General features: G+C 33.7%; 5 protein-coding genes and 1 pseudogene across 5 annotated transcripts in view; all 6 read left to right on the forward strand.

Annotated features, from left to right (window-relative positions):
• Nucleotides 1-4437: 4437 nt before the first annotated feature.
• Nucleotides 4438-5999, forward strand: LOC131177228 (peroxidase RIP1-like). The gene is made up of 3 exons (XM_058142191.1): nt 4438-4818; nt 4918-5112; nt 5214-5999. The coding sequence occupies exons 1-3, from the start codon at nt 4600-4602 to the stop codon at nt 5760-5762; spliced, it is 963 nt and encodes a 320-aa protein (XP_057998174.1). The 5' UTR covers nt 4438-4599; the 3' UTR covers nt 5763-5999.
• Nucleotides 6000-13806: 7807 nt separating this feature from the next.
• LOC131177227 (peroxidase RIP1-like) lies at nt 13807-15209 on the forward strand. Its single transcript, XM_058142190.1, has 3 exons — nt 13807-14058; nt 14158-14352; nt 14454-15209. Exons 1-3 carry the CDS (start codon nt 13840-13842, stop codon nt 15000-15002), a joined length of 963 nt encoding a protein of 320 aa, XP_057998173.1. The 5' UTR covers nt 13807-13839; the 3' UTR covers nt 15003-15209.
• A 3613-nt stretch (nt 15210-18822) lies between these two features.
• LOC131177229 (peroxidase 2-like) lies at nt 18823-20395 on the forward strand (annotated as a pseudogene).
• Nucleotides 20396-49288: 28893 nt separating this feature from the next.
• On the forward strand, nt 49289-50853 carry LOC131177231 (cationic peroxidase 1-like). Its single transcript, XM_058142193.1, has 3 exons — nt 49289-49690; nt 49800-49994; nt 50111-50853. The coding sequence occupies exons 1-3, from the start codon at nt 49472-49474 to the stop codon at nt 50657-50659; spliced, it is 963 nt and encodes a 320-aa protein (XP_057998176.1). The 5' UTR covers nt 49289-49471; the 3' UTR covers nt 50660-50853.
• Nucleotides 50854-53555: 2702 nt separating this feature from the next.
• Nucleotides 53556-54011, forward strand: LOC131177232 (peroxidase RIP1-like). Its single transcript, XM_058142194.1, has one exon. The coding sequence runs from the start codon at nt 53556-53558 to the stop codon at nt 54009-54011; it is 456 nt and encodes a 151-aa protein (XP_057998177.1).
• Nucleotides 54012-58132: 4121 nt separating this feature from the next.
• LOC131177230 (peroxidase RIP1-like) overlaps nt 58133-72089 on the forward strand; it is a 29520-nt gene continuing 15563 nt past the window's right edge. Inside the window, exons 1-2 of the mRNA XM_058142192.1 lie at nt 58133-58290; nt 64554-64558. Of these exons, the coding sequence (XP_057998175.1) occupies nt 58195-58290; nt 64554-64558 (101 nt within the window). The 5' untranslated portion in view covers nt 58133-58194. The remainder of the gene's footprint in view (nt 58291-64553; nt 64559-72089) is intronic.

The following is a 72089-nucleotide window of genomic DNA, read 5'->3' on the forward strand; positions in this document are numbered from 1 at the left end:
CTTGAGAGACAATCACTGGCAGAGGTTAGATTAAGAGAGCTGTATAGGGGATCAACTCCTATATATATACTTTTTAAATATGATTGGGTGTATGAGTGCTCCAAATTATCTTTTTGCTGTTATGATGTAATAGTATGAAAATTATGATGGTGTTGTATTCCACTCTTTAGGATGCGTTAGTTTTAGATAGCTATAGAAATTATACTTAAAATTGGTATTTTACTCTCTGAGTCGAACGCTCACTCTTGTTCACCATATTTTATAGGAGAAGACCTTTTTTTCAGAATAACCTAGTTCTTTTCTCGTAGGTTATCAATAATTACTTAATTATATTTATTATTCTCTAAATTTGTAATTTAAAACTCCGCATGTACTAGCAATAGCATTAATCTTGTTAAGTACTGTATGAATTTAAGTTTTTGTATTAATGAATGAAAATTTTTTATAATTTTTAAATAGTTTGTAAATGATGTAATAGGGTTGAACTGGGCTCCCCTAATATGAGTTTATGATAATTATTGGGTTAAGTTGGCCTGAAATAAAATTATAATAGTTTAATTTAAATTATTTTATATGTATGTTGAGCCTAAATTGTGGGCCTAATCATGAGTTTGGGAACAGTAAGATTTACTACGGGCCTTGGAGGCTTTATGTCGGTCCAGATTCTAGTGTCGGTCCGGTCCATAGGTTGGGTCGTGACAGTAAGACCTTAAGATAAGCACAATACTCAATTCAAAGTCTAAGATAAAATAAAGCAACGACAACTCTATGAGGAGGAAACCTGCATTTGATAAATCTGAAAATTTGTACATAATGAAAATAGATCGGATATTTATAAAAATTTAAATCTTAATCTCATCTAATAGGAAAATAATATAAAAGACTTAAACTAATTAGGAATAATATTTTAAAGTCCTAAAAAAATTAGAAATAACAAATCAAAATTAAATAAAAATTAAAAAATCTAAATTATAGTATAAATCTTAAACTAAGTGAGACTTCAAATGCCTCTTTTTAACTTATCACTGTGTAACTCTTTATCTCTTTATGCTTCTATTTTAAAATCCACTCACCATTATTATTATTATTTTTTTAGAAAGCTCTTTCATCTTATTTAATTTAAAATTCAATCCACAATTAATATTTAAATTCCATTTTCATTTTATAGCAAAACAAGAATTAAAAATACAATTTGTGTTGAGGAATGCTTAAAGGATATTGATTACGCTGTGGCACATTCCAATGCCTTTATAATTAGTTTGCACTGCTCACCATTCTCTATGAACTATCGAGATTATATACACGGTTAAGGTTGGAGAAATTTTAAAAATACAATTATGATGGGTACAACTGTTTATGGTTTTTTTATAAAGGTGGATTCCATCGTAACCAATTATTTTATTGATCATTTTTATTTATTATTTTTTAGAAATTGATTTGTACAAAATATTTATTATTTTGAGAAAATTAAGTAAAATTAATTAATTTTTTTTTCAATTTTATTCTCATATCTATTAAATATAATAATTATTTTTATAATTTACTAAAATTTATCTTATCACCTCTCTCTCTTTTTCTTAATTGAATGAGAAAAATAATAATTTTAGTCAAATTAAGAGTATTTTATTACAATTTAAGTGATTTAATTGATTTTTAAATCACCATGAAAAAACTTAGATAATTGATAAAAATAGATGGATAGGGTATTAAGATCTATTCATTATATATATAACAGTTGCATGGAATAATTTTTTTGGAATGTGGTGAATGGAATAGGGGCCTGCAATTTTAATTTCATGCTGGTTTTTTTGTAGTAGGTCATTGATCAGAATAAGCTAATATTCCAAGTGAATATGTGATATTAATGATAATACACGATTATATTATTTATTTTTATTTATAGTTTTTTAGCCAATAGTGAAGTTAGGATTTTAAATAAAGGGGTAAATTTTTTATTTTTTCATAAAAGTAAAAAGATTTATAGCGTAAAAAAAATTTCAATGAAGTAACTAATTAATATCAAACATCTCTAATATTTTTTACATTGACTAAAATTATAAAAGTAGAATCACAGTTGTACTTTGTGAGTCTTATACCTTTATAAAATTGCATAACAATTTCATTGTCAACTTTATAAAAATTATCTTCTTCAATATTTGTGATTAAACAGTTTATAATATATTATCTCTAATTCTATTACGTAATGGATCCTTCATAATTTTTATTGTGGAAAAAGCCCTTTCAACAGAAGCAATTGCAACATGCAAGACTTGAGTTAAAATTATAAGTTTATAAGTTAATAAATACGAAATATGCTTCTTTATTTTGCCATTTTATCAACAAGATCACTAATTTTGATCATATTTGAAAAATTCACAATTAGACTTCACATCAATAAAATATGTCTTTAATATTATCAAGAGTAATAAATTAGAAGGGGATAGAAGGGGACAAATCCTTTAAAATATATATTTTTTTAAGTCTTAAATTAATCTATAGGACTTGTAAATAATGAAAAATGAAAAAAAAAATAATAATAATAAAACACGAAAAAGACGTGACTTCGCCATTGTATGGAACCCACTATATATACTCATTGTTTATTTATTATTGACTTGTCATTTTATATATATTATTCCACATGAAATCACCAATGTAGGATAAAATTTCATCTTGATATTGACCTCCATCCCCATAAAATAATGCAAGGTATCCATGTCTCAAACATGAATTTACGTTGCAATTTAGCAATAAATTGATCAATAATGATCAGCAACAATGATATCTTCAATACTTCAACAGAAAAATTGCATCAATGCCAGAAAAAACAAATAATGAAGTATCCGCCCTATGTAGAAAGCACAAAATCAATGGAAACCAAAAATGAGAGAACGAAACTTTTCTAGCCAAAAAGAAACCTTTACGATCGACAAACAAAACCCTGAGGCTGTTCTGTACCCTAACAACCGATATAGATCCTTCATCTGCAGAATTACTAAAAGCTAATTGTCCCATGTCTGGAGACCTTAATGGTTAATTTTTCTACTGATTGAACTACCCAACAACTTTTGATACTGCCTTTTTCAACGCTAAAAATCACTAAAAAAGGACTTTTAATTATGGTATATTATCTTCTTTCGTTTAAAAAAAAATAAAAGAACATGCAGCAATACCAGTTATGCATAAAACTTTACAATTAAAACTTTTTAAAAGTGCTCTCACAAACTTTGTATGTTGTTGTGCCACTAGAAATAAGCAGCTCTGCAAGACAGGTTTACGTTTTGGACATATATAATTAACTTCAGAAAAATTTGCTTATAATTTGGTCGGGTAGTGTATGGATACTTCCTCTGGTAAAAAAAAAAAAAAATAAAGATTTTATGGCAAGGTTTTGACGATTTGTCATGAACAAGAATGAAGTTACTTGAGAAGTAATCAACTAATACCCGACAACAAACTTTCCATGTACTTAAACAATTTAACAATAAATGATACGCGGTTCCAGCTCATAGGAACTAGTTAAAAGGGCAGAAAGCTTGAATCACATCTTAATTGCAGTTTTTTTTTTTTTTTTTTCAAAAAGAAATCTTAATTGCAGTGTTGATGTATACTATTATATAGCCTTTTTATTATACGGGCATTTAATATAAGTTGGCCTGTTATATAAAAATGAGTTTAATAACCATTAAATCATAAATTTATATTTAGATTTATGTAAAATTAATTAAAATAAATATAATGAATGTATAAATTTAAATATAAATATTTAATTTAATAATTATTAAATTTATTTTTATATGAGTTTAAATTTTTCACGATGATACTCTTTTATTATTTTTATTAATAATATTTTTACTCCGTCATGCTTAAAAATCAACAATACATAAATGTCCATGATCACAAATTACTTGTTGGACAAGAAAATGGTATTGACCAACCTACTCCATCGGAATAATTCAGCCAATTAACCGATGGAGCTGAATTAGCATATATTACAATTTCTCTTCTTCTTTAATTTATAATTTTGGTGGACCTTTTGTTTTCCCTAAAAAAAAAAAAGGTCAACTTTTGTGTGATGTATTATATTATCTAATTATAATGCAGCGATCTTTCCAAATACATTACTTAAGGACACTATCAATTTGTATTAGGAATCTGTTGACCATATCAATGTGGATGAGATACTGCTTCTAACAATAGCTCACCTGCCCAGCGAAAAATTTTCTATCTCCAATCTCTCAAATTGAAAATAATCGAGAGTAATTTATTATGGAGAAATGAGAGTTGTAATGATTAATAAACATATCAAGGCAGACATTAGACAGTCTGTATATGACCGGATCAAACAATTCCTTAACACTACGATTAATATTTCCCATAGACGACAGAGTCCCAAGGTTTCTTGCAACTCTTAGCTTCTCAGAAGCTAAGCCATCTAGTAGTTGGCCAAGTCCAAGGAAAAGAAACCCAACTCTTGTCTTTCCATATCTATAAATACAAACCAACAATGAAGCCAGAAAAAGCACCCAAATCTCAGTACACCTAGCTATCGCATTAGTTTTTTAGAGTTCACAATTCATCAATTACGAAGCAATAAGCATGGCCTCGAGTGGCAGCGTCTTCTATCTTTCTGCCTTGATTATATTGGCAGCTGCTGCTGCAACAGTAGCTTCATCTTCACTTTCTCCTTATTACTATGACAGAGTGTGTCCCGAAGCTTTACCAACTATTAAACGACTCGTTGAGGCTGCAGTATACAGAGAACAACGGATGGGTGCTTCTTTGCTACGACTGCATTTCCACGACTGTTTTGTTAATGTACTGCTTTTCCCGATTTCTCACTTAAATTTGATCATTTCATGACAATTAATCAAGTTAATTTATTAATGATTTGGCTTTTATTGGTAATACTTGCAGGGCTGTGATGCATCAATTCTTCTGGATCCTTCACCCACTATTGACAGTGAAAAGAATGCTCGCCCTAATTTAAACTCTGCCAGAGGATTTGAAGTTATCGACCAGATAAAGCAGGCAGTGGACGAAGTGTGTGGTCGCCCAGTGGTCTCCTGCGCAGACATTTTGGCTGTTGTAGCTCGCGATTCTGTAGTTGCGGTAATTGCTTTTATCTCTATTGCATCTTGCAGAAAATTAAACATGTACAGAACTTAAATTATGGCTATTAGTGATGGCTAATATATATGAAAAATATGCAGTTAGGAGGACCAACGTGGAAAGTGAAACTTGGGAGGAGAGACGCAACTACGGCTAGCAGGGCAAAAGCAGACAGTGACATCCCATCTCCATTTATGGACCTTCCTGCACTTATTAACAACTTCAAAAACCAAGGTCTCAACGAGAAAGACCTTGTTGCTCTCTCTGGTGGCCACAGTATTGGGTTTGCACAATGTTTTGTCTTCAGGAACCGAATCTACAGTGAAACTAATATTGACCCTAAATTTGCTCAACAGCGAAGATCAACTTGTCCACGCATTGGTGGCAACTCGACCCTATCTCCTCTTGATCCAACGCCTGCACGATTTGACACTGCATACTTCACCAATTTGATCAAGAAAAAGGGTCTTCTTCATTCGGATCAACAACTTTTTAATGGTGGCTCCACTGATGGTATAGTAAAAACTTACAGTTCAAATGCCAAAGCTTTCTCTGCCGATTTTGCTAGGTCTATGGTTAAGATGGGAAACATAAAACCACTGACAGGAAACAAAGGACAAATTCGTTTGAACTGCAGGAAGGTGAACTAAGTGATTGCTGTCTATTTGCGGAAGATAATTTTTTTTTTTTGAAGTGTTGAATTTATTTTACAACTTTGATGCTAAATAATACATGCACGCTAGAGAAAATTATATAGCCTTAATTCTCTGGTATATGCATGGCACTGAGTGTCTGTTAATTGAATTAATTGTTTTTTGTAAGTGTTAATTAATTAATTTTTAATTTTAGGATACAGCAAGTAGTATTTTCTTGTTGGATTTTATTCATCCCATGTTCCTTGTAATGACAGGTCGTGAGTATTAAATAAATTTAAGTCATGGAATAATTTAAATCAAGAATAAAGATTATTTTAAATTAAATTTCATATTTTCAAAGAATGTGCCGGTTTGCCATGTTGGTTTGGTGGTAATCAATTAAATAACCTATGAGCACTCACTAAATATTTTTAGAGTTGGAAACTTTTTGTCTAAATCCTATTAATTATACTACTATAATTTTGCATAAAAAAATTTAAAATAAGTCATTTATATAAAATATAATAGTGATTATCTTAATTTAAAAGAGCTAATCTTATTGACAGAATATTTGATTTGGCCATTTGGTGGGAAACATGCTTCACTCAGTGGTAATTTACTATTATTTGACTCCAAGTTTTCTATGAACCCAATTTAGAAACAATCAAATTCTGATATTATTATGAAGAGAAAATTTATATTTGTTATCATTGTATTCCTATCTAAATAACAAAGCAAACAACAAATACTCACAAAAAAGAGGAAATATACCAAATTCTCACAAAAGATAAGACATTAAATCTTACCAAATTAGGTGACAAAAATCATATTTATTAATAAAAATAAATTGAAGATAAATATAAATTTATTCTAAAAGGATATAAATCTTGAGATTATAGAAAAAACACATAAAAAAACAAAAGAGAAAGAGAAAAATAAAAAGGTAACTACTAGTGAAAATAGTTAGCGATGACTGGCTCAAAAAAATCATATCATAATTTTAAATTATCAGTAATTTATAAATTATATAAATAAATACATTAGAATGTAGTTAATTAAGAACAATCTTTTGATGTGTCCCAACCGCAAGTGCACGGGTCGTTCAAGTAGTATAGAAAAAGATATCGTTCCCACAAGGAGTTGTGTTAATGATTGAATTTTTGATGTAAAATAAAATATGTTAAAATTGTATTTTAATCAAATTAATAAAAGAAATTTAGGAATTTGAAGCATAAGGTATGAAAATGCAAAACTAAATTCAAATAATGACTAATTTAATAATTCGCAAAATAAAGAAATTGATAATAATGAAAATTAATAAAATGAGATTAAACTAAACACTCAAAAGTAAAATTCTAAGCAATAATTGATGAAAGACGATTCTGGAGTTAAGGGTTCATATTTAAGTCATTTTTGGATTTTCCCTAGCTAGCCCAATCTATGAAATTTATGGGTTTAAAGGAGATTAATTCTAAAATCAATTTAAAACTCTTTCGAGTGAGACAAAGAGTGCCTTAATTAACTTAATCTAACTTTCGTGGAGTTAAAATTAATCAAGAACCATTAGGTTCTTTAATTAATCTATTAAAACCCTCTTAACCCTTAGTCTATTTCTAGATCTAAGTTAATTAAGTCCAATTTCTTGATTAACTATCACTTGGTTTTCTCCTTTCGGTGCTTCAATCAAGGATTAAGAACATAACTTAATGGGGCCCTTCATTAAGCATGTGAATAAACACACAAGAAATGGATTAAACCTCATAAATTCATTAAATTGGGACTAACCCAGTTCAAACCACAAAAATAACTAAAATATTACATCCATTACTGATGCATACATTTTGCATAATCATTTAGGTTTAATTTTATAGCCATTTTATTTGATTATTAGTCATTTTTAGCTAATTTCATTAGTTATTTAGTTAGTTTTTCATAATTGTCAATTTTGGATTAATTTGTAATTTTTACTTTATTTTGTAGGAAAAATGGTGTTTTTGAAGGACTGAAGAGAAATTTTGCCATTGATGAGTGACTTCTACAGCCAAAGATGCCAAAAACAAGTTTCAAAGTTGAAATATGCATTAGCCAAATTGCGCATAACTTGCCGCATAAGCCATGCAGATTTGCATAAGGAGGAAAATCACTGTTCCAATACCTGCCGAATTGTGCATAAGGAGAGTGCATGGCTTATGCAGATTCACGCCCCCTTATGCAATCTCATGGAATTGTGCATAACCCATGCACCTGGTCATGCAGTTTTGCATAAGTGAGCCAGAACTGAAATCGCATAAGGGACTGCATAACTTATGCAGTCCACTTATGCAGTCCCACAAAGGTTTCATTAATGAGCTGGCAGAAGATTCCCTTAGAAAATCCCTCCTAAAACACACCATTTTAGGGCTCCATGTCAGAAAATGCTATAAATAGCGATTTCCCATTTTGGAGGGGGAAGTAGAAAAGCAAGGAAGAAAAAAAGGAAGGAAAGGGCAGCAGCTGAAGGGTCACATTCACCTTCCACACCATTTCCAATCAGATTTGGAGATTTCTTTCTTTTCTTACATTTTTCCTACATTTCTAGCGTTTAGTTTTTTGTTTCTTAGCTTAGATTAAAGCTTTATTTCCATTTAAACTTAGAATATCTTGTAAGCATTATGGGTAGTGAGTAGTTTATTTAGATTCTGGAGTAAGGGTTGTAATATTTGAGATATTTTGTGGATTTTGATTGGGTAATCCATATTTTGTGGTCTTAATGAGTTTTATTCATTTCTTGTGTGCTTAATGACATGCTTAGTGTAGGATCCCATTAAGTGATGTTCTTAATCCATGGTTGAGGCACCGAAAGGAGAAGGCCTTGTGATAGATAATCAAGAAATTGGACTTAATTAACTTAGATCTAGAAATAGATTAAGGATTAAGAGGATTCACAGATTAATTAAAGAACCTAATGGGTCTTAATTAACTCTAACTCCACGAAAGTAGGATTAGATTGATTAAGGCACTCTTTGTCTCACTCGAAAGGGTATTCAAAGGATTTAAGAATTAATCTCCTTAAAACCCGTAAGTTCCACAAGATTGGATAACCAATTTAAAAATCCCAAAATAGCTCGAATATGAAATCCCGAACTCCGGAATCGCCTTTTTATCATTGTCAATTTCTAATTGAATTTTATTACTTGCCATTTTAAATATTGCCATATTTGAACTTGCTTATTTCAATTTGATGCAATTTTAGTTTAATTAATACATTTTTGGATAGATTTTTTATTTTGCACATATAGATTTCATACTCAAATACCCATCAATTTGTTACTTTAATTTCAAAGATAGTTCAATTTAGTCAACTTTTTATATCAAAAATTCAATCATTAACACAACTCCTCGTGGGAACGATATCTTTTTCTATACTACTTGTACGACCCGTGCACTTGCGGTTGGGCCACATCAAGTTTTTGGCGCCGTTGCCGAGGAGTTGTTTGTTTAAGATTGAATTCTTGATTATTTTAGTCGTTTTTAGTTTTATCTTTGTTATATTTTCATTTTGTGCTTGTTTGTTCTTTTTCAGGTACTTTTAATCTTTTATGAGAAGAGCTAGAAGCACAAGTGACACATCCTTACTATTTAATCCTGAAATTGAGAAATTTTGTAGAGCCAACAAGAAAGAAACTAGAAAAAGGAAAGAAGCTTTGAGAGAAACTGAAATTGAAGCAGACATGGCTGATGAAAGAATTAGAATTGGTGGTGGTAATGCTGGAAATGATCGAAACAACGAAAATGCAGCCAAAGGTGAAGAGGTTGTAAATGCTAATGTACCCAGGGGAAGTATGATGGATCATGCTTTTCCTCGTTTTGATGACTTGAGAGAGAGCATAGCAAGACCAAGAATTGATGCAAATAGTTATAAGATGGATTTTGGAGTTCTTCAAATGATTCAAAATTCTCAATTCGGAGGACATCCTTCTGAAAATCCACACACACATCTGAAGAAGTTTGCTATGATTTGTGATATGCAAAAACAACCTGGAGTGTCTGATGATGCAGCAAGATTGAAGCTATTCCCATTCTCTTTGAAAGATAGAGCATTGGATTGGCTTGATCATAAGTTTGGGAACAGTAAGGTTTACTACGGGCCTTGGAGGCTTTATGTCGGTTCAGATTCTAGTGTCGGTCCGGCCCATAGGTTGGGTCGTGACAGTAAGACCTTAAGATAAACACAATACTCAATTCAAAGTCTAAGATAAAATAAAGCAACGACAACTCTATGAGGAGGAAACCTGCATTTGATAAATCTGAAAATTTGTACATAATGAAAATAGATCGGATATTTATAAAAATTTAAATCTTAATCTCATCTAATAGGAAAATAATTTAAAAGACTTAAACTAATTAGGAATAATATTTTAAAGTCCTAAAAAAATTAGAAATAACAAATCAAAATTAAATAAAAATTAAAAAATCTAAATTATAGTATAAATCTTAAACTAAGTGAGACTTCAAATGCCTCTTTTTAACTTATCACTGTGTAACTCTTTATCTCTTGATGCTTCTATTTTAAAATCCACTCACCATTATTATTATTATTTTTTTAGAAAGCTCTTTCATCTTATTTAATTTAAAATTCAATCCACAATTAATATTTAAATTCCATTTTCATTTTATAGCAAAACAAGAATTAAAAATACAATTTGTGTTGAGGAATGCTTAAAGGATATTGATTACGCTGTGGCACATTCCAATGCCTTTATAATTAGTTTGCACTGCTCACCATTCTCTATGAACTATCGAAATTATATACACGGTTAAGGTTGGAGAAATTTTAAAAATACAATTATGATAGGTACAACTGTTTATGGTTTTTTTATAAAGGTGGATTCCATCATAACCAATTATTTTATTGATCATTTTTATTTATTATTTTTTAGAAATTGATTTGTACAAAATATTTATTATTTTGAGAAAATTAAGTAATATTAATTAATTTTTTTTTCAATTTTATTCTCATATCTATTAAATATAATAATTATTTTTATAATTTACTAAAATTTATCTTATCACCTCTCTCTCTTTTTCTTAATTGAATGAGAAAAATAATAATTTTAGTCAAATTAAGAGTATTTTATTACAATTTAAGTGATTTAATTGATTTTAAATCACCATGAAAAAACTTAGATAATTGATAAAAATAGATGGATAGGGTATTAAGATCTATTCATTATATATATAACAGTTGCATGGAATAATTTTTTTGGAATGTGGTGAATGGAATAGGGGCCTGCAATTTTAATTTCATGCTGGTTTTTTTGTAGTAGGTCATTGATCAGAATAAGCTAATATTCCAAGTGAATATGTGATATTAATGATAATACACGATTATATTATTTATTTTTATTTATAGTTTTTTAGCCAATAGTGAAGTTAGGATTTTAAATAAAGGGGTAAATTTTTTATTTTTCATAAAAGTAAAAAGATTTATAGCGTAAAAAAAATTTCAATGAAGTAACTAATTAATATCAAACATCTATAATATTTTTTACATTGACTAAAATTATAAAAGTAGAATCACAGTTGTACTTTGTGAGTCTTATACCTTTATAAAATTGCATAACAATTTCATTGTCAACTTTATAAAAATTATCTTCTTCAATATATGTGATTAAACAGTTTATAATATATTATCTCTAATTCTATTACGTAATGGATCCTTCATAATTTTTATTGTGGAAAAAGCCCTTTCAACAGAAGCAATTGCAACATGCAAGACTTGAGTTAAAATTATAAGTTTATAAGTTAATAAATACGAAATATGCTTCTTTATTTTGCCATTTCATCAACAAGATCACTAATTTTGATCATATTTGAAAAATTCACAATTAGACTTCACATCAATAAAATATGTCTTTAATATTATCAAGAGTAATAAATTAGAAGGGGACAAATCCTTTAAAATATATATTTTTTTAAGTCTTAAATTAATCTATAGGACTTGTAAGTAATGAAAAATGAAAAAAAAAAAAAATTAAAACACAAAAAAGACGTGACTTAGCCATTGGATGGAACCCACTCATATGTACGCTTTGTTTATTTATTATTGACTTGTCATTCTATATATATTATTCCACATGAAATCACCAATGTAGGATAAAATTTCTCCTTGATATTGACCTCCATCCCCATAAAATAATGCAAGGTATCCATGTCGCAAACATGAATTTACGTTGCAATTTAGCAATAAATTGATCAATAATGATCAGCAACAATGGTATCTTCAATACTTCAACAGAAAAATTGCATCAGTGCCAGAAATAACAAATAATGAAGTATCCGCCCTATGTAGAAAGCACAAAATCAATGGAAACCAAAAATGAGAGAACGTAACTTTTCTAGCCAAAAAGAAAACTTTACGATCGACAAACAAAACCCTGAGGCTGTTCTGTACCCTAACAACCGATATAGATCCTTCATCTGCAGAATTACTAAAAGCTAATTGTCCCATGTCTGGAGACCTTAATGGTTAATTTTTCTACTGATTGAACTACCCAACAACTTTTGATACTGCCTTTTTCAACGCTAAAAATCACTAAAAAAGGACTTTTAATTATGGTATATTATCTTCTTTCGTTTAAAAAAAAATAAAAGAACATGCAGCAATACCAGTTATGCATAAAACTTTACAATTAAAACTTTTTAAAAGTGCTCTCACAAACTTTGTACGTTGTTGTGCCACTAGAAATAAGCAGCTCTGCAAGACAGGTTTACGTTTTGGACATATATAATTAACTTCAGAAAAATTTGCTTATAATTTGGTCGGGTAGTGTATGGATACTTCCTCTCGTAAAAAACAAAATAAATAAATAAATAAATAAATAAAGAAATAAAGATTTTATGGCAAGGTTTTGACGATTTGTAATGAACAAGAATGAAGTTACTTGAGAAGTAATCAACTAATACCCGACAACAAACTTTCCATGTACTTAAACAATTTAACAATAAATGATACGCGGTTCCAGCTCATAGGAACTAATTAAGAGGGCAGAAAGCTTGAATCACATCTTAATTGCAGTTTTTTTTTTTTTTTAAAAAGAAATCTTAATTGCAGTGTTGATGTATACTATTATATAGCCTTTTTATTATAGGGCATTTAATATTAGTTGGTCTGTTATATAAAAATGAATTTAATAACCATTAAATCATAAATTTATATGTAGATTTATGTAAAATTAATTAAAATAAATATAATGAATATATAAATTTAAATATAAATATTTAATTTAATAATTATTAAATTTATTTTTATATGAGTTTGAATTTTTCACGATGATACTCTTTTATTATTTTTATTAATAATATTTTTACTCCGTCATGCTTAAAAATCAACAATACATAAATGTCCATGATCACAAATTACTTGTTGGACAAGAAAATGGTATTGACCAACCTACTCCATCGGAATAATTCAGCCAATTAACCGATGGAGCTGAATTAGCATATATTACAATTTCTCTTCTCCTTTAATTTATAATTTTGGTGGACCTTTTGTTTTCCCTAAAAAAAAAAAGGTCAACTTTTGTGTGATGTATTATATTATCTAATTATAATGCAGCGATCTTTCCAAATACATTACTTAAGGACACTATCAATTTGTATTAGGAATCTGTTGACCATATCAATGTGGATGAGATACTGCTTCTAACAATAGCTCACCTGCCCAGCGAAAAATTTTCTATCTCCAATCTCTCAAATTGAAAATAATCGAGAGTAATTTATTATGGAGAAATGAGAGTTGTAATGATTAATAAACATATCAAGGCAGACATTAGACAGTCTGTATATGACCGGATCAAACAATTCCTTAACACTACGATTAATATTTCCCATAGACGACAGAGTCCCAAGGTTTCTTGCAACTCTTAGCTTCTCAGAAGCTAAGCCATCTAGTAGTTGGCCAAGTCCAAGGAAAAGAAACCCAACTCTTGTCTTTCCATATCTATAAATACAAACCAACAATGAAGCCAGAAAAAGCACCCAAATCTCAGTACACCTAGCTATCGCATTAGTTTTTTAGAGTTCACAATTCATCAATTACGAAGCAATAAGCATGGCCTCGAGTGGCAGCGTCTTCTATCTTTCTGCCTTGATTACATTGGCAGCTGCTGCTGCAACAGTAGCTTCATCTTCACTTTCTCCTTATTACCATGACAGAGTGTGTCCCGAAGCTTTACCAACTATTAAACGACTCGTTGAGGCTGCAGTATACAGAGAACAACGGATGGGTGCTTCTTTGCTACGACTGCATTTCCACGACTGTTTTGTTAATGTACTGCTTTTCCCAATTTCTCACTTAAATTTGATCATTTCATGACAATTAATCAAGTTAATTTATTAATGATTTGGCTTTTATTGGTAATACTTGCAGGGCTGTGATGCATCAATTCTTCTGGATCCTTCACCCACTATTGACAGTGAAAAGAATGCTCGCCCTAATTTAAACTCTGCCAGAGGATTTGAAGTTATCGACCAGATAAAGCAGGCAGTGGACGAAGTGTGTGGTCGCCCAGTGGTCTCCTGCGCAGACATTTTGGCTGTTGTAGCTCGCGATTCTGTAGTTGCGGTAATTGCTTTTATCTCTATTGCATCTTGCAGAAAATTAAACATGTATAGAACTTAAATTATGGCTATTAGTGATGGCTAATATATATGAAAAATATGCAGTTAGGAGGACCAACGTGGAAAGTGAAACTTGGGAGGAGAGACTCAACTACGGCTAGCAGGGCAAAAGCAGACAGTGACATCCCATCTCCATTTATGGACCTTCCTGCACTTATTAACAACTTCAAAAACCAAGGTCTCAACGAGAGAGACCTTGTTGCTCTCTCTGGTGGCCACAGTATTGGGTTTGCACAATGTTTTGTCTTCAGGAACCGAATCTACAGTGAAACTAATATTGACCCTAAATTTGCTCAACAGCGAAGATCAACTTGTCCACGCACTGGTGGCAACTCGACCCTATCTCCTCTTGATCCAACGCCTGCACGATTTGACACTGCATACTTCACCAATTTGATCAAGAAAAAGGGTCTTCTTCATTCGGATCAACAACTTTTTAATGGTGGCTCCACTGATGGTATAGTAAAAACTTACAGCTCAAATGCCAAAGCTTTCTCTGCCGATTTTGCTAGGTCTATGGTTAAGATGGGAAACATAAAACCACTGACAGGAAACAAAGGACAAATTCGTTTGAACTGCAGGAAGGTGAACTAAGTGATTGCTGTCTATTTGCGGAAGATAATTTTTTTTTTTTTTTTGAAGTGTTGAATTTATTTTACAACTTTGATGCTAAATAATACATGCACGCTAGAGAAAATTATATAGCCTTAATTCTCTGGTATATGCATGGCACTAAGTGTCTGTTAATTGAATTAATTGTTTTTTGTAAGTGTTAATTAATTAATTTTTAATTTTAGGATACAGCAAGTAGTATTTTCTTGTTGGATTTTATTCATCCCATGTTTCTTGTAATGACAGGTCGTGAGTATTAAATAAATTTAAGTCATGGAATAATTTAAATCAAGAATAAAGATTATGTTAAATTAAATTTCATATTTTCAAAGAATGTGCCGGTTTGCCATGTTGGTTTGGTGGTAATCAATTAAATAACCTATGAGCACTCACTAAATATTTTTAGAGTTGGAAACTTTTTGTCTAAATCCTATTAATTATACTACTATAATTTTGCATAAAAAAAAATTTAAAATAAGTCATTTATATAAAATATAATAGCGATTATCTTAATTTAAATGAGCTAATCTTATTGACAGAATATTTGATTTGGCCATTCGGCGGGAAACATGCTTCACTCGGTGGTAATTTACTATTATTTGACTCCAAGTTTTCTATGAACCCAATCTAGAAGCAATCAAATTCTGATATTATTATGAAGAGAAAATTTATATTTGTTATCATTGTATTCCTATCTAAATAACAAAGCAAACAACAAATACTCACAAAGAGGAAATATACCAAATTCTCACAAAAGATAAGACATTAAATTATACCAAATTAGGTGACAAAAATCATATTTATCAATAAAAATAAATTGAAGATAAATATAAATTTATTCTAAAAGGATATAAATCTTGAGATTATAGAAAAAACACATAAAAAACAAAAGAGAAAGAGAAAAATAAAAAGGTAACTACTAGAGAAAATAGTTAGCGATGACTGGCTCAAAAAACTCATATCATAATTTTAAATTCTCAGTAATTTATAAATTATATAAATAAATACATTAGAATGTAGTTAATTAAGAACAATCTTTACATGCATATATATGGTGGATTTTCTTAACTCTATGAGGAAAAAGCTCAAAATTAGGCAACACAATATTACTTGAACAAGCTACACCACTAAAGCCCTGCAAAATCAAATTAAGTAAACATACCCATATGACGGTCTTGAAAGATAATATTGCCTAGCAATAACTACGTTACGAAATTAGCCAATCAATTCGGCATTTGTGATAACCTCTACCTCTTAATTTTTATAAAAATCGCCATATCCTTTAATAAACTAATTAATTACTCTCGCTGCTTCCCTTCACCACCTTTCTACAAGTAAGTGATGTAGCTCCCAAAACATATATATATATATAACTCAGGTTTTTGAATAGCCTATGAGTCCAATCATATTTAATGATTTAGCCATGAGATTCATTTAGTCAATTCAACCACTGTAAGACTTACTCAATAAAAGAAAAGAATATTAATTGAAGATAAACAATATTAGTAGGATTTCCAAATATGAAAATGCATATAATAATGTATTATAAATAGAAATATAATCATATAATTATGCTAGTTAATAATAACTATATAATTATATAGTTGACTTAATATAACCAACCATTATCTATATCTTATATAAAGAGATAAAATCATCTATGAAGGTATATTCTTCTTCCTAATCAATTTGATATATTATTCTCTCATATTAACTCTTACTTGAGCGTTGGTGGGTACTCACTGGATCCATATCTAGTAAGCCTCAGACCCATTTATTTTCTATTTTACAGATCTATATCCATAAGAAATTTTCGTGGACTGCAACAGTAAGCATTCCCACAACATTTTAATTATTTACCTCAAGAATTAGCTTACGTATTCCTTATTCCCAAGCCATATTTTTATATGAGAATTTTTTGTTAGATCTAATCTACGATAAATTTATAATATAAATATATGATATTTATATATTTAATAAATGAATTCTATTATATATTCTGTATCTTGAATTTATATATATACATATAGGAGTAGGGCTGTAGAGGTGGGATTATGTATGTGTATCAATTATCATGGTGTCTGTATATAGATACACATTGTTTGATGAAATCAACTCTGAAAGGCTTAAAAAAAAAAAAAAAAAACTCTAAAAAGTTTCATCCAATATTTATTTAAAAGTAATATCAAAATAAGACCTATTTATTAAATATATGAGTACCAAATATTTATATTTCGATTTTATATTGAATTGAGTTCATCATTAATTTTGGTTGACTATTTGGAAATAGCGTGATTTTCTCATGTAGGACATGTTCTAACAATACTGCCCCTAAATCTTATTAATTAGAGCATCTCATCTTCCCATACACATGCATTCACCAAATATTTCAAAGCCAGAAAGATATAATTAACTTTGTTTAGACTAATGATGATTAATAGAATAATAATAATAGGCATCGTATGAATCCCTAAAAATATGCTATTTATCTAAAAAAAATTATATTTATATTTTTTTTAATTCGAATTTGACTACTAATTAATTATAGATTAATTAATAGGGCTTCCTATTCTAGCAAAGAAAGATTATATATATATATATACACACACGGTCATTATATTCTCTTACTATTTATAATGATTTATTATTCTATAAAGTTGGTTAACCAATTTGAATGTATTGATTTCTTTTATATTAATGAAGTTATTACCGTTGGAAAAAAAATTTATTAGCATGCGTATATATAAGGAAAAAAATAACAATATATGCGTTGACATTTAAATCTGACATCCCGTAAGGTTGACATGGAATTGGCTGATGATAAATTTAACAATATATACGTTTATACGTTTAGTATTGCGATGTTAATGTAAAATGATTTATATCGTTTTCATTTCGAAAATCATTAGGAATTAATAGAGATGAAGGCTGTTAGAATTCGAATCTTTAACCTTACTGTACTATGAAATAAAAACATTGATTATTTACCTATTGACTCAATTATGTAAAATAATTATTATAATTATTAGTTTTTGGTATATATGAAACCCATAATTTTTTTTTATTAAAAATAAACTATTTATATCTAAAAAAAAAAAAAGCTCTTTAGATGATCAGAATTTGATATATTTAGTTAAACTCCCTTAATAACTAAGCTAACTTATTAGCTGTAATATTGATCAAAGTAGATACACTAATAGGCTTAGAAGTATTAATGAGAAATTATTAAGTATATCTAGTGCATATTTATCATCTCTCATAATTATATGAAACACACTTTTTATATTACAGAGAGTATCCACTTTTTTATTAAAGAGCGAGCACTATTTTTTTGATACTTTCTGTGTATCTAATAATTAGCCAATATTAATTGCCTCTCCTCCTAAAAATTGTGACTAATGTCAATTATTGAGGTCACACGAGCAAGCATGTCAATTCATTTACATGTCAGCATAAATGGACTTATTATTGGCCCATAAGATACCAATATGGCTTAAATTAACAGCATTAATATAAAATTGAGAAGTCATAATTACGCATTTCCAATTGCTTACGCGTTTAGGCTGGCTTACTAAAGTGGAGAAACTTGGCGGGTTTCAACGAAATAGAGCACAGCTAATTCTTACTACCTACACAACTTGCGAATATACAAAGACCAAATCAAAACAATGCCTACTACTCATTCCCTTCCCTTGCATGGACATAGTCACATCCACTGCCCAAGTCAAACTCAAGTTTACATATGCTCTTCATATCTATATATATATACCCATATCTCCTTGCCCAAGAGACACACAAAACCTACCACTACATCTTTCTCCTTCGAATCCAGAATTAGCATTTACACGTTCACTATAGTACGCTGTTAGAATTAACCAAATGGCTTCAAGTAGCACCTTCAGTCTTTGTGGGTACCTTCTTTTGGTTCTCGTTGCAACAGCTTCTTCCTCACTAACTCCCTCTTACTATGATGGAGTTTGTCCCAATGCTTTACCAACTATCAAAAGAGTTGTTGAGGCTGCAGTGTACAGAGAACGACGCATGGGTGCTTCTTTATTGCGTCTGCACTTCCATGACTGTTTTGTTAATGTATGTATATATATAGACCTAGTTGAGAAAAATTCTCTTCGCAAATTTAGTTTTTTTTTTTTTTTTATTTTTTATTTTTTTATATATATATATGAATTGTATTGGGTTTTTTTTGTATAGGGCTGTGATGCTTCAATTCTTTTGGATCCTTCTCCCACCATTGACAGTGAAAAGAATGCCCTCCCTAACGCAAATTCTGCTAGGGATTTGAAGTTATCGATCAAATTAAGTCAGAGGTGGACAAAGCCTGTGGAGGTGCAGTGGTCTCTTGTGCAGACATCTTAGCAGTTGTAGCTCGCGATTCTGTAGTTGCGGTATACATCTATATATCTAATTAATCCATTTTCTATTCTTTGCATATATTGACATGAAAAAATTGAAATTAAGCACAAATAGAAGCAAATTATCTCCTCCATTGTTAATGCTTTAATATTTTTTTTCTTTTTAAAATGCGCAGCTTGGTGGCCCAACATGGGCGGTGCAACTGGGGAGGAGAGACTCAACCACAGCTAGTAGGACCGCAGCGGAAACTGACCTCCCATCACCTTTTGCAGACCTTCCTGAGCTCATTAATGGCTTCAAGAAACAAGGTCTCGACGAGAAAGACCTTGTTGTGCTATCTGGTGCCCATACTTTAGGTTTCTCAAAGTGCGGTGCCTTCAAGAATAGGATCTACAATGAAACTAATGTTGACCCAAATTTTGCACAAAAGCGAAGATCAACTTGTCCACCCAATGGAGGTGATGGAAACCTTGCACCTCTAGACCCAACACCTGCACGCTTTGACCTTGCTTACTTCACCAACTTGAAAAATAAGAAAGGGCTTCTTCACTCTGATCAACAACTCTTCAATGGTGGCTCTACTGATAATCTTGTGAATACTTATAGCTCAAATGCGCCAGCTTTCTGGAATGATTTTGCTAATTCTATGGTTAAGATGGGCAATATAAAACCACTGACTGGAAATCAAGGCCAAGTTCGTTTGAACTGCAAGATGGTGAACTGATGAGAAATTTTCTCTGGACACCACTTAATTTTTTGCTGAAGGACGAGAATAATATTCCTTTATTTATTTATTTATTGCACAATTCTTTGATTTAGTATTTGTTAAGTTTAAATATGGTTTTGTCCATCTGTTCTTCTGAACAACATACTTGGGAGAGAAAGTAAAACCTTGGAAGTTGAATTTGTCGAATTGTATTTATCAAATATTCATTGCAATTGTGTACTTGTAACTATCAAATACAAAATTAATTCGATATTATTTAAAATAATAATAAAAGAAACTCCTTTTCATTTACCAGATGCATGGATATAAAATTTGTGATGATTATTATTATTATTAATGAAGTAAGTGGACTACTTCAAACCCCTGTCAGCATATATATATGATTGGCCTAGCTATATATATATATATATCCAACAAAAAGAAAAGCATACATTTTAGCTTTAGCAAATGATTGGTGAAAATCATACCTAATCGCTTTCAAATACTGCTTGAAAAAAGAAGCTTAGGATCGTTAGCTTTCAAATACTGCTTGAACAAAGAAGCTTGTGGACGCCCACAAGCTTCTTTGTTCAAGCAGTATTTGAAAGCTAACGTCCACAAGCTTCTTTGTTCAAGCAGTATTTGAAAGCGATTAGGTATGATTTTCACCAATCATTTGCTAAAGCTAAAATGTATGCTTTTCTTTTTGTTGTCCACAAGCTTCTTTGTTCAAGCAGTATTTGAAAGCGAACGTCCACAAGCTTCTTTGTTCAAGCAGTATTTGAAAGCGATTAGGTATGATTTTCACCAATCATTTGCTAAAGCTAAAATGTATGCTTTTCTTTTTGTTGGATATATATATATATCCACAAGCTTCTTTGTTCAAGCAGTATTTGAAAGCGAACGTCCACAAGCTTCTTTGTTCAAGCAGTATTTGAAAGCGATTAGGTATGATTTTCACCAATCATTTGCTAAAGCTGAAATGTATGCTTTTCTTTTTGTTGGAAATATATATATATATATATATATATATATATATATATATATATATATATATATATATACTTATCCCTCTATAGTAATTATATTTTCTTTTTAATAATTTGAATGATAATGTTGCTTGACTTTCGGGATCTAGGATTCCTTTTCTAAAGTGAGGCTTGCAATTGATGTTCTAACTTGTAAGTGCAAAGTACCTATTAAGTTATTCTAGCCACTCTAATTATTAGAAGTGAGTTTTTTTTTTTTTTTTTTCTCTATCGATCAAAGTTTAATTTTATGTAAAACAATTTTGGAAATAATAATATTAAATACATTGGAAAAATATAGAAAATACACTCTTAATATCACTTTTAAAAAATTAATCTTAATACATATTTAATTAGTTATAAATTAATTTGAGAATACTTTTACTATAATTAATGAAAAAGAAAGCTCATTTTTATTAATACACAAAAGAATAATAAAATAAAATTCAAAGAGGCCCACATTTAACTGGATTAGCCATGAGAATGTACATCAAGCCCAAGTATGAATCATTATTCGGCATGACAGCCAAGAGAAAATAATCCCAACTTGACAACTCAAAGTATATTTGGTTTAACTATTAAATACAGCTGATATATATTAATGGATAGCAATTATTGTTAGCTGATAGTTGATAGTTGGTAAATAATGATAGCTGATTTATATTAAGTATTTGGTAAAACTATATTTAATTGTTGCTATTAATATCTATAATTATTAATGAGAATATATTTTATATAATTTATTTTATTATTAAAATAAATATAAAATTATAAATTTATTATTTATGTTATTATTAAATAAATATGGTTATTAATTTAATATATTATATCATTTATTTATTGATTTTTTTATCATATTATTTATTATACTATTGAAATAAGAAAGTAATTAAATTTCTTTAAAAAATAATTAAATAATTTTAAAAATATAATTATAAAATTAAAAAATAATAAAATAGTTGTTATTGTTGATAAAGAAAAAAATCTTATAATTTTAAGTTTTTAGATAAAAAAAAGTGTATTTTTTTCATAATAAATAAATATTTTATATTTTTTATTATTAATAGAAAATATTTTAACTAAATTGCAATACATTAATTAAAGTGTTAAGATCAGAATAAAAAGATAAAATCAAATAATATTAATAATATTTATTTTTGAGTTACATGTAAAAGAATAATATATTCTAAATAAAAAATAAAATTAAATAATAGTTTTAAAAATAAAGCTGATATAAATTACAGAAGTATATTATATTAGTTACTCATCAGTTATCGGTTCTATTTTTTAAAGATTAATAAATATCTTAATTCACCTATTTGGATATTGATCATGTTAGTAGTATGCCCTAGAGCATATCATTTAGTATGTATCTTGTACATATTTTATTAATAAATGGCATTTCCACTTTTCTGTTTATATAATATATTCATGTGTAATAGAAAAGGTCTATTGATATTTTGTTAGAAATATTATTCTTAAGTTGTTAAGAATATGAGTGACAATATTTCTAGCACAAAGTATCATAAATAGGTTCACAATCGAGGATACTTCATAATAAGGACATGACTTATCCAGAAAGATTGTATTCATGTTTGTTCCCAAGTTATTTATATGAGATATAAATAAGATGGAATGGTGAGTCTCATGCCATATGACAAACATGATAGGCACTTATAAATGATAAGTAGGCCGAACCAGTGACACTTATGACAAGCACATGGAGTTTACTCTTGTCAATATTTTGTCATAAATCATATCAGTGCATATAATCTTTAGACCTGAGATAGCACAGTTATCTTGTATATAGGTAGTTTGAGTTTGATAATGCTTTCATACTTGTACTGTATGGATATATGGGCATGTGTTGGCTCCTACTAGTTATATATGGAGGTAGGTGTTGATCAAGATGGAATCTATTCCTCTAAGTAAATAGAGATAAAATCCTATGTTCATTTAATTGTTCTTGATGTTTCAAGTTCTGGCCAGGACAGATAGATTTAATCAGAAAAGAGTTTCGGATGAGAAAATCTTGTTAATCAAGAACTGGAATTAAAAGAGAACATAATATTCATAGCAAATGGAGTTTGACATAAACCATGACTCCAGCTTTAGTTGGGATTTTGTAACAGAGAGATTCTAGTGCATGGTAACATATGATTATAGGTTCATTTAAGGTAAACCTTATTACTAATTGGGTGGCCATGGCATGCTATGCTAGGTGTTAACCATGGTCTATGAGGTTCATAAAATGATTTAGAGAAATCATTTATGGTAAGAAAGAGTTCTAATAATATTAAGAGTTGATATCATGTCTCATTGCCAATTAGTGATGAGCCTAGTAAGTCACACACATACACAAGTTATCACCTATTTAAATATGATTTAATTAATTAATTAAAGAGTTTAATTGATTAATTAAATAGGTTTGGTTTGCAATTAAATTGCAAAGTCCCTAGCATGACTTGAAACCAAATCTAGATTATTGGATGTGTAGTATAAATTAAATTTATATTTAAAGTGTTTAAATATGAATTTAATTAATGAGAAATTAATTAATAGAGATTAATTAATTAATTTATATTTGATATAAATTAATTAGAAGAAGAAAATAATTATTTTGGGTTAAGAACTCAAAATTAAGACACAGGGGCATTTTGGTCATTTTGCAGTGTGACACGTGGCACCATGAGATGGTGACACATGGGAATACACATAAGCTTGCCAAATATTTTTTTTAATCATGTAAGATGATTAAAATCAAGATTAAATATAGGTTTGACACTTGGCACAATGTGATTGGGTCACTTAAACCTAGAGCTAATCAAAGGGTGACATGTGGCAAGGGTTTAATGTGTTAACCTAGCTATATAAGTGTTGTTATGAGAAAATAAAACACAACCAGCAGCCACACTCCTTTGTCACGCCACTTTGAGGGTTTTCATCTCTTCTTCTTCATCTCTTATCAATTCAAAGAGATTAGCCATCAATCTCTTGAATTAAGAACACTAGAAATTGTTTCTAGTGTCCTGCTTACATCTTTAATCTCTTAAAAGGCAGAACTTGATTTTCTAATTAATAGAAAAAGCTTTAGAAGCTATTCAAGGGCTGACAGAGGTGTTCTTGGTGTGGACAAGCTAGAGGGACAACATCCGTGTCCTCAAGACGAATCTCAAAGGCGCAGACATCAGTAGTGCATCAAGAGGTTAGTGTAATCGTTCTTGATTTAATCTAGGGTTCTAAAATTAATCTGATTAATTTTAAAATCTTAAATGGCAAATACAGATCCAAAAACATATTAAAAGAGTTTTAATATGTTGTTTATCATTGAAATCAAATAGATAAAAATAAATCTTGCATGATGCATGTGACCCTAGGTGAAAATTTTTGAATTCAATGGTATAAACTTGTGTTTTTCACGCCTGCCCTTCAATTGGTATCAGAGCCACTATATTTGCCATTTAGATTGATGTTTATATGATTTAATTGTGTGTTTGATCATGAGATCAAGAGTTTATTGCTGGTTGCAAAGTTAAAGTGGCGGCACAAATGATGAACACCATGGTGTGCATGGTTGATGCATCACAATAGTGTGCAAAGGTAAATGGATGGTGAATGTGCAATTGTTGTATGATTTAAGATCCATTTTATGTCTAATTAAATTGTTTAATTAGAATTTTTATCACACAATTAAATTATGATTCAAATCAGAATTTTAAAAATTGTTTGAATGTGATTCAAATCTGAATTTTAAAAGTTGTTTGAATGTGATTCAAATATGAATTTTTAAAGTTGTTTGAATCATATTTAAATCTGATTTTTTAAAATTGATTGAATAAAATTCAGATCTGATTTTTTAAAAAATATTTGAATGTGATTCAAATCTGAATTTTTAAAGTTGTTTGAATGTGATTCAAATCTGAATTTTTAAATTTGTTTGAATGAGATTCAAATCTGAATTTTTAAATTTATTTGAATCATATTCAAATCTGAATTTTTAAGTTGAATATGAGATATTCAATTTAATTTAAGTATGTATGTTTTATTTAATTGTTAAATAGTGATATGCATGATGGATGATCATGGACTATAAAAGACCAATGTGATTGGATTTATTTCTTTTATGTTTCTTTGGGATTATAAATTAATTAATTTATTTTAATTTATTTTGGGCATGTATTATTAAGTTTGTAATAATTTTTGGGTTGTAATTTCATTTATTTAAGTTCTTGTAAATTTGCCTTGGTATGCCAAGGATTACTATGTAATATTGGATTGCAAGAAGTTCAAGGAGGTCAAGAGCATTGGTGGGACCAGTGGGAGGAATTCAAGATCAAGTGTTGATTATGTACTCCTTCAGCAACTCTTGTAAAATGAATGAATGAAATGCACCTAGGAATGCCCTGATTCAATTCTTGGTGGCTCAATATTGAATCCCTTAGAAAGTCCATGATCATACCATATTTACTGCTTATCCATGAATGCATGAGATGTATGGGAATGTATGCAATTATATGATATATGCATGCTAAATGGATAATGTGCAAAGTGAGATCTTAATAGTAAATAGAATGACTATAAAATCTTCCAAACAAATGATTAAGTTGGAAATGCTATAATTAAAGTAATTATAACATAGGCCCTCCATTGGGGCAATTATTTTAAGAAATTTTAAATAGTTGCATAAGATGCAATTTATTTAAGAGATTTTCTTAAGAATAATTGTTAAGCATGAGATGTTGTAAATATGTAAATGGTTTAGTGGCCAATATTGGATGTACTGAGGACATTAAAATTATTTGCATAATTATCGCTCAATGGGATCAACTTAACTAATGCAAGATAAGTCAATAATGGATGTACCTGAGATTTTGAGCATTAGGGGCTAGGTAAAGGATTGAACCTCACATGAGATGTGATAGGCAAAGAGTTGCTCACTTATAGTTTATTGTAATTCCAATAATGGATGTATCTGAGGATGATCAATAGAATTATAAGAATTCAATCACCCACTAGAAATCCATTCAACTAGGATTTCCGTTTTCTACTTTGGAAGTGTAGGATTCGCTAAGTTAGTGGGAGGACCAATTTGATTAAAAGACCATAATCATTTTGGTTAATTACATGATACATTTACTAATTAATCTGATTATTTTCTGCAGCTTAATTTTCTCGATAAAAATGATCACAAAACAACCACCACCATCCAATATCCTTGCAAGCATACTTGATCACAATAGGTTGACAGGACCTAATTTGTCTAATTGGCTAAGAAATTTGAAACTTGTCCTGAACCTTGAACATATAGGATATGTTCTAGATTCAAATGTTCCTGGTCCCTTAGCTCCAGAGGCCACACAAGAGGAACATGAAACTTTGGACAAGTGGAAGGAGCATGATATGAGAGCTAAGTGTTACATGCTTGCTTCCATGAGTAATGAGTTATAGACAACATGAGAACATGCAGAAAGTGAGTGAGATCCTCCTTCACCTACAAGATTTGTATGGTGAGCACAGCAGAATGCTAGGTATGAGATATCTAGACACTATTCCGTATGAGGAAGTCTGAGGGATGTAATGTTGGGGATCATGTCCACAAGATGATTCGGATGATTGAGCAGCTTGGAACATCTTGACTTTAACATGGATTTTCAACTACAGACGGATTTGATCCTTCATCCTTCCTCGAGTCTTTGGGAATTTTGTGACAAATTTCCATATGACTAGACAGAATGCACCTTAGCCGGTTTACTCAACATGCTGGTTATTGCCCAAAAGAATATGCCGTGCAATAAAGGAAAAGAGGTAGCTTTGGTTGCATCTTCTTCTACTGGAAAGTCCAACAAGAAGAAGGGCAATAAGAAAAGAAACCTCGATTCTCGATCCTTCTAAGAAAATAGCTAAACAAAAAGGAAGACTAAAGTCGATGAAGGCAAAGGAAAGTGTTTCCATTGCCAATAGGAAAGTGTTTCCATTGCCAAGAAGAAAGTGTTTCCATCGCCGAGTATAGCAATCTAAATGAATGCAATACTGTGGTGAAAACCAACTCAAGTTCAAAATATATTTGGCACTTAAAGTTATGTCATGTTGCAGAAGATAGGATTACAAAATTGGAGAAAATGGGGATTCTATCCTTATTGGACTCTGAGCCTACTCTAACTTATGAATCTTGCCTTCAGGGAAAAATGACTAGATCACCCTTTGTTGGACAGGGGCTAAGAGCTGAAAATATTTTGGAGCTAATACATAGTGATGTATGTGGTCCATTTAAAGAAATGGCTAAATGGGGCTTTCATTATTTTATTACCTTTACTGATGATAAATCAAGGTTTGGGTATTTGTATTTGATGAAATACAAACATGAATCTTTTGAAAAGTTCAAAGAATTTAAATCAAGTAGAAAATCAAACAGAAAGAATATTAAAGCTCTTCGATCGATCGTGGAGGTGAATATTTGAGTAATCGAATTTGATGAATACTTGAGAGAGCATGACATTTTTCTCACCGACTCTCCAGAACGCCACAAATGAATGGTGTATCTAAAGGAGAAATCGTACTCTATTGGATATGGTACGTAGTATGATGAGCTATACCGATATGCCAATCTCCTTTGGGGATTTGCATTAGAATCGACTTTGTATATTCGAATAGGATTCCATCAAAATCAGTTTCTTTCACACCTTATGAGATATGGCATGGACGAAAACCAAGTCTTAAGCATGTTAAGATTTGGGGTTGTCCAGCTTATATCAAAAAGCTAAACACTGATAAATTGGAGACTAGATCAGAAAAAAGTCGATTTGTTGGATATCCAAAAGATAGTTTTGGATATTATTTTATTTGCCTACTTCACAAAAGTTGTGATAAGTAGAGATGCCACATTTCTTGAATAACAATTTGTCCAAGAAGGAGGCAAAGGAAGGCAAATAGAGTTAGAATTGGAGAATTCTGACCAACCAACAGATCAGATGGATATAGATCCATCTAGTTAACCTATATCCGTTGATGAAACATCTACACTGTTCCTCGTAGAACAACTGTGGTATCTCACCCACCAGTGAGATATGGTTTTCTTCATGAAGAAGAACAAGAGTTGTCTACTCATGAAGAAGTAGATCATGGAGATGATCCACTTACCTATGAAGAAGCTATATCAGATATAGACTCTTCAAAATGGATTGATGCTATGAAATCCGAGATTGATTCCACGTATAAGAATCAAGTTTGGGATCTTGTTGACCCACCTGAAGGTATTGTACCTATAGGGAACAAATGGGTTTTCAAGAAGAAAATTGGTTCTGATGGAAAGGTAGAGACCTATAAAGCAAGGCTAGTAGCGAAAGGGTTTCGCCAAAGGCAAGGAATCAACTATGAGGAGACTTTCTCACCTGTTGCCATGCTTAAATCAATTAGGATTTTATTAGCAATAGCTGCGTACTATGATTATGAGATTTGGCAGATGGATGTCAAAACAGCTTTTCTCAATGGATACATTAAAGAAAACATTTTTATGGAACAACCTAAGGGTTTTGAATCCCAAGATGGTTCCAAGGTATGCAAGCTAAAGCGATCCATTTATGGGTTGAAACAAGCTTCGAGGAGTTGGAACATCCGTTTTGATGAAGCCATTAAATCCTTTCGTTTTATCAAAAATGAGGATGAGCCATGTGTATATAAGAAGGTTAGTGACAGTGCTATCACTTTCCTTGTCTTATATGTGGATGACATACTGTTGATGGGTAATGACACAGGTATGTTGACGACTATAAAGGTATGGTTGTCAAATACATTCTCCATGAAAGACTTAGGGGAGGTAACCTATATTCTTGGGATTCGCATCTATAGAGATAGAGCGAAATGAATAATTGGTTTATCCCAAAGTCTATACTTGGAAAAGGTGTTAAAGAGGTTTAACATGCTTGATTCCAAGAGAGGATTATTACCAGTGAGACATGGTATCCATCTTTCTAAAGAGATGTCTCCAAAGACACCTGAAGAAAGAGATAAGATGGCAGATTTCATATGCTTGCTATTGAAAGTATAATGTATGCAATGTTGTGTACTAGGCCTGATATCGCATATCTTCGTTAGTTTGACTAGCGGTATCAATCCAATCCGTGTTTGGAACATCGATAGTCACAAGAATAACCTTAAGTACTTGAGAAGAACTAAGCATTTATTCTTGATTTATGTAGGTGGAGACTTGCAATTGGAAGGTTATCTTGATTCGATTTCCAATCGATATTGATGATAGAAAGTCTACCTCTAGATATGTGTTCATTTGTAATGGAGGTGCGATCGGTTGGAAGAGTTCCAAAGCGAGCACGATTGCAGATTCCACTACAGAGGTCGAGTATATTCGCATCGGATCTGCAGAGGAAGCTGTTTGGATAAAGAAGTTCGTGACAGAACTTACAGTAGTTCCTTCCATTGAGTCAGCAGTTCCATTACACTGTGACAACAATGGAGCAGTCATACAGGCTAAGGAACTAAGGTCTCACCCAAAATCCAAACACATAGAAAGGCACTACCACATTATCAGAGATATAGTTGGGCAAGGCGATTTAGCCATGCAGAAAATAGCATCAGCTGAAAATCCAGCTGATCCATTCACTAAGCCTATATCACAGACTCAGTTAGACCGACATCTTGAGAAGATAGGTCTAAGATATTGTAATGAATGGCTCTAGTGCTAGTGGGAGATTGTTAGTAGTATGCCCTAGAGCATATCATTTAGTATGTATCTTGTACATATTTTATTAATAAATGGCATTTCCACTTTTCTGTTTATATAATATATTCATGTGTAATAGAAAAGGTCTATTGATATTTTGTTAGAAATATTATTCTTAAGTTGTTAAGAATATGAGTGACAATATTTCTAGCACAAAGTATCATAAATAGGTTCACAATCGAGGATACTTCATAATAAGGACATGACTTATCCAGAAAGATTGTATTCATGTTTGTTCCCAAGTTATTTATATGAGATATAAATAAGATGGAATGGTGAGTCTCATGCCATATGACAAACATGATAGGCACTTATAAATGATAAGTAGGCCGAACCAGTGACACTTATGACAAGCACATGGAGTTTACTCTTGTCAATATTTTGTTATAAATCATATCAGTGCATATAATCTTTAGACCTGAGATAGCACAGTTATCTTGTATATAGGTAGTTTGAGTTTGATACTGCTTTCATACTTGTACTGTGTATGGATATATGGGCATGTGTTGGCTCCTACTAGTTATATATGGAGGTAGGTGTTGATCAAGATGGAATCTATTCCTCTAAGTAAATAGAGATAAAATCCTATGTTCATTTAATTGTTCTTGATGTTTCAAGTTCTGGCAGACAGATAGATTTATTCAAAAGAGTTTCGATGAGAAAATCTTTTTAATCAAGAACTGGAATTAAAAGAGAACATAATATTCATAGCAAATGGAGTTTGACATAAACCATGACTCCAGCTTTAGTTGGGATTTTGTAACAGAGAGATTCTAGTGCATGGTAACATATGATTATAGGTTCATTTAAGGTAAACCTTATTACTAATTGGATGGCCATGGCATGCTATGCTAGGTGTTAACCATGGTCTATGAGGTTCATAAAATGATTTAGAGAAATCATTTATGGTAAGAAAGAGTTCTAATGATATTAAGAGTTGATATCATGTCTCATTGCCAATTAGTGATGAGCCTAGTAAGTCACACACATACACAAGTTATCACCTATTTAAATATGATTTAATTAATTAATTAAAGAGTTTAATTGATTAATTAAATAGGTTTGGTTTGCAATTAAATTGCAAAGTCCCTAGCATGACTTGAAACCAAATCTAGATTATTGGATGTGTAGTATAAATTAAATTTATATTTAAAGTGTTTAAATATGAATTTAATTAATGAGAAATTAATTAATAGAGATTAATTAATTAATTTATATTTGATATAAATTAATTAGAAGAAGAAAATAATTATTTTGGGTTAAGAACTCAAAATTAAGACACAGGGGCATTTTGGTCATTTTGTAGTGTGACACGTGGCACCATGAGATGGTGACACATGGGAATACACATAAGCTTGCCAAATATTTTTTTTAATCATGTAAGATGATTAAAATCAAGATTAAATATAGGTTTGACACTTGGCACAATGTGATTGGGTCACTTAAACCTAGAGCTAATCAAAGGGTGACATGTGGCAAGGGTTTAATGTGTTAACCTAGCTATATAAATGTTGTTATGAGAAAAATAAAACACAACCAGCAGCCACACTCCTTTGTCACGCCACTTTGAGGGTTTTCATCTCTTCTTCTTCATCTCTTATCAATTCAAAGAGATTAGCCATCAATCTCTTGAATTAAGAACACTAGAAATTGTTTCTAGTGTCCTGTTTACATCTTTAATCTCTTAAAAGGCAGAACTTGATTTTCTAATTAATAGAAAAAGCTTTAGAAGCTATTCAAGGGCTGCCATAGGTGTTCTTGGTGTGGACAAGCTAGAGGGACAACATCCGTGTCCTCAAGACGAATCTCAAAGGCGCAGACACTGCAAAGGCATCAAGAGGTTAGTGTAATCGTTCTTGATTTAATCTAGGGTTCTAAAATTAATCTGATTAATTTTAAAATCTTAAATGGCAAATACAGATCCAAAAACATATTAAAAGAGTTTTAATATGTTGTTTATCATTGAAATCAAATAGATAAAAATAAATCTTGCATGATGCATGTGACCCTAGGTGAAAATTTTTGAATTCAATGGTATAAACTTGTGTTTTTCACGCTTCCGTTCCTTCAGATTGGAGTTCGGGATTTCATATTCGAGCTATTTTGGGATTTCAAATTGGTTATCCCATCTTGTGGAACTTACGGGTTTTAAGGAGATTAATTCTTAAATCCTTTGAATACCCTTTCGAGTGAGACAAAGAGTGCCTTAATCAATCTAATCCTACTTTCATGGAGTTAGAGTTAATTAAGACCCATTAGGTTCTTTAATTAATCTGTGAATCCTCTTAATCCTTAGTCTATTTATAGATCTAAGTTAATTAAGTCCAATTCCTTGATTATCTATCACAAGGCCTTCTCCTTTCGGTGCCTCAACCATGGATTAAGAACATCACTTAATGGGATCCTACACTAAGCATGTCATTAAGCACACAAGAAATGAATAAAACTCATTAAGACCACAAAATATGGATTACCCAATCAAAATCCACAAAATATCTCAAATATTACAACCCTTACTCCAGAATCTAATTAAAACTACTCACTACCCATAATATTTACAAGATATTCTGAGTTTATATGGAAATAAAGCTTTAATCTAAGCTAAGAAACAAAAAGCTCAACACTAGAAATGTAGGAAAAATGTAAGAAAAGAAAGAAATCCCCAAATCTGGTTGGAAATGGTGTGGAAAATGATTGTGTCTCTTCAGCTGCTGCCTCTCCTCTCCCTTTTCTTCCTTTTCTTCTTGTCCTCTTTTCTAAAATGGGAAATAAGGCTGTCGCAATAGATTTTGCGGTCGCCTGGACGATCACTCACTGAAGTGGGAAAAAGAGTGAGGAGTCGCCACCTTAGTTTTGAGGGAAACTAAAGAAAACCATTTGAGAAGTTAAATTAAAAATGAAACCACTTCAAAACAGAGATTCTAAGTTCGGGGTCCGTAAACGGGTGGGGAAGGTGTTAGGCACCCCACCTCGTCCCTTAATAAGGGTAAGTAGATTTAATTCTGCGTCCTTTATAAATTAGTTAGGAGGGCTTAGACGGCAATGTTAATCCTTTTGGTAAAAGGAATATTTGATTTTTCACTAAATTTGGATCACCCAGATACATAAGTAAATGAGACAACCTTAGTGTACGGGTGTGAGAATCGGATAAGAACTCTCCTCCGATCTCTTTTAAGTTGCTTATTAAAATTTTGAGGGGAGACCGGATAAGAACTCTCCTCCGATCTCTTTTTAAGTTATTTATTAAAATTTTGAGGGGAGATCGGATAAGAACCCTCCTCCGATCTCTTCTAAGTTATTTATTAATGTTTTGAGTTGAGACCGGATAAGAACTCTCCTCCGATCCCTATTTAATGTTTATTAAAATTTTGAAGGGAGACCGGATAAGAACCCTCCTCCGATCTCCTTTAAGAGTTATTTATTAATGTTTTGAGTTGAGACCGGATAAGAACTCTCCTCCGATCCCTATTTAATGTTTATCAAAATTTTGAAGGGAGACCGGATAAGAACCCTCCTCCGATCTCCTTTAAGAGTTGATTTAAAACTTTTAGGCAAGGATAGGATAAGGACTCTTCCGACCTCTTCTATTTTGACGGGACTCGGACAAAGACTTTTCCGACCTTTAAAAATTTAACCACAGCTACGGGTCCTAAGAACCTAAAACTAAGAATTCTGGCATTCAAAATGCTGGGGATAAGGTTTCTGGATACCCTGTGGCTGAACGGGGAATACTAGACTTGATTCACTGACCTTTTCATGTAGTCATTTTACCAATATCTATTAACATCCGATCTATTCTGTTATGTTTACTTTGGTTCTATTTCGCTTTATGACATCTTGCCGAATTGCTGTTTACGTCAGCCTAATAGTTTGGCTATCTTCCTGACGTGTTATTCATGTTCTCTCTTTTAAAAGAGACCCCTAAGTTGCAGTTACCTACGTTTACCCAACCACTTACATACTACTAGGAGTTAGAAAATTTGCTTTCAAAAATGAAGATTAATAAAATGAACTAATCACTAAATAGATGATTTGAGAGTGTCATTCTTTGGGGGTTGTTTGTGCAAAAATAGTCTTGAAGAAAGTTGCAGATGTAAGAAGAACACGGGAAAATGCGGAAAGTAAATGCAGACACTCGATAAAACAGTGATATAAGCTCTTACAGTAACACTCTTTGGGGATCGTTTGTGCAAAAGTAGAAAGTCACAGATGTGAGAAGAACAAAGAAAATGCAGAAAGTAAATGTAAGCACTTAATAAAACAGTAGTATGAGCTCTTACCTGTAAGGAGCCAAAGCTACTAAAATAACTATGGGGTGCCAAATAGTGATAAGGCAAGGATTGATTGGCCTGGGGGGTGGTGTTCCTCGTGAACTGGAGGGTGATTAGCTAAAATTCGATCAGATCAAGATAAAAAGAACCGAATAGAATGAAGTTGAGCTTGGACAGAAATGATAAAAGGCAGAAAGTGAGAGTGTGACCAGATAATGAACAAACTGGAAATGTAGAGTTCCAGTATTCAGAATCTTTTCAAGAAAAACACTTCAGAAAACTTGTTTCAAAAGTCTTTTGATTGACACTTCTAAGTAGCAGAGTAGTAAACTAAATGAAATTTCAGAGTTCCTCTGCTATAATAACAACCTCTTGTCTATTTTTCTTGCCCGTCCCTCCCTTGAACAGTTTTTATGCAGGTATTTATAGGAATCGGGTGCTCTTCGTGAAGGGTCAGGATTTATTTGAGGGAGATGGAGGGTCGAGATTTCGAAGGACATGATCGGAGGTTCAGGAATTAAAGAGAATCAAAATGAATGGTTGAGATCACTCTTCATAATATTTGTCCTTTTCTTCTTTCCATCTGACGGTCCCAAATTTCCTTGTCCTAACGATCAGGGTTAAGAGCGAAAGACGCTGCATCGCTGCCTTCTCTCTTGATCTAAGGGTTCCGGTTTGTCCTTACAAGTGGGATCAACGGTGGAGATTGGGATGTACAGGATCATGACATACCCTCGCACTCAAGATTAAGTGGCGATTCTTAGGCGTGCGGTGGAGATCTCGCTCGCAACGCCTTAACTATCTCGGCTCTGATTCTGACGACGGTTATTTGGAATTTGTCTTATTCTTTTTGCCTACCGATCCCTCCTCTTTCTGATCTCTTTCACATGTTCTTTCCGACCTTTCATGCTGGTCTCCCACCTTCCGATCTATTATTCCGATCTCTCCTTTTCTCCGGTCTGGTCAAAGCATTAATTGTCCCTCGATTCTCGAAGCGTCCGCTTCGTTTTCTGCTTAGCAATAAATGCTAATCCTCCCCTATATATACAACTGTCGACGGAGACATTTCCTTCATCAGATTTTCCTCTCTTACTTTCTTACTTTCCTGCTCTAGCTCGGTGGAAGTTCGCTATAAGCGTGGCTTTGATCTTTTTCCGATGGACTTCTTTACTCACCGACTGAAAATTTACGATCCCGGTGATCGAATGACCTTTACTGACGATGGTGAGAGGACTGGATTTGACCGATCTGTATTGCGGACCTTGGTTGTACCGATCTTGAGTCACTCAACTGAGTTCATTCGGCTTCTTACCACATTGGGTGTTCCGACAGCGTCTTTCCTCCACATTGGGTGTTCCGACAGCGGGTCGGTTTCGAGTGGTAACATCGGTGACGATGTCTCTCATCTTCATGGGAGTCATAGTCACCCCATCCGAGTGTACATCTATCCGATGTCAATAGCCTGGTCTACTGATCAAACACCTCTTTTGATTCAGCCACGAGACTGGGCTTTGACATAGGTCCTTTAGATAGGATGTTCCACCGGTCTCTAGAGATCGCCCAAATGATGTAATCCTAAAATGTAATCAGATCTCTAGAGATCGCCCAAATGATGTAGTTAGACCTTTATTGTAGTCCGATCCCTAGAGATCGCCCAAATGATGTATTTTATTTTCAATGCAATCCGATCTCTAGAGATCACAGAAATGATGTGATCCAATGTTAGTGTAATCCGATCCTAGAGATCGCCCAAATGATGTAATCCGATCTTTTGAAAATAAAGACTTTATTTTATCGGTTATCATCTTATTATTTTTGCATTGATTATTTTTTCGATCTCTAATGTGGTTATCCGATCTGGTTCTTTACCTGAATGACACTTAACTGATCCTTTATTCAAAATATTTAACTCATTATGCCGATCTCTAATTAACCGATCTCTGAACATTCAGATATTTGAGAGAAGTGTCAGAACAGCTGTCGAGTCCCACCAATCGATGCACTGCCTAGAACCTCGCGAGCATTAAATGCTCGGACTAGTATAAATAGGGGTGGGAGGGTTAGCCAGTTGTTCTCTCATTCCATCTTCAATCCCCTGCTCACAACTTCGAAGTTCTCTCGTTTTCTCAAGTTCTTCCGACGATCGGACTGTAAGGGCTTTGATCCTCTTTTTAATTTAAATTCTTTGTTTCTTTTGAAAATGAACGGTGCCGAAGGTCAGAGAGCGGCGAGCCCTCCTTCGATTCAGTTCTCGTGGTCATCGTCTGATGAAGAAGAGGCAGTCGGGCCAAGCGTTCAACAAGAACCTCCCAGGGCCTCCGCTCCAACTCGGGGGCGGGTCATACCATCGAGGCTCGCACCTTCTTCAGGGAGAGAGACTCTCCCTATAGACGAGCTACCGTCGGTTCTTCGAGAATCTGATCTGCAATCGTTCAGCCAAGAATATAATATTCGGCCTGATTCGTACGAGCTAATCAAGTGCCACGGCGATCTTCGTGTCGATCACTCCTTTGAAGAGAATGACATGGTTATGGTGTACGAGGAACAGTTAAAGGCCGGTCTGAGGTTCCCTCTAGACGATTTCTACAAGGAGGTCTTAAAACTTCACCGAGCATGCATTGTTCAAATTCACCCCAACTCGTGGCGGATCTTGGTAGCCTTCCGAGGTCTATGCCGTGCTAAGGGAATCAGTCCTACGGCTAAGGTGTTCGCCGAGCTGCACAGACTAACTCGCCGAAAGGATGATTTAACATTGGTTCTTTCAGCGGAAGCCTAATTGCGAGCTCTTTTCCGATTTGCCCTCATCCCTTAAGAATTGGAAGAACCGCTTTCTTCATTCCGAGGAGCAAAGATCCGAGCCGCTGAGGACTTCCTCAGAGCTGGTGGTACCAGGGGCCCTTGCTTCCGAAGCACATTACCCTGAGTCAGGAGGAAAGTTTAATAGTGATGGATCTGAAGAGTCAGGCCGCCACTCAAAAGTATTCTTGTTTGGATGCGGTGACTGCCGAGCTGCACCATTGGACTATTCAATTGCTCACTGGCCAAGACCGCGAACTTCCGCTCTCTGACCTCGGCATTGGTATTTTCTATATCTCGGTTCTCACGACCTTAGCGATCTCACTAACCTTTTCTTTGTGCAGGTATGGCGGGTGGTGAGGGTTCTAGGAAGCGGAAGAAGGAAAGAGAGATCTCCCGGAAGATAAAGGAGATGAAGCGTTCGGAATGACTTCAAACACCCGGTCATGAGCCTGGGGAGATACAAAGAGACCCGCCTCAACCTTCGGGTCCGCCGACCTCAGAAGCTGTCCGATCTCCTCCTAGAACGGAAGAGCGACCTCCGACTCTTTCGATTGTCCCAAGCACGGAAAGGGGCCTACTCAATCTTCTGGGAGGACCGCCTCTCGTGGCGCCTGAAGTTAATGGAGTCTTTGAAGAATAACTTGATCAGACGGAGAACCCGGTTTGCCCAAGTCTTGGGGTCTTCCATCTTTCTTGGGAGGATCGGACAGCTATCCTCGAGCAACCTTGATGACATCTTGACTCACTCCATGAGTCCGAATGTGGAGTGCACAGTGAATCGGACCATGGTTTGGGAAAAGGTCCAGTCTGGGTAAGGAGATCGGGAAGAAAAATCAGAATTGGCTTCCTCCGATCCCAACTCTCATCCGCTGGATTATATATCTCAAGTCGAGGACGGGCAAAGTTCCATGAAGACAGTGGCGAGCAGAATCATATTTTGGCTGAGAGGGACCGTGCTCTTGGGGAAGTCCAGGCGCTTCACGCCAACGAAGCTGCTCAGGTCGCCCAACTCATCGAGGAGCTTAAGGCGAAGGATGAGGAGCTTAAAGAGAAGGATGAAGAGATGGTGACAGGGATAGCCGGAGCCTATGTGAATGCTCACAAGGACCTCTTGGCCGAACTCCAGAAGCGCTACCCTGAAGAGGACTTCTCCTGGATGGCCGACCTGGCTCCTGAGGGCGACGATGAGGACAGTGAAGCCGAGGGTGAGAGAGAGAGTGAGCAGACAATCAGCCGGGGTGATCCCCACCAATAACTTGTACAAATTATGAAATGAAATGGAATGCCTCTTTGTTCAATGAAGGGTTGTGATCGGAAAATTTTAAACCATTGTTTGTCTGAGTATTTGATTGTATGAGCACAGCAAGACAAAAATGCAATTATTAATCTAAGTATAAGAGATCGGAAAGCACAATAAGCATTAGATCGGTGGGGAAGAAATGCTGAACGGGACTTGATTAAAATTGAAAATTTAACTTGAAGACTTAAGATCGGAACCCTCGTTAAACCGAACCAAAACCTTAGCTCTTAATCTTTCGAAAAGGAGATCGGCACTAAAACTGGTAAGAAAAGATCTAATGCTAGTTCACTTCATTTATCAACAGAGATCAGGGGTAAACCCGACGGGTCCGGAAATTCGACAGCGGGTTTGAGAGATCGGTAAATGATTTGAGAGATCGGCAGGGCTTTAACGAATGTTAGGACTTAGCATTGATTCAATTCCTTTTAAGGAGAGTTCGGGAATATGGTCATCTGGTAAAGAAAAATGAAGAGAAGTCGGAAATGTCATTGGCTGGCCCAGGGAGACCTAGTGCTGGGGATCGGTTTCAAAGTCTTGTTGATTTTGGGGATCGGCCAAAATATGGTGTCGACAAAGGCTATTTATAGCATTTTCTGACATGGAGCCCTAAAATAGTGTGTTTTAGGAGGGATTTTCTGAGGAAATCTTTTGCCAGCTCATTAATGAAATCTTTGTGGGACTGCATAAGTGGACTGCATAAGTCATGCAGTCCCTTATGCAGTTTTCGGCTGGTTTCTGGCTCACTTATGCGAAACTGCATGACCAGGTGCATAGGTTATGCACAATTCCGTGAGATTGCATAAGGGGGCATGAATCTGCATAAGCCATGCACTCTCCTTATGCACAATTCGGCAGGTATTGGAACAGTGATTTTTCTCCTTATGCAGATCTGTATGGCTTATGCGGCAAGTTATGCGCAATTTGGCCAATGCATATTTCAACTTTAAAACTTGTTTTTGACATCTTTGGCTGTAGAGATAACTCCTCAATGGCAAAATTTCTTTTTAGTCCTTCCAAAACACCATTTTTCCTACAAAACAAAGTAAAAATTACAAATTAATCTATAATTGACAATTATGAAAAACTAACTAATTAACTAATGAAATTAGCTAAAAATTGACTAATAATCAAATAAAATGGCTATGAAATTAAACCTAAATGACTATGCAAAATGTATGCATCAACGGGGTCAACAATCTCCCCCTTTTGATAATGACAAAACTCAATTGAGTCAACAATAAAAAATAAAAGTGTGTGAAAGTTTATGTGAGTATGTAAATCCAAGCAGTATAGTATGCTGAAAATGCTCCCCCTAAATATATGCACATAATTTCCAAGAAATCTATTTTCTGTACATAAGCTCCCCCTGAGTTTATGCTATAAAGCATGTTCACAATATTCTCAAAAAGCATTTCCATTTGTCACAAGTATAAACACATATCTAAGTATCAACACATCCATCCTTTAAACACCTATTCACATAATATCCATATCCATTAACACAAGTATCAACACATATCCATGTCCATCAACACAAGTATAAACACATATAACCATATCCATCCTATTCTCCCCCTTTTTGTCATCAATCAAAAAGGAAATAGGAGAAAATAACCCAAAAAGAATCATGTTAGCCCAAATTTAAATGCAGTAAGGTGAACAGTAGCAAACTAAAAACCCATAGTAGCAAACAGACTAGTAAACTAAAAATGCAGATAGAAAACTAAAAATCCAGATTAGATGGGAATCATTTTAGTCTTTTGCTCTTGCGAGTGGATTTAGAAGGCACCAACTTCTTCCTGGTGGGTTTAGCAGCAAGGGGCTGAGATTCTTGGTCAGCCAATTGATCATCCTTTTATGGCTCATCTTCATCAGATGGTGGTTGAAGAGCGGCAGCTAGTGACAGATATGGATTTGACACGGTCGACTTGGTTCTTTTTCTACCTTTCTTGGCTGCAGGGACAGCAGCTGTAGAGAGTTGAGATGGAGCACTAGCTTGGTGATCCTTTAGAGAGGCTTCTTATTGCTGCGTAGGGGCAGCAGCAGGTTCAACAGGTGGTGCGCTTGGAGGTTCAACAGGCAGCTCACCTTCAGGTTCTACAACCTTTTCACTATCAGGCTCAGTAGGTATACCAGTTGTAGAACCAATTTCAGGTTCAATGACTTGTCCACTAGCATGATCAACAGGGGCTTCTACTGCAGGTTCAAGCTCAGGTTCAGCTACTTGGTCACTTTCATGTGCCACACCAGCTGGAGACTCACCAACCTTATTACTTTCACCCTGATCAGCAGAGACTTGAGTAGCAGCCTCAACTTTAGTTGGGAAACCAGTTTCCTTGGCCTGCTGAAGATCCACAATTAGCCTTTTTAATTCCTCATTTTGAGTAAGCAGGTGACTCACTTTGTAGTCAACCACATCCATAAATTTTCTCAAAAGTTCAATGGACTGATGAGTTGAACTAAACTGATCATTAACAGCAGCTTTTAGCCCTTGAAGCTCACTCATAAATTCATTTGTAGAATCAGAACCTACCTTAGCTGAGGAAGAACCACCCTTTTCAAACCTTTTCTTTCTTCCATCAGTGTCAGAGTGAATTTCTCTAAGCACAATCAAATCAGTCCTAGAACTTTCCCTAGAGACATTTATATTCAGCTCTCTAAACACAGCAGTCAAGAGATGTGCATAAGGCAGTTTTCCAATCCCATAAGCTTTGCACATGTTTTTGAAAATCAAATAAGCCAAATTCATCCTTACTTTGTTAACAATGTGCCACATAATACACATGTCTAGGTGACTCAAATAACCATAGCTACCAGATTTGGGACAGAAAATGTAGTTCACCATACTGTGAATGATTTTGATATGTTGAAAAGCTTTTGTGCTAGTGGACTTTTCATGTGTGTGGCAAGTTAGCAGGAATACTTCGCTTTCAAACTCAACCAAATTAAATCCTGCCACCCTAGCAACATCTTTATGTGTGGAAATTTTATTTCCATCATTAGGCAAGTTCAAAGCCGTAGCTATCATTTCAACAGAGACACCATATACACTGTCATTCAAAACAACCTCAAATTTGTCCTCATCATCAACTGTTCTTAAAGTCCTATAAAAATCTTGAACAAGTCTAGGGTAATACTCATTTGTACATTCACAAACATCCATCCATCCTTGAAACTCAAAAAGTTCTTTGAATTGAAAATTTACCTGTCCAAAGTACTCCCATTTGACAAATTTACAATCTAGCAATGCCTTGTCCACTGAACCCAAAGATTTGGAAGCACCATTTTTGCGTTGGGTACCAATCCCTCGCATTTTTCGCTTCTTTTTCTTTTCTGGTGCTGATACAGTGGGTTCGACAGGCGTGGATGGGTCGGAATATGCACTGGTTGATTTCGATTCAGGTAAGTTCTTCTTTCCCTTCAATTTCTTTCATAATGTGGCGACAGGGATATCGTCGGAGGCTGATGAGGATGACTAAGCAGCAGCAGCAACAGGGGATTTGCGTTTTGCACGAGCCATCAACATAAAAAAAATGGTGAAATCTGACAATGGCTTTTCGGTAAGTGAAGAACGAAGAAGAGAAGAGAGAGATGAGCGGATAGATGAGAATGGGTTTGTTTTGCCAGAAAGAAAATGGGTTTGTTTTGGAGGTGAAATGTCGTGAATCAATGCAGAGGAGAGAGAGGGTGACGGTTTCGTGTGGCAGAGGATTTAAGTTCTCTTGAGTCCCGCGCTTTTCTATTCCAGTGTACTTTATCTGAGCCTGTTTTCTTTTTTTTTTATTATTATTATTTCAAACAAGTCTATCTATCTTTATATGCACAAATATATATTTCTATATGTCTGACACAGCACTGAGAATGTGATATCAAATGTGAAAAGATAAGTGCACTGCTGGACACGCAGAGAATTTCAAGCACAATCACCTTTTGGTTTGAAATTTGAACAATACACGATATAGCAAACTAATTTTAGTCACGTAACATTAGCATACAACTTAGTAAACTGATTTCTCGAGTACACAAACAAGTTAGCTAATGTTCTTTAGAAATTTCTCAGCAACCTTATATCATAGCAGATCACTCAAGCAAGTGGTTCACACATACCAATTTCTCTTCTAATTTTACAAAAGTTTTCTTCATTAAGTGGTTTTGTAAAAATGTCAGCAAGTTGATTTTCAGAGGCAACAAACTCTATTTTGATATTTCCATTTTGAACATGATCTCTAATAAAATGATGTCTGATCTCAATATGTTTTGTTCTTGAATGTTGGACTAGATTTTTGATCAAGTTTATGGCACTTGTGTTGTCACATCTAATTGGAACAAGATTATATTTTAAACCAAAATCTTCCAATTGTTGTTTCATCCATAAAATTTGAGCAACACAACTACCAGCAGCTATATATTCTGCCTCAGCTGTAGATAAAGCTACTGAAGTTTGTTTCTTACTGTGCCAAGAAACTAGTGCAAGACCAAGAAATTGACAAGTACCTGAAGTGCTTTTTCTATCCAATCTACTTCCAAAGAAAATCGGAATCACTATAACCAACAAGATTAAATGATTCACATTTTGGATACCATAAACCAATTGAGTGTGTGCCAATGAGATATCTAAAGATCCTTTTAACTGCACTTAGATGGGATTCTTTAGGACATGATTGAAATCTTGCACACATGCAAACACTAAAGTGTATGTCTGGTCTAGATGCAGTAAGGTACAAAAGAGAGCCAATCATACCTCTATAAAGCTTGGTATCCACTTTTTACCTTTTTTATCATTGTCCATTTTTATTGTTGAACTCATAGGAGTGCCCATGCTCTTCAAATCTTCCATTTTAAATTTCTTTAGCATATCCTTGATGTACTTTGATTGATTTATGAAGATGCCATCTTTCATTTGCTTAATTTGAAGTCCAAGAAAAAATGTGAGCTCACCCATCATGCTCATTTCAAATTCATTCTGCATAATCTTAGAAAATTTCTTGCAAAGAGATTCATTAGTAGCACCAAAAATTATATCATCAACATAAATTTGCACAATGAGCATATCATTATGATGCTTCTTAATAAAAAGTGTTGTATCCACTTTGCCTCTTTGAAAATCATTTTGTAAAAGGAATTTACTAAGCCTTTCATACCATGCTCTAGGAGCTTGTTTTAAACCATATAAGGCTTTAGTAAGTTTATAAACATGATTTGGATGCTCATGATTTTCAAAGCCTGGAGGTTGTGCAACATACACTTCCTCATTAATATAACCATTTAAAAATGCACTCTTGACATCCATTTGATAAAGCATAAAATCCTTGTAACATGCAAAGGCACACAACATTCTAATAGCTTCAATTCTAGCAACTGGAGCAAATGTTTCATCAAAATCAATCCCTTCATCTTGGTTGTAGTCTTGAGCCACTAGTCTAGCTTTGTTTCTAACAACATTGCCTTTTTCATCCATTTTATTTCTAAAAACCCATTTAGTACCAATAATTGAATGATTTTTGGTTTAGGCACTAAATTCCAAACTTTATTTCTCTCAAATTGATTTAGTTCTTCTTGCATGGCAAGAATCCAACTTTCATCATTTTGAGCATCTTCAAAACATTTAGGTTCAATTTGTGAAACAAAAGCAACATTACCAAAATATCTTCTCAATTGTGCTCTAGTTATCATCCTCTGAGATGGATCATCAATAATGTCTTCTTGGGGATGATTTCTATGGAATCTCCATTCTTTAGGTAAATCTTCATGTTGGGGCTCATTTACTTGTAATTCTTCCAAATTTGGCATTTCTTCATTGATTTGATCTTCATTGGCATCATGGACATCTATTGTAGTTTCTCCTTGAGTTTCTTCATCTTTTTCATCAATTTGTTCCATTTCTTGACTTGATATTATATTTTCTTTTCCAAAAACCAGCTCATTATTATCATCACAAACATTTTTCCTTTCGATAGAAGGGTTAGTCTCATCAAACAAAACATGAATGGTTTTCTTAATAACTAAAGTTCTTCTATTGAACACTTTATAGGCTTTACTCTATGTTGAATACCCAAGAAAGATTCCTTCATCGGATTTAGCATCAAATTTTTTCAAGTTATCCTTCTTGTTATTTAAAATATAGCACTTACAACCAAATGCTTTGAAATATGAGATATTTGGTTTTCTTCCTTTCCACAGCTCATAGGGGGTCTTTTTCAAAATTGGTCTAATCAAAACTCTATTCAACACATAGCAAGATGTATTAACAGCTTCAGCCCAATAGTACTTTGGCAAATTATTTTCATTCAACATAGTTCTAGTCATTTCTTATAAAGTCCTATTTTTTCTTTCTACAACTCCATTTTGTTGTGGTGTTCTAGGAGCTGAAAAATTATGGTTGATTCCATATTTATCACAATACTTCTCAAATAAATGATTTTCAAATTCAGTTCCATGGTCACTTCTTATAGATGAGATGCAAAAGCCTTTTTCATTTTGAACCATTTTACTAAAAGAGGTGAATTTTTCAAAAGTTTCATCTTTGTGAGCAAGGAAAAATGTCCATGTATATCTTGAATAGTCATCAACAATAACTAAAGCATATGACTTCCCACCAAGACTAGTTGGAGTTACGGGTCCAAATAAATCAAGATGAAGCAATTCTAGTGGCCTAGTGGTAGACACAATATTTTTAGATTTAAAAGATGCTCTAGTATGCTTTCCTAGTGCACGTGCTCTACATTGAAATTCATTTCATAATTAATCTTAGGAAGACCATTAACAAGTTCTTTCTGAGATAATTTTGAGAGTGTATGCATGCTTGCATGACCCAGTCTTCTATGCCACAAATAACTAGAGTTATCAAGAGATACTAGACATGTACCATGATTAGTTTCAAAATTATTCATGTCAAGCAAGTAAACATTATTAGATCTATTGGCAATGAACAATGTATCATTATCTAAGTTATTGATTGTACATAGAGAAGAAGTAAACTTTATCTCAAAACCTTTATCACAGAGTTGGCTTACACTTAGCAAGTTGTATTTCAAACCTTCAACAAGCGACACATCTTCAATACAAGGTTTGGTTCCAATTGTGTCATTTCCAATTATTTTTCCTTTCCCTTTATCTCCAAATTTTACATATCCTCCATCTTTCATTGTAATTTCTGAAAACTTGTCCTTTTCACCGGTCATGTGCTTTGAACAACCACTATCTATATACCATTTATCACTTTCCTTCATCCCTTTGAAACAACCTCATTGTCACTTTCTTCTTCCTTTTGTGAACTCTCGACTTTCTCTTCAAGTGCCATCATACAAAGAAGAGCAGTTTCTTTGTCACTTGATTCATCATTTGAAGATTCTTCATTGTTGCTCCATACTACTTTCATAGCTTTCTTGCTCCTATCTTCTTTTCCTTTCTTCTTTTTGAGTAATGGACATTTGGGCTTGATATGTCCAGGTTTGTGACACTCATAACATACAATTTCTTCTTTTGAATCCCTGAAGTGTTTATCCTTGGGAGTATACTTTTTCAAGAATTTCTTGTATTTGCTTCCTCCCTTCTTGAAAGCTCTTTTGAATTTTCTTGCAAGCATAGCCATTTCATCATCATCATCACTTGAAGCACTTGAGTTGTCACTTGAGTCAACTTTGAATGCAACTCCTTTCTTCTTATCTTCATCCTTGTTTGACTTGAGAGCAATGCTTTTCTTCTTCTTTTGCTCATTTTCAACTTTATCTTTTTTATATACCATTTCATGTGCAATGAGAGATCCAATGAGTTCATCATAAGTGAATGTTTTGAAATCCTTGGTATCTTGGATAACTGTTGTTTTTGCTTCCCAAGATTTTGGAAGTGATCTAAGAATTTTCTTCACAAGTTCAGCTTCCTCAAATTTTTTACCAAGCGCTTTGAGAAGATTTACAAGATCAGTAAACCTTGTACTCATATTCGCAATTGATTCTCCTGGCCTCATTTCAAATAGCTCATAATCTCGAATAAGAAGGTTTGCTTTGGACTCTTTGACGACATCAGTTCCTTCATAAGTGACTTCAAGCTTATCCCAAATTTCCTTAGCAGATTGACATCCTGAAATACGATTGTATTCATTAAGGTCAAGTGAGCAATGCAAAATATTAATAGCTTTAGCATTTATAGAAAATTTTCTTCCAATCATTGTCATCATATTCATCTTCAAGTTTTGGAACTTTTGTAGTTCCTGGACCATTCTTTTGAGGAACATGTGGACCATTTTTAATAATTTTCCATGCATCAATATCTATAGATTGTATGAAATTTCTCATTCTTACTTTCCAAAATGAATAATTAGTGCCATTGAAGAGTGGTGGTCTAGTGATTGAGTAGCCTTCAGCTAATGGTGCGGGTATACCGGCAGTATTGCTAGATGAACCAGCCATTATGGATCACTCTAAGGTTGTAACACCCTAAGCAAGAGAACCCAGGCTCTGATACCAATTTGTTGTCCCAAAACAGTCCAAGAGGGGGGTGAATTGGACTTTAACAATTTTTCGGCTCTTGCTTGTAGCCTAATGAAAAATTGTGACTTTATTCAACTAGATGCTTTTCTATATATATAATGAAAGTAATATGTATTTCAACAATGTGTTCCTAAGTTACAATTCAAGCCTCAATCAATGTATATGGCAATATCTAACAAAACATGTATCATACAATATACAACTAATTTCTCAAGTCACTCAATATGTCCTCAAGTTTATCAATTCAATCTATTCAACCAACATTCAATATCATGTATAAAAAGTAAAATTTAAATTGCACAAAAATAAGGAGGTCAAGGTTAGAGAGATCAAACACAACTATTTTTATAGAGGTTCGGCTTAACTAGCCTACATCCACTCTCTCAAAGAACCCTCTTTGAGTCTTCTCTCCACTATTTGCTCTTTTGAAGGCAAGAGACCAAAAGCCCTTTACAACTTTTCAACACCAAGCTTTTACCAAGGTAGCTTGAAACCTTCACAAGTGCTATCACAAGCACTTACTCTCTCAAGCTTCAATAGGTGCTTGTACAACCTCTCTTAAATGCAATTTAATGTTTCAACACTCACTCTTACTCAATACAAATCAAACTATAAAGAAGAGATGAGTTGATTTGCCAATGGTAGCTCAAAGACTTTAAAGCTCTTGAATGAAAGCAATAAATGAAAAATCAAAGTTGGAGTTCAAATGTAAGCTTTCATCAAGTGTAAATGAAGTAAAGAAGTAAAGAAGGTGTATTTATAGTCTCAAATCATTTTACACCATTTGAAACCCTTTTGGAACGTTATTCACACTTCCCAAGACAAAATGGCCGTTATTTTATCCTTTTGTGCGAAGTTGAGCAGCTCTGATCAATTAGTAAACTAATGAAATATTGGTAGCAGTCAGTAAACTGATTAGTAAACTAATTTTTTTAGCAAACACATTAGCAAACTAAAAATTTTAGCAAACCAGCTAGCAAACTAAATCAACAGCTGCACGTCTCAACTTGCAATGTAAAATGTTTCAATAGTAATGTCCAAGGTCATGATGAGAAAAAGTAATCAGAAAATAAAATTTTATTTTTGAGCTCCATTCGACTAAGTTCTCATTTATTCTTTTCACAAAAGACCTAAGACTCAATCTCTAATACTATGCCTTTCATACATTTTCTTTGAGTCTTGGCTTCCATAGTCTTGTTCTTTTCTCATTTTGAATTTGTCTTGAAATGCCTTTGAGTATCCTTTCTCCTTAGATGCAACTTCAAAGTTACTTTAGGAATAAGACAAAAAATCTACACATCACTTTAAAGTTGGGTTAGATAGATTCTGTTTGAGTTTTGTTATCATCAAAATCAATGCTCATTTTGAGCTACACGGGGTCACCAATTAACTAATTGCTGCAATTTTATTGATCCATCCGTCCATATATGGTATACTAACAAACTTCGTATATATGCTATCATGCCAATAGAACTAAGGAGTTTTGCATGACTGGTTCAAGTTTTGGAAGAGAAATTAGCTAACAAGGCCTGTAATTTGGTCGGGTAGTATTTGAATTGACACTCCCTTTCATAACCCAAAAGAATAAAATAAAAAAAGAAATAAAAATTTCATGACAAGGTTTTGAATAAACAAGAATGAAGTTACTTGAGAAGCAATCAACTAATAGCCAACCCCAAACTTTTGTCCAGAAACAATTCAACAATAAATAATACGCGGCTTCAACCTAAGAGAAATTAAGATTTTTTTTTTTGTCTAAACTTTATTTATTATGGATTCAAAATATAAAATGTATGATGAGATATACTCATTAAATATATGAATCTCATATGTGTATATATTGAATATATGGTGGATTAAGTTTAGATAAGAATTTTTAGAAGAATTAAAAAGGCATAAATTAAGCTTAATGATATCTTAATGGCAGTGTTGATGAATAATTATGTTTAACAATATATATATATATATATATATATATATATATATATATATATATATATTTATTTATTTTATTAATATCATTTTTACTTGGTCATGCCTTAAAATCATTATGCAAATGTAATTGATGACAAAATAGTTGTTGGAGAAGCAAATGCTATGGAAATTTCACATATGGATGACTGACCTACTCCTTCGGAGCCATTAACCAGTGGAGGTTTATTAGCATATATTAAAACTTCTATTCTTTCTTAATTTATAATTTTGGTCGACGTTTATGTGCTGCATTACATTATCTGATTATAATGCAGCGATCTTACTAAATACATTGTTTAAGACACTATCAATTAGTAGTATAGGAATGTGCTGACCATATCGATGTGGATAAGATGCTGCTTCTAACAAAAGCTCACCTGCCTAGACAAGTGGCCAAAAATTTTATATTTCCAATCTATCAAATTCAGATTAATTTATTGCGGAGAAATGAGAGGTTGTTAACATATCAAGGCAGACATTAGACAGTCTGTACACGGAGAAATTTTAAAATACATGACCAGATCAAACAATTCCTTAAAACTACAGTTAATATTTCCCCATGGATAGAATCCGAAGGTTTCTTGCAACTCTTAGATTCTCAGAAGCTAAGCCATCTAGGAGTTGGCCAAGTCCAAGAAAAAGAAACCAAACTCTTGTCTTTCCCTATCTATAAATACCAACCATTGATGAATACGGAAGAAGCACCCTAATCTCATACATACCTTGCTGTCACCTTAGTTTTTCAGAGTTCACAATTCATCAATTACTAAGCAATAAGCATGGCTTCGCATGGCGGCATCTTTTATCTTTCTGCCTTGATTATATTGGCTGCTGCTGTTGCTAGTGTATCTTCATCTTCGCTTTCTCCTTATTACTATGACAGCGTGTGTCCCGAAGCTTTACCAACCATTAAACGACTCGTTGAGGCTGCAGTGTACAAAGAACAGCGGATGGGTGCTTCTTTACTACGCCTGCATTTCCACGACTGTTTTGTTAATGTACTGCATTTTCCCAATTTCTCATTTAAATTTGATCATTTCATGATAATTAATCAAGTTATTAATTATAATTTATTAATGATTTGGCTTTTATTGGTAATACATGCAGGGCTGTGATGCATCAATTCTTCTGGATCCTTCACCCACTATTGACAGTGAAAAGAATGCTCGCCCTAATTTAAACTCTGCTAGAGGATTTGAAGTTATCGACCAGATTAAGCAGGCAGTGGACGAAGTGTGTGGTTGCTCCGTGGTCTCCTGCGCAGACGTTTTGGCTGTCGTAGCCCGCGATTCTGTAGTTGCGGTAATTGCTATATTATCTCTAATGCTTGTTGCAGAAAATTAAACATGTATGATATATGAAAGTAGAACCTAAATTATGGCAATTAGTGATGGCTAATATATATGAAAAATATGCAGCTTGGAGGGCCAACATGGAACGTGGAACTTGGGAGGAGAGACTCAACTACCGCTAGCAGGGCAAAGGCAGACAGTGACATCCCATCGCCATTTATGGACCTTCCTGCACTTATTAACAACTTCAAAAACCAAGGTCTCGACGAAAGAGACCTTGTTGTTCTTTCGGGTGGCCATACTATAGGGTTTGCACAATGTTTTGTCTTCAGGAACCGAATCTACAATGAAACTAATATTGACCCTGAATTTGCACAACAGCGAAGATTAACTTGCCCAAGCATTGGTGGCAATTCGACTCTATCGCCTCTGGACCCAACACCTGCACAATTTGACACTGCATACTTCACCAATTTAATACAGAAAAGAGGTCTTCTTCATTCGGATCAACAACTTTTTAATGGCGGCTCCACTGATGGTGTAGTAAACACTTACAGCTCAAATGCCAAAGCTTTTTCTGCCGATTTTGCTAGGTCTATGATTAAGATGGGGAATATAAAACCGCTGACAGGAAACGAAGGACAAATTCGTTCGAACTGCAGGAAGGTGAACTGAGCGATTGCTGTCTATTTGTGGAAGATTACAATATTTTTTCAAAGTGTTGGATTGCAATTTACTAAAAAAAAAGTAGTATTTTCTCTTTTTGGATTTCACTCATCCCATTTGTTTCTTGTAATGACAGGTCGTATGTATTAAATCAATTTAAGTTGTGGAATAATTCAAATCAAGAATAAAGATTATTTTAAAAATTTCATGTTTTCAAAGAATGTGCCAGTTTGACATGTTGGTTTGGTAGTTATTAAGTAACCTTTGAGCACTCACAAAAATTTTGAGAGTACGTATAGTTATCCGACCAATACATATATATTTGCTTATGTTGATGAGATTGCAAATTCTTTTAACAATTTAGGCTCTGTGAAATGTTATTATCCCTATAGTGAGGCCAGGAAGGCAGGGGTCAAAAACTTTCCGTAAGTTGCCAATGATCAATGGATATTTGAAAGAGGAAAATTGAAGACAATGGCGGACGAAGTTGGAAAGTGCAAGGAAATCTTATCAACAGTGACAATGTTCTTAGTTACCATCCTGAATTCATCATTCTTCTACGTGCCTCAGATTAACATATATATATATATATATATATATATATATATATAACAATTGGTTTTGAGTACGTTAGTTTCTGGCAGTTGATAGAAGAATGATGAATTCAGGATGGTAACTAAGAACATTGTCACTGTTGATAAGATTTCCTTGCACTTTCCAACTTCGTCCGCCATTGTCTTCAATTTTCCTCTTTCAAATATCCATTGATCATTGGCAACTTACGGAAAGTTTTTGACCCCTGCCTTCCTGGCCTCACTATAGGGATAATAACATTTCACAGAGCCTAAATTGTTAAAAGAATTTGCAATCTCATCAACATAAGCAAATATATATATATATATATATATATATATATATATATATATATATATATAACAATTGGTTTTGAGTACGTTAGTTTCTGGCAGTTGATGGTATTTTGCATTGTGAAGTAGCTTCTTTCAAAACAGATGCTGTTTTAGATTTATACCCTTGTACTAATGATGGTGCCAATGGCATTATCTTCATATGTTTTGTAGTATCTGTCTCATCTCTTTCCTGTTTGATTTATTTTTTGATATTAATTCGTTAAAAATTTGCTTATTATGTGAATTTAACATTATACATATGATTTATCATAATTTTAAATAATGTGTCATTTACAAATTAGATGGATGTATAGATTAGAATGCAAATAATTAAGAACAGTCCTTACAGGTATATATTGACTTAATTATGTAAAATAATTAATATCATATATTAATTTTCAGTATATAAAATCCATTTTTTTATTTTATTAAAAATAAAAAAAAATTTTGCCCATAAAATAAGAGAAATTACTTTTCTTTATGTATGATCAGAATTTGATATTTTTAATTAAACTCCTTAAAAATTAAGCTATCTTATTATTAGCTGTAACAGTAATATTCAAAGTGGATCCACTAATAGGTTTAGAAATATTAATCGTCTTTCTCATAAAATTGTGACTAATGTCAATTATTGAGATCCTTCACACGGGCTAGCATGTCAATTCATTATCATAAATTGACTTATTATTCCCCCAAAAAGCTTAAATTAACAACATTAATATAAAATTAAGAAGTCATTATTATGCATTTTCAATTGATCACGCGTTTAGGTTGGTTTACTTAAGCGGATAAACTTTGCGGCTTTCAACGAATAGCAGCTAATACTTTACACTTGCTTAGCTACACAACTTGCAAATGTACAAGACCAAATCAAAACAATCCCCACTACTCATTCGCTTCCCTTGCATGGAAACAGTCACATCCACCGCCCAAGTCACCCTAAAGTTTACATATGCTCTTCATATAAATACCCTTATATCCATACCCTTATCATTCGCCTTAAGAGTCCAGAATTTGCATTCACACATTCACTATACTACGCTGATAGAATTAATTAACCAAATGGCTTCAGTAGCATTTTCTGTCTTTGTGGGTACATTTGTAATAATAATTTAAAAAAAAAAAAAACAGATGTAAGAATTTAAATTTTATCAAATTATTTTTTTTTATTAAACACGTTATATACATGCAAATGAAACGTATTTATCTTTGAGACGAGAGTTATATTCAAGTAAAACTCTCACAATAAGAACGACTTACCAATAAAGTTTGTGTGAAAATCAGCTCCACTACCAAGATTAAGATCCACCCATTAAGTTACTGTTATTTCTAGAAAAGATAACCAAATGCCCTTATTCTATTTCAATATAAAAATAATTTAGTCTCTAAAATTTTATTTTATTAATAATTTAATCAATGAGATTTAGTTAAACCTATAAATTAGTTCTTATAATTTTAAAATAAAGTAATTTAGTCATTTGACATTTTAATAAACTTACAAGTTCTTCTTTACTGTTATAATTACAATTATTTTCTTATTAAATTTAGCAAAAATATTAAAATATTTTTAACTCTATTTTTAATATAAAAATAATTTAGTTATTGAAGTTTTATTTTAATGACAATTTACATCCAAATTCATTTTTTTAATTTTTTATATATAATAATATAATATAATTTAAAAATATTATAAATTAATAAATATATATAATTATTTATATATTATTAAAATAATAATGACATAATTAACATTTTACAAAGTTATAAGAGTTTTTTTATAATTGTTATAATATTTAAGGATTAATTTGTAAAATATATGAATAATTTTATAATTAACCAAAATTTTTAAGGATCTTAAAATAATTAATTTATATTTTAATAATTTAAATTTAAAATTTTTTAATTTAATAAGGCCTAAATTTTAAAAATATAGCGATTAAATTGTAAATAAAATAAAATTTCATGAATTAAATTATTAAGAAAGATTGTGCAAATTTATGGACCTTCCTGCACTTATTAACAACTTCAAAAACCAAGGTCTCAACGAGAGAGACCTTGTTGCTGTCTCTGGTGGCCACAGTATTGGGTTTGCACAATGTTTTGTCTTCGGGAACCGAATCTACAGTGAAACTAATATTGACCCTAAATTTGCTCAACAGCGAAGATCAACTTGTCCACGCACTGGTGGCAACTCGACCCTATCTCCTCTTGACCCAACGCCTGCACGATTTGACACTGCATACTTTACCAATTTGATCAAGAAAAAGGGTCTTCTTCATTCGCATCATCAACTTTTTAATGGTGGCTCCACTGATGGTATAGTAAAAACTTACAGCTCAAATGCCAAAGCTTTCTCTGCCAATTTTGCTAGGTCTATGGTTAAGATGGGAAACATAAAACCACAGACAGGAAACAAAGGACAAATTCGTTTGAACTGCAGGAAGGTGAACTAAGTGATTGCTGTCTATTTGCGGAAGATAATTTTTTTTTTTTGAAGTGTTGAATTTATTTTACAACTTTGATGCTAAATAATACATGCACGCTAGAGAAAATTATATATCCTTAATTCTCTGGTATATGCATGGCACAGAGTCTCTGTTAATTGAATTAATTGTTTTTTTGTAAGTGTTAATTAATTAATTTTTAATTTTAGGATACAGCAAGTAGTATTTTCTTGTTGGATTTTATTCATACCATGTTTCTTGTAATGACAGGTCGTGAGTATTAAATAAATTTAAGTCATGGAATAATTTAAATCAAGAATAAAGATTATTTTAAATTAAATTTCATATTTTCAAAGAATGTGCCGGTTTGCCATGTTGGTTTGGTTGTAATCAATTAAAAAACCTATGAGCACTCACTAAATATTTTTAGAGTTGGAAACTTTGTGTCTAAATCCTATTAATTATGAACTTAATTGAAATTAATATTGACTTAATTGCATTATATACACTTCAATTTCACCTACTAAATTAATAATCAATATCAAAGCAATTACCCGAGTTCACCCATTTATATTCATCATATCATAATTTTTTTAGAAAATAAAAGTATAAAATTTTTACTAAATGGATACATAATATAATTCTAAAATATAAAATTTTAACGGATACAAAATATAATTCTAAAATATAAAATTTTATACTACTATAATTTTATATAAAAAAAATTTAAAATAAGTAATTTATATAAAATATATAGCAATTATCTTAATTTAAAAGAGTTAATCTTATTGACAAAATATTTGATTTGGTCATTCCGGCGGGAAACATGTTTCACTCGGTAGTAATTTACCACTATTTGACTCCAAGATTTTTCTATGAACCATCTAGAAACAATCAAATTTTGATATTATTATGAAGGGAAAGTTTATATTTGTTATCATTGAATTCCTATCTAAATAACAAAGGAAACAACAAAAACTCACAAAAAAGAGGAAATATACCAAATTCTCACAAAAGATAAGACATTAAATCATACCAAATTAGGTGACAAAAATCATATTTATCGATAAAAATAAATTGAGGATAAATATAAATTTATTCTAAAAGGATATAAATCTTGAGATTATAGGAAAAACACAAAAAAAACAAAAGAGAAAGAGAAAAAGAAAAAGGTAATCACTAGTGAAAATCGTTAGCTATGACTGGCTCGAAAAACTCATCGTAGTTTTAAATTATCTATAATATATAAATTAGATAAATAAATACATTAGAATGTAGTTAATTAAGAACAATCTTTACAGGTATATATATGGTGGATTTTCTTAATTCTATGGGGGAAAAGCTCAAAATTAGGCAACACAATATTACTTGAACAAGCTACACCACTAAAGCCCTGCAAAATCAAATTAAGTAAACATACCCACATGTCTGTCTTGAAAGAAAATATTGCCTAGCAATAACTACGTTATGAAATTAGCCAATCAATTAGGCATTTGTGATAACCTCTACCTCTTAATTTTTATAGCAATCGCCATATCCTTTAATAAACTAATTAATATTACTCTTGCTGCTTCCCTTCACCTCCTTTCTATAAGTAAGTGATGTAGCTCCCCAAAACATATATATATATATATATATATATATATATAGACTCAGTAACTCAGGTTTTTGAATATCCTATGAGTCTAATCATATTTAATGATTTAGCCATAAGATTCATTTAGTCAATTCAACCACTGTAAGACTTACTCAATAAAAGGAAAGAATATTGATTAAAGATAAACAATATTAGTAAAATTTCCAAATATAAAAATGCCTATAACTATGCACTATAAATAGAAATATAATTCTATAATTATGCTAGTTAATAATATTTATATAATTATATAATAGACTTACTATAACCAACCATTATCTATATCCTATATAAAGAGATAAGATCATCTATGAAAATATATTCTTCTTCCTAATCAATTTGATATATTATTCTTTCATATTAACTCTTATTTGAGCGTTGGAGGGTCCTCACTGGATCCATATCTAGTAAACCTCAGACCCATTTATTTTATGTTTTACAAATTTATACCCACAAAAAATTTTCGTGGACTGCAACAGTAACCATTCCCACAACATTTTAATTATCCACCTCAAGAATTAGCTTACGCATTCCTTATTCCCAAGCCATATTTTTATATGAGAAGTTTTTGTTAGATCTGATCTACGACAAATTTATAATATAAATATATGATATTCATATATTTATTAGATGAATTTTATTATATATTCTGTATCTTGAATTTATATATATATACATATAGGAGTAGGGTTGTAGAGGTGGGATTATGTATGTGTATCAATTATCATGGTGTCTGTATATAGATACACGTTGTTTGATGAAATCAACTCTGAAAGGCTTAAAAAAAAAAACTCTAAAAGGTTTCATCCAATATTTATTTAAAAGTAATATCAAAATAAGACCTATTTATTAAATATATGAGTACCAAATATTTATATTTCGATTTTATATTGAATTGAGTTCATCATTAATTTTGGTTGACTATTTGGAAATAGCGTGATTTTCTCATGTAGGATATGTTCTAACAATACTGCCCCTAAATCTTATTAATTAGAGCATCTCATCTTCCCATACACATGCATTCACCAAATATTTCAAAGCCAGAAAGATATAATTAACTTTGTTTAGACTAATGATGATTAAAAGAATAATAATAATAATAGGCATCGTATGAATCCCTTAAAATGTGTTATTTTATCTAAAAAAATGATATTTATATATTTTTTTTATTCGAATTTGATTACTAATTAATTATGGATTAATTAATAGGGCTTCCTATTCTAGCAAAGAAAGATTATATATATATATATATACACACACACACGGTCATTATATTCTCTTACTATTTATAATGATTTATTATTCTATAAAGTTGGTTAACCAATTTGAATGTATTGATTTCTTTTATATTAATGAAGTTATTACCGTTGGAAAAAAATTTATTAGCATGCGTATATATAAGGAAAAAAAAAAACAATATATGCGTTGACATTTAAATCTGACATCCAGTAAGGTTGACATGGAATTGGCTGATGATAAATTTAACAATATATACGTTTATACGTTTAGTATTGCGATGTTAATGTAAAATGATTTATATCGTTTTCATTTCGAAAATCATTAGGAATTAATAGAGATGAAGGCTGTTAGAATTCGAATCTTTAACCTTACTGTACTATGAAATAAAAACATTGATTATTTACCTATTGACTCAATTATGTAAAATAATTATTATAATTATTAGTTTTTGGTATATATGAAACCCATAGTTTTTTTTATTAAAAATAAACTATTTATATCTTAAAAAAAAAGGCTCTTTAGATGATCAGAATTTGATATTTTTAGTTAAACTCCCTTAATAATTAAGCTAACTTATTAGTTGTAACATTAATCAAAGTAGATACACTAATAGGCTTAGAAATATTAATAAGAAATTATTAAGTGTACCTAGTGCATATCTATCATTTCTCATAATCATATAAGACTCACTTTCTATATTACTGAGAGGACTCACTTTTCTATTAAAGAGGGAGCACTATTTTTAATACTTCCTGTGTATCTAATAATTAGCCAATATTAATTGCCTCTCCTCATAAAAATTGTGACTAATGTCAATTATTGAGGTCACGCGAGCAAGCATGTCAATTCATTTACATGTCAGCATAAATGGACTTATTATTGCCCCATTAGATACCAATATGGCTTAAATTAACAACATTATTATAAAATTGAGAAGTCATAATTACGCATTTCCAATTGCTTACGCGTTTAGGCTGGCTTAATAAAGTGGAGAAACTTGGCGGGTTTCAACGAAATAGAGCAGCTAATTCTTACTACCTACACAACTTGCGAATATACAAAGACCAAATCATAACAATGCCTACTACTCATTCCCTTCCCTTGCATGGACATAGTCACATCCACCGCCCAAGTCAAACTCAAGTTTACATATGCTTTCATATATATATATATATATATATATATATATATATATATATATATATACCCATATCTCCTTGCCCAAGAGACACACAAAACCTACCACTACATCTTTCGCCTTCGAATCCAGAATTAGCATTTACACGTTCACTATAGTACGCTGTTAGAATTAACCAAATGGCTTCAAGTAGCACCTTCAGTCTTTGTGGGTACCTTATTTTGGTTCTCGTTGCAACAGCTTCTTCCTCACTAACTCCCTCTTACTATAATGGAGTTTGTCCCTGTTAGAAGAAAGAATACAAATAATGAAGGAAATGATTGTGTATTTATCTGTGTCATATTTACAGAGATATTATGTAACACCCCTGATTTTTTTATATATTATTATTGGGCTTCGTGTAGGTATCCTCAATTCGCGGAAATTCGACAGTTGTCCGGATCTGTGAATTTCCGCGAACGCATGCACTCTGGAAAAGTCTCCGAATTGGATCGAGGTTTTGGCTACCCCACCATTGTCAGGCATCCCGAGCGCGTTCCCGAAGTCGGAATCGGCAAAGGTAAACCCGAACCTTTCTTTTTACGTAATTTTCTAGTGCTTAAATAGGATTAAAAATCCATAAAATATTCGTGGTAGCTTAGAAAATTATGATTCTTTTTGCAATAGCTTAGTAATATTGCTAAGGACCGCGGGGCAAAGTTTTATAATTTTTAGAGCTTGTTTGGGCAGTTTTTGCATATATGATCAATATTAAGGACTAAATTTAAATTTTGCGTATTGTGTTGTATGACTGATTTTATGTGGCCAAGTAGGGCTATGTGATATGATTGAACTATTGTTATATGGATTGTGAGTATAGAAGTGTGTTTTGAACCCTTTTGCAGGTTGGGTAGGTCCTAGGTATAGGGGAGACTCTACCGGATTTTCGGCACGACTTAGGACGTAATTGGTCTTTTTCTTTATTTGTATTGAGTCAGATTGTATTAAATAAATGTAATATGATTGTCAGGTGAGCCGGGACAGCCTTCTTCCTCCGCCCAGCCGCCACAGTAATTTGTCGTCAAGTCTGTGAGTAAAATATTAATTTTAATTGTAATTTCGATATTATTATATGTTCAGCATGCCCATGCATCACTTATATGCATATATTTATTTAGTTAAACTCTAGGCACGATTTATGTTGCATTCATAACTATTAATATGCCATGGATGTTGTTGTAGTAATTTGGAGCAGTGTGCGTGCGTTGGCGTGCGTGTGATGTGGTGTGGACTATGGATAGGACGGGGTAGTCACGGCTTGAGTAATTCGCTTGGACCCATTCCTTCGAGGGGTAGTCACGGCTTGAGTAATTATTTGGGACCCTCGATTTGGTTATTAAGTGGAAGTCCGAGCTTGAGTAATTCGGCACCGGGTTGGATTTAAGAGAGTCAGTATAGGATCGGCTCCCATATCTTATGATTGATACTATAGGCTGTGTGACTGCTCCAAATTACCTTATTGATGTTATGAAGTGAAAATGTTGTTTATGATTCATATCACTATACACTCTGCATTAGTTCAGATAGTAATAGAGATTATAGTTAAGATTGATATTTTACTCTGAGTCGAGCGCTCACTCTGTTCAAAAATTTTACTGAGCCACAGGAGGATATTTATTCTGGGTTAACCTGCTTTTATACTTCGCAGGTTGTTTATCGATATTTGTGTAATTTTATTTACTCCTAGAATTTCTGCATGTGTTAGCAGTAATTATTTGAATTTGGTCTGTAATATTATATTCATGTTGGACCTGTAAACTTAATATTTTAAGTCTGTTTTGATGGATTGGATGAGCCGAGCTCCCATTTATTATTATGTTGATGAGTATGTGGAGGGTGAGCTGAGCTCCCCAATGGATGGTTTATTGTGTTTACAGGTCGGGTGAGTCGAAAACTCCCCGTTGGAAAGTCCATTTTATGGCCGGACTCTGTCCGTTTGTTTTCTTGAATTTGGGCCCAATGGGCCTTAGAGTTGGGTTAATGAACAGTTAGGCTTACTACGGGCCTCGGGGGCTTTAGGCTGGCCCAGTTCCTAGTTCCCGTCCTGCCCATATGTTGGGTCGTGACAAATGTGGTATCGAGCTTAGGCTCCATTCATAGGGAAAAATTATCTAAGTGTTGGGAAGAGTCTACTAGGAGTCACATGCGGAGTATAGGATTCTGTTTCGTCTTTTCCTGTAATTCTTTGTTTCTAGATTCTACGTTATACCTCGGGAAATATAAGATTACCTCAGTTAGTGTCTTGATTTTCGTGGAGTACACAGAAATGTGAAATAGAGTTTGTAGACATGTGAGATCTATCATGAGGATACGTACTCCAAGAAATATTATATTTTTGTCAGTATGGGTTTAAATGGTGTGCCCATTTCGTGTAAGACACGAGTACATAAAAGTGAGTCTTAAAAGTATGCAGTTGCCCTAGATAAGGATGAGGATACCACTCTGGCGGTCATCGGTAGATGACCCGATCGAGAATAAGTTTGTGATAATAGAAGATTTAGGAGAGATAAGAAATTAGGAGACCTAGTCTGTCAGGACGTATCGTAGTAACTATACAATATTCTCGATGTCTGCTCTGTAAGCTGCAGATTACAGTACCGACATGAGATTATTGTGTAGAGCTGCGTGCATCCCCGTGGTGCTCCATAATGAGGGTGTTTGAGATGGCTTCTGTTTTGGTACAGTTATGCCAGAACAGAGTTCTATATTTGCAGAGGAGTTGGGAACTCCTGGCTAAGAGTTTAGAGTTAGAATATTGAAAGGTCACAGTTGGGTGATAACTAGAGTCAGTGACTCAATTACTGACATGAGCTAGAGTTTCATCAAGAGTTGCCATCAGACCAGAGGTTTCGGACTAGTTGCAAAGTAAAGGTGACACTTATAGAGTGAGAATAGTATACCTTGTGTGTATCAGTATGGAATAAAGTACAACTCTACTACCTAGAGAAGGTCGAAACTATGAATTGATGATTTATAGAGCTATGATATGATAAAAGAGTCATTAACTTGACATGGTTCAGGCAAGGTGGTAGATGTAGTACCTTTGTTGCAGCAAGTTAGGATATAGTCCTATCTTTTCAGAATGGATCGAAGGTTATTACTGATAATGATGACTTATGGAATAGTGTCCCAGATGGGACTGTAGAGTGTGGTAGAGAGTAGTTGGCTCGGGTATCCTGGAGAGGATACAAGTTCCATCATAGGAATCATATATAATCAGATCACGATGGATGTAAATCCTTTGAATTGGATGACGGGTTTGGGTGCCCGAAATCTTAAGTTTTGGAATTGAGTAAACATGGAAAATAATAATAATAATAATAATAATAAAAATAATAATAAATAAAATTACTGCAGAATCAGTTCTCGAGGTAGTAAGGGTATTATGTAAGTTAAAGGATAAGAATAGAGATCATACAATAAAAGTATGACTGTAATTTGCTGAGTTCCTTTCTAATTTCAAATTATTCAAAACAATAGTATAATCTAATTATAATAGTGTTAAGAGTAATAAATTAGCGAAGATCAATCACAGAAGGCCAATGGATAAAGAAAGTGCAGAATGAAAGTTTGGGCAATTGATTGCAGATGCAATATAATCTAAATGCTAGTGGAAGTACTAGCTAGAGTGGTCAAAGGACCAAATCTGAGTATACGGACATATGATAACGCGATAGAGACTCTGAAGATATAGTTAGCAAGTACTGACTATTATGTTAGTAATTATAATGGAACCAGTGATAGAATAGTCAAGTTCTATTTTGGGTAAGACAAAGGAAATAAATGAAAGGACAACCTAAAGAGCGCATAATAAAAGGAACAAAGTTAAGATATAGGATAGGCTAAGTGTTATTCTTGGCAAGGAGAATGACAAGGATGGAAAACCCAAAATGGGATCACATTAGTGAGAAAAGTGATGGAGGTATGGAATACAATAATAATGAGTAAATGTTAGAAGGTGTGCGATGGTATTGCGGACTACCTAAATAGGTAGAGAAAGAGAAGTTAGTAAGCAGTAAGTTGAATAAAAGTCAGTCTAAGGGATTAAATTAATGACCCTAGATAAGGGTGGAATTAGTGTTGGAAGAATTTATTAGTGAGAGAAATCTTTCAGGAATCAACAAAAGTTAAGGGCACAATAAAAACGATGATAGATATGAATCATAGGTCGAGTATAAGTAAAGTTAATAAATTATAAAATATTATGTCAAGAAGGAAAATGGTACGATAAAGGGTTTATGCAGATGATAACTTATAGGTAGAGCATAATTGTGCTAGGAGATGATGAAATTTGGAGATAAAGACCAAGAAACTTAGGTGAAACGTTATAATATGACAATCGGGTGTAGTTGAATATAAGAGGATATTTTCTTTCTTTTCAAGTTTAGCTTGTGCTTTTGGTTCTAGAAGGTTATATAAGGAACAAAAGCGAGTCAATGAGACCTAGTTATTGAGAGTTTAGTAGGCACAAATTCATACATAATTTCACGATATGAGAATGACGGTAAGTGCATACCTAGTATTAAGTATGAAAGGACAGAGTAATGACAGAGTTAAATTGAGTTAGCTACTAAGGCTTGCAAAGCTGTTTTAAACTATGAGCTGGAGGAAGTACTATTTATGGTTGAGATTCAATAGATGAAATTGTTCTTGATGGGTAATTTGAGGTTGAAGTTTAGAAAGCTATGGGCGATATATGATTATATTAAGGAGAATGAACACGTGAAGTATCTTGTTTGGAATTAAGGCATGACACATATTTCCTACAGTCGTGTTAGTTCAGATGGAACTTATAGTTTATGGGGCTCATATTCATCCAGGATAAGCAATTTCCTACTAAGGCTGATAGGGAATGATAATGTTCTGATAGTTAAGTTGGAAAAAAAGGGGATACAAGAAAAAAAAAAAATTTTCTATGGGTAATTATAAGTGTTACATAAGGTGAAGAATGTGCTGGTAGGAGTAAATCATAGGGTTAGAATTCTTGAAGTAATGAAACTAGTATTCAAGATAAGACTAAGAAATAAAAAGAAAGTTAAAGTTGATGATGGGATAGACATCTTTGAAGGAAAAGGTGTAAGGATGAGATAGGACTAAAATTAAGGAATAAGTACAGCAGGTTGAAATGATACCAACAATACCAAAAATAGGAAAAGGGAAGTGGATAAGATGCAAAGGACAGGAAGAGAGCTCGATAGAGTCAGTTATAATGATGAGGATAAGGAGTGTCTAACCATTGCCCCTGTGTTAACACTACCTATGAGCGGTGAAGGATACACCGTGTACTGTGATGCCTCTAGAGTTGGCCTAGGGTGTGTTTTGATGCGGAATGGAAAAGTAGTGGCTTATGCTTCAAGGCAGCTGAAGAGGCATGAGCAGAACTATCCCACCCATGATTTGGAAATGGCGACTGTAGTCTTTGCACTAAAAATCTGGAGACACTACCTGTATGGTGAAGTGTGCGAGATATACACCGACCATAAGAGTTTGAAGTACATCTTCCAACAGAGGGATTTAAACTTGAGACAGAGGAGATGGATGGAGCTTCTGGAAGACTATGATTGCCCCATCGGTACCACCACAGGAAGGCCAATGTAGTAGCAGATGCTTTAGCGAGAAAATCTTACAGCGATTTGGCGCACATTTCAGAGAAGAGATCGTTGATTCGGGAGGTACATGAGTTGATGGATCAAGGTTTAATCCTAGATCTTTCGGATGAGGGGTATTGTTGGCTCACTTTTGGTGAGGCGGACTTGAGGGACAGAGTTGAGTTTCCCACGAGACCAACAATTGATGAAGATTATAGAAAGAGTACAAGGTGAAGGTGGTGAGTTCGGATTTGCCAATGATGGCGCCCTAGTGCAAGGTTCTAGGATATGTGTGCCCGATGTGGACAACCTCAGGAATGAAATCATGCGAGAGGCACACTACACACTGTACAGTGTCCACCCAGGTTCCACCAAGATGTACCATGATGTGAAAGATAGCTATTGGTGGAATGGCATGAAGAGAGACATAGCAGACTTTGTGTCCAAGTGCTTGACTTGTCAGAAGGTGAAGTTTGAACACTAGAGACCGTCAGGGAAGTTGCAAGAGCTCCCTATCCCAGAATGGAAGTGGGAAATGATCACTATGGATTTTGTGACTGGGTTGCCTCGTACCACGCGAGGATATGATTCGATATGGGTAATTGTAGACCGCTTGACCAAATCAGCTCACTTCTTACTCAGAAGACTACATACTACGTGGCACGTATGTCCGCTCTACATTCGAGAAATAGTCGGATTGCATGGAGTTAAACTTCCATAATATCCGACGAGGGCCCCGATTCACTTCTCGGTTTTGGAGAAAGTTGCAGAGGCACTTGGCACTCAATTGAACTTTAGTACGGCTTTCCACCCTCAGACAGACGGACAGTCCGAAAGGACAATCCAAACACTGGAAGACATGCTTCGCATGAGTGTTTTGGATTTTGGAGGTCAATGGGATGATCAGCTAGCTTTGGTGGAGTTTGCCTACAACAACAGTTATCACTCCAGCATAGGAATGGCGCCCTATGAGGCACTATATGGAAGAAAGTGTAGGTCTCCTCTGTGTTGGACAGAAATGGGGGAAGCGAAGGTGCATGATGTAAACTTAGTGCAGTACACTTCAGAGATAGTTCCTTTAATCAGGAGCAAAAGCAACTTTTCGATGGTAGAAAAGTTATGCGGACCCAGACGGAGGATGTGGAGTTTGCGATGGCGACTATGTATTCTGAAGGTTTCTCCAATGAAGAGTCATGAGATTTGGAAAGAAGGGCAAGTTGGCACCTCGGTATATTGGACCTTTTGAGGTTCTTGATAGAGTTGGAGCGATTGCCTACCGGTTGGAGCTACCACCCAACCTCTCTCACGTTCATCCGTGTTTCACATCTCCATGCTCGGAAATACATTCCGATCCTTCTCATGTACTACAAATGGATGTGATAGAGCTAAAGAGAACTTGACATTTGAGGAAGCGACTGTAGCCATAGTGGACTACCAAGTGAGACAGTGAGATCAAAAGCAGATCCCTATGGTTAAGGTTTTGTGGAGAGTCGATCGGTGGAAGAGTGCACTGGGAGTTAGAAGCGGGACATGCGTAGCAAGTACCCTTATCTCATTCAATGTATAATCATGTGCTTTATTCGCCTTGTGTAAAATTCGAGGGCGAATTTTTACGTAAGAGGAAGAATGTAACACCCCGATTTTTATATATTATTATTGGGCTTCGTGTAGGTATCCTCAATTCGCGGAAATTCGGCGGTTGTCCGGATGCGTGAATTTCCGGCGAACAGACCGACTCTGGAAAAGTCTCGATTGGATCGAGGTTTTGGCTACCCCACCATTGTCAGGCATCCCGAGCGCGTTACCGAAGTCGGAATCGGCAAATGTAAAAAAGAACCTTTCTTTTTAAGTAATTTTCTAGTGCTTAAATAGGATTAAAAATCCATAAAATATTCGTGGTAGCTTAGAAAATTACGATTCTTTTTGCAATAGCTTAGTAATATTGCTAAGGACCGTTGGGCAAAGTTTTATAATTTTTAGAGCTTGTTTGGGCGTTTTGCAAAAATGATCAATAATAAGGACTAAATTGAAATTTTGCGTATTGTGATGGATGATTGATTTGATGGGCGGGAGGCTGTGTGATATGATTGAACTGTTGATATATGGATTGTGAGTATAGAAGTGTGTTTTGAACCCTTTTTGCGGGTTGGGTAGGTCCTAGGTATAGGGAGACTCTGCGGATTTTACACGACTTAGGGCGTAATTGGTCTTTTCTTTGTTTGTATTGAGTTAGATTGTATTAAATAAATGTAATATGATTGTCGTGAGCCATGACCTTCTTCCTCCGCCCGCCACGAATTTGTCGTCAAGTCAGTGAGTAAAATATTAATTTTAATTGTAATTTCGATATTATTATATGTTCAAGATGCCCATGCATCACTTATATGCATATATTTATTTAGTTAAACTCTAGGCACGATTTATGTTGCATTCATAATCATTAATATGCCATGGATGTTGTTGTAGTAATTTGGAGCGGCAGCGTGCGTTGGCGTGCGTGTGATGTGGTGTGGACTATGGATAGGGCGGGGTAGTCACGGCTTGAGTAATTGGGACCGTTCCTTCGAGGGGTAGTCACGGCTTGAGTAATTCATTGGGACCCTCGATTTGGTTATTAAGTGGAAGTCAGAGCTTGAGTAATTCGGCACCGGGTTGGATTTAAGAGAGTGTATAGGATCGGCTCCCATATGTTATGATTGATACTACAGGTGTGTGAGTGCTCCAAATTACCTTTTGATGTTATGATGTGAAAATGTTGTTTATGTTGCATTTCACTCTACAGTGCATTAGTTCGAGATAGTTATAGAGATTATAGTTAAGATTGATATTTTACTCTCGAGTCGACGCTCACTCTGTTCAAAAATTTTCTGAGCCACGGGAGGATATTTATTCAGGTTAACTGCTTTTATACTTCGCAGTTGTTTATCGATATTTGTGTAATTTTATTTACTCCTAGAATTTTCGCATGTGTTAGCAGTAATTATTTGAATTTGGTCTGTAATATTATATTCATGTTGGACCTGTAAACTTAATATTTTAAGTCTGTTTTGATGGATTGGATGAGGGAGCTGAGCTCCCATTTATTATTATGTTGATGAGTATGTGGAGGGTGAGCTGAGCTCCCCAATGGATGGTTTATTGTGTTTACAGGTCGGGTGAGTCGAAAACTCCCCGTTGGAAAGTCCATTTTATGGCCGGACTCTATCCGTTTGTTTTCTTGAATTTGGGCCCAATGGGCCTTAGAGTTGGGTTGATGAACAGTTAGGCTTACTACGGGCCTCGGGGGCTTTAGGCTGGCCCAGGTCCTAGTGCCGGTCCGGCCCATAGGTTGGGTCGTGACATATTACATCTATTTATACATGAGAATATGAGCTAATTTATGCAAGAATAATAATTGCTGTAATTATGCTGTACAAATCTCCTATAATCATGCTAATTGTTGTAATTATGCTAACACCCCCCCGCCCTCAAACTCAAGGTGGTAGCACAGGTGCCAACTTGAGTTTACTTAAGAGATCCTGAAAGCGAGCGGGAGGATGCGTTTTGGTGAATATATCAGCGGTTTGGCTGAGAGAGGAGACAGAAATCAAACATATGGTGCCATGAGCAACATGATGACGTACAAAATGACAATCAATTTCGATGTGTTTGGTACGCTCATGAAATACATCAATATGAGAAATCTGTATGGCACTTCTATTATCGCAATGAAGCATTGTGGCAGAAGAATGAGTGACACCCAAATCAGTTAATAACCACCGTAACCAAAGTAATTCAGATGTAGCATCAGCAAGAGCACGATATTCAGATTTTGTGCTAGAATGTGCAACAACAGTTTGCTTTTTGCTACGCCAAGAGATAAGAGAATTACCCAAGAAGAAACAATAACCAGTTGTAGAGCGACGATCTGTCAGATCACCAGCCCAATCAGCATCAGAGTAGCCAGATAATACTAGGGAGGAGGTAGCGGAAAAGTGCAAACCATGAAAAAGAGTGCCTTTGATATAACGAAGGATTCGAAGTACTGTAGAGAAATGAGTTGAGCGAGGAGCAGACATAAACTGGCTGACCAGATGAACAACATATGAAATATCAGGTCGAGTAACTGTGAGATAAACAAGACTCCCGACAAGCTGTCGATATAAAGTAGGATCATCAAGAGGAGTGCCATCAAGAGGTGTAAGTTTGCAATTGAGCTCCAATGGGGTTGATACTGTTTTGCTATCAGTGATGCCTGCTCGAGAAAGTAAGTCGGATGCATACTTGGCTTGAGATAGATAATAGCCATCAGAATTTTGAGAAACTTCAAGACCCAAAAAATAGCTGAGAGAACCCAGGTCTTTCATTTCAAAATGCTGATTGAGATAATGTTGTAACTCTGAAATACCAGATGAATCATCTCCTGTTATTATCATATCATCAACATAAAGCAACAGAAGAACAATACCACTGTCAGTTCGGCGAGTGAATAATGCAGAATCATGTGGACTAGAGAGAAAATCAAGTTGAGCAAGAGTGGAACTAAATTTGGCAAACCAGGCCCTAGGAGCTTGTTTTAATCCATATAAGGCTCGCCGAAATTTGCAAACCTTATGAGGAGAATGATAATCAGGAGGAGGATGCATATAAACCTCTTTTATTAAATCACCATGAAGAAAAGCTTTTTTGACATCGATCTAGAAAAGTTTCCATTCTGACTATGACAATAGCTAAGAGACTGCGAATAGATGTTAATCGGGCCACTGGAGCAAAAGTTTCTTCATAGTCGATACCATACTCTTGAGTGTACCCTTTGGCTACTAAGCGAGCTTTGTAGCGTTCAATAGTTCCATCAGAATGGGTCTTGATTTTGTAAATCCATTTGCAACCAATAGGGGTCTTGTTTGGTGGAAGATCAACTAAATCCCAAGTATGAGTTTTCTCTAAAGCTTGAAGTTCGTCAGTCATAGCTTGCTGCCAAAGAGGGTCAGTACATGCCTCACGATAAGAACGAGGCTCATGAAGGGTTGCAATAGTAGAGTAATAGTGAAAATCAGAAAGATAATGAGGAGTTTCTCCTACACGGGTAGAACGACGAAGAGTAGTGCTAGGAGGAGATGCAGGAGCAGGTACTGGATCAACAACTAGTGCAGATTCAACAGGGGCAGGTGTAGTTGGGCTAATATTGAGCACATCACAATCACCTGGATCAGGACTTGGAGACAGCTCTTTGGAAGACTCAGTGAAAAATAGAGAGTCAGTATTGACAGAGTGATGAAATTTGGAAAGAGAAGAGAACATAGTATTGTCCCAAAAGGTAATATGATGAGAGATGCGTAACTTATTAGAAACAGGATCCCAACAATGATACCCTTTGTGTTCAATGCCATAACCAAGAAAACAACATAAACGAGCACGGGGTTCTAATTTGGTATGTTCATGAGGTTGTAAAAGAACAAAAGAAACACATCCAAAAGGTTTAAGGATGGAATAGTCAGGAGGTTGTCCAAACAACTTTTCAAAAGGAGATAAATTATGAAGAACCAAGGTAGGAAGACGGTTAATAGTATAAATAGCATGAAGAGCTGCTTCTCCCCAAAATTTTTTTGGACATGAGGCAGAAAGAAGAAGAGTACGTATAGAATCAAGAATATGGAGATGCTTGCGTTCGGCTCGCCCATTCTGTTGAGAGGTGTGAGGACAAGAACATTGAACAACGGTGCCTTGTTGACTAAGAAACTGAAGTAAAGAAGAATCCCGATATTCCATGGCATTATCTGTTCGGAGAATTTTAATGTCACAAGAGAACTGAGTTTTAATCATTTTTGCAAATGTGATGTAAATTTGTGATAACTCAGATCGATGTTTCAAAAAATATATTCAAGTAAACCGAGAATAATCATCAATAAATATCACAAAATAACGAAAACCATTTATTGAAGAAATAGGAGAAGGACCCCAAATGTCAGAATGAATTAAACCAAAAGGAGTATCTGAAGTAGTATTATTATGAGAAAAAGATAATGCAGGTTGTTTTGCAAGCTGACAATTTAAACAATTAAATGACTCAAACTGAGTAGGTCTTAATAATCCACGAGAAATTAAAGGTTGAATTTTACTGACAGAAGCATGACCAAGACGAAGATGCCATTGGTGAATGGAGGAATTAGGGATTGTAGCTGCAGAAACAAATCTCTGAGGAAGATGTAAAGATGCAAGCTCAAATAATCGACCCACTCTGCGACCCTCGCCAAGAATCTGTCCCGTTTGTGGATCATGTACCTGGACACCATGGGAAGAAAAAATAACATTTAGTCCTTTTTCACACAACTCACCAACAGAAATAATATTGAGTGCCAAATTTGGGATATAATAGGTGTCAGAGAGATGAAGATTTGAGGTAGACACATGACCAGTATGTGTGATGTTCATTTTAGTACCATTTGCAGTATGGATTGGTGGTAAGGAAGATACAGGTTTTACAGAAGACAAGAATTTAAGATTAGTGGTCATATGATTACAACATGCAGAGTCAAAAAGCCAATAAGAATTATCCGGAGTGGCAGACATGGCAACAAGAGAATTAGAAGATATAACTTGTTTGAATACTGCCTCAAGATCACTCATGGTGATGGCAGTAGAACCCTCAGTAGCAGCAACAGCATTGACAGAGGAAGATCCACGCTTTGAGACATTCTTGAATTTAGAATGCCCTCCTTTTTGTCTTGGAGGGCGTGTGGGACAATGTTCAAGAATATGACCGTAACCATGACAATATCTGCATTCTATAGTAGGACAATATGCAAAAGCATGACCAATTTGATTACAATTCTTACAGAGTTGATTGCCAGATTTTTGATGTGAGGATCGAGTAATTGCAATAGCAGTTTCAAATTGAGGAGTTTTATCCAAATTGAGACGAGTCTCTTCAAAAATAATCTCTTGAATAGCAGTATCCAATGATGGGAGTGGATTTTGATGTAGCACGTATGCTCGAACGACCTCATATTCTGATCGAAGAGCCATTAGAACTTGAATGAGATGAAGATGATCTTCACTGATTTTGGCCTGAGATATTTGATTCCAAATGAGTTGGACCTGGGCAAGAAAATCATTCACAGATTAACCTGCTTCTTATTTCAGATTATGAAGAGTAGTCCACAACTAATAATAGTGGGCAAGTCCAGTGGTCTGATATCGATTAGCCAAAAAATTCTAGATTTCTTTTGCAGAGTCATAATTAGCAAATTGAATGTGAATGGACGAGACAGAAGTATTGCGAAACCAAGTGATGATCTGATGATTTTTACTATCCCAATCCTCAAGACGGTCAGTAAATTTTTCATCAGTTTCATCGTTCTCTCTTGTCAGCGTAGTGATATCTCCGGTAACAATATACAAAAGCTTGCGACTTATTGATGCGTCCCTACCGCAAGTGCACGGGTCGTACAAGTAGTATAGAAAAGATATCGATCCCACGAGGAGTTGTGTTAATGATTGAATTTTTGATATAAAAAATTGAGTAAATTGAAATATTTTTGAAATTAAAGTAATGAATTGATGGGTAATGGAGTATGAAATCTAAATATGCAAAAATTAAAATTCTATTCAACAATGTTTTAATTAAACTAAAATTGCATCAAATTGAAATAAGCAAGTTCAAATATGGCAATATTCAAAATGGCAAGTAATTAAATTCGATTAGAAATTAACAATGGTAAAAAGGCGATTCCGGAGTTCGGGATTTCATATTCGAGCTATTTTGGGATTTTAAATTTGTTATCAAATCTTATGAAAATTATGTGTTTTAAGTAGATTAATTCTTAAATCATTTGATTTCCCTTTCGTGTGAGACAAAGAGTGGCTTATTCAAACTAATCCTACTTTAGTGAGTTAGAATTAATTAAGACCCATTAAGTTCTTTAATTAATCTGTGAATCCTCTTAATCCTTAGCCTATTTCTAGGTCTAAGTTAATTAAGTCCAATTTCTTGATTATCTATCACAAGGCCTTCTCCTTTCGGTATTTCAACCATGGATTAAGAACATTACTTAATGGGATCCTACACTAAGCATGTCATTAAGCATACAAGAAATGAATAAAACTCATTAAGACCACAAAATATGGATTACCCAATCAAAATCCACAAAATATCTCAAATATTACAACCCTTACTCCAGAATCAAAAGTAAACTACTCACTATCCATAATGCTTACAAGATATATTGAGTTTAAATGGAAATAAAGCTTTAATCTAAGCTAAGGAATAAGAAATTAAACACTAGAAATGTAGAAAAATGTAAGGAAAGAAAGAAATCTACAAATCTTGGTTGAAAATGGTGTGGAAGGTGAAAGTGACTCCTCAAATTCTGCCTCTACTCTCCTTTCCTTTTTTGCTCCTTTTTGTCCCCCTTTCTCTAAAATGGGAAAATGAGACTATTTATAGCATTTTTCTGACATGGAGCCCT

Source organism: Hevea brasiliensis, unplaced genomic scaffold (genome assembly GCF_030052815.1).
Source record: "Hevea brasiliensis isolate MT/VB/25A 57/8 unplaced genomic scaffold, ASM3005281v1 Scaf369, whole genome shotgun sequence".
In the NCBI taxonomy this organism is placed as follows: domain Eukaryota; kingdom Viridiplantae; phylum Streptophyta; class Magnoliopsida; order Malpighiales; family Euphorbiaceae; genus Hevea; species Hevea brasiliensis.

Excerpts from the sequence above, each read along its gene's own strand:
- LOC131177227 (XM_058142190.1), top strand. The coding sequence starts at position 13,840 with ATGGCCTCGAGTGGCAGCGTCTTCTATCTTTCTGCCTTGATTACATTG. Across the intron at positions 14,059-14,157 it reads TCCACGACTGTTTTGTTAAT|GGCTGTGATGCATCAATTCT; the intron begins GTACTGCTTTTC and ends TAATACTTGCAG. Across the intron at positions 14,353-14,453 it reads CTCGCGATTCTGTAGTTGCG|TTAGGAGGACCAACGTGGAA; the intron begins GTAATTGCTTTT and ends AAAAATATGCAG.
- LOC131177231 (XM_058142193.1), top strand. The coding sequence starts at position 49,472 with ATGGCTTCGCATGGCGGCATCTTTTATCTTTCTGCCTTGATTATATTG. Across the intron at positions 49,691-49,799 it reads TCCACGACTGTTTTGTTAAT|GGCTGTGATGCATCAATTCT; the intron begins GTACTGCATTTT and ends TAATACATGCAG. Across the intron at positions 49,995-50,110 it reads CCCGCGATTCTGTAGTTGCG|CTTGGAGGGCCAACATGGAA; the intron begins GTAATTGCTATA and ends AAAAATATGCAG.
- LOC131177232 (XM_058142194.1), top strand. The coding sequence starts at position 53,556 with ATGGACCTTCCTGCACTTATTAACAACTTCAAAAACCAAGGTCTCAAC.
- LOC131177228 (XM_058142191.1), top strand. The coding sequence starts at position 4,600 with ATGGCCTCGAGTGGCAGCGTCTTCTATCTTTCTGCCTTGATTATATTG. Across the intron at positions 4,819-4,917 it reads TCCACGACTGTTTTGTTAAT|GGCTGTGATGCATCAATTCT; the intron begins GTACTGCTTTTC and ends TAATACTTGCAG. Across the intron at positions 5,113-5,213 it reads CTCGCGATTCTGTAGTTGCG|TTAGGAGGACCAACGTGGAA; the intron begins GTAATTGCTTTT and ends AAAAATATGCAG.